Here is a 72089-nt window from a genome sequence, read left to right on the forward strand (position 1 = left end):
TGAAGGATTTCTGAACAACACAGCTTGAAGGGTAGCCTGGTCAAGCAGACTGATTGCTGCTGCGCTCATGTTTCATTTCACTTGAAAAACAATGTGAGCTATTATAAGACCAGGATGCAAGGGTACTTCAAGGGCAGCTAGGGGCCTCAATCTTAAAATACCTGGGGGCCAAGTTTCTCATGGGTGCCATTTCATGATGTGGCACCTGGGACTTGAGTTTGAGGCCCTCGTTCAAATGCTAAATCTATCATTAAAGTAAAATAAATGACATTACAATGTACAATAAATTAATGCATGAATAATTTGTGAAGTCTATCTGGCGCATTTAGCAGCGAGTGAGGGATAGTGTGGTAAACTGAATTAAAATATTCATTGGGGGTGACAGCTGCTGTGTGAAACACCAGGCTGTGCCAAGATATCAGGGGTGAATCACAGGACAGGAGGGAGGGAACACCGGGGAATGGAATGGTATCGCCAAATCAAACACATGGTTTCTTTGTATTCGATGCCATTCCATTCACTTAATTCTAGTCATTATTATGAGCCGTCCTCCCCTCATCAGCCTCCTTTGGCCAGAATACATAGCCTGGTCTGGGTACCAGTCTGTTTAGCTAACATTCCACTCCTTGTACTCTGTGTTTTGGCTACAGAATATATGAGTACGACTCTGGGATGAGCATCAACTGATTGGGAAAACATTGTGTGCAAAGAGCCTAAATAAATGCATGATTCCACAAATCAATGGTGCAAAATGCAACCCGACTGGCTCAACCTGACTTTCGACTCTTCCTGAATTTTAAAGCTATGGTAGTACCTCAGATGAAAAGCAGTCTTCTGTTTACCTCTTACATGGCACGCTTATACCCTACATAGGCTGCGTTTAGACAGGCAGCTCAACTCTGATATTTTTCCCACTATTTGGTATTTTGACCAATCAGATCAGCCCTGAAAAATATCAGATGTGAAAAGATCTGATGTCATTGGTCAAAAGACCAGTGAAAAAAACTGGCAGCCAATTCTGATATTTTTCCTCTAATTGGTGGTAATGCGGTGGTACACTTTTAAAAGATTGAATGAATGACTCATGACTGACAACTAAAGGAGTGCTTTCAATAATCTTAATGTTTTGCTCAAATAACATGGTCCATTGTTGAATTATGGCATGGGTCACTGGAAAGTCACATCTGAAACACAAAATATAATGTACAGTCGTGGCCAAAAGTTTTGAGAATGACACAAATATACATTTTCACAAAGTCTGCTGCCTCAGTTTGTATGATGGCAATTTGCATATACTCCAGAATGTTATGAAGAGTGATCAGATGAATTGCAATTAATTTCAAAGTCCCTCTTTGCCATGCAAATGAACTGAATCCCCAAAAAACATTTCCACTGCATTTCAGCCCTGCCACAAAAGGATCAGCTGACATAATGTCAGTGATTCTCTCGTTAACACAGATGTGAGTGTTGATGAGGACAAGGCTGGAGATCACTTTGTCATGCTGATTGAGTTTGAATAACAGACTGGAAGCTTCAAAAGAAGGGTGGTGCTTGGAATCATTATTCTTCCTCTATCAACCGTGGTTACCTGCAAGGAAACAAGTGCCGTCATCATTGCTTTGCACAAAAAGGGCTTCACAGGCAAGGATATTGCTGCCAGTAAGATTGCACCTAAAGCAACCATTTACCGGATCATCAAGAACTTCAAGGAGAGCGGTTCAATTGTTGTGAAGAAGGCTTCAGGGCACCCAAGAAAGTCCAGCAAGCGCCAGGACCGTCTCCTAAAGTTGATTAAGCTGCGGGATCGGGGCACCACCAGTACAGAGCTTGCTCAGGAATGACAGAATGGTACCAACACATCCTCCGAGAGCAACTTCTCCCAACCATCCAGGAACAGTTTGGTGACGAACAATGCCTTTTCCAGCATGATGGAGCACCTTGCCATAAGGCAAAAGTGATAACTAAGAGGCTCAGGAAACAAAACATCAATATTTTGGGTCCATGGCCAGGAAACTCCCCAGACCTTAAACCCATTGAGAACTTGTCGTCAATCCTCAAGAGGCGGGTGGACAAACAAAAACCCACAAATTCTGACAAACTCCAAGCATTGATTATGCAAGAATGGGCTGCAATCAGTCAGGATGTGGCCCAGAAGTTAATTGACAGCATGCCAGGGCGGATTGCAGAGGTCTTGAAAAAGAAGGGTCAACACTGCAAATATTGACTCTTTGCATCAACTTCATGTAATTGTCAATAAAAGCCTTTGACACTTATGAAATGTTTGTAATTATACTTCAGTATTCCATAGTAACATCTGACAAAAATATCTAAAGATACTGAAGCAGCAAACTTTGTGGAAATTAATATTTGTCATTCTCAAAACTTTTGGCCACGACTGTACAAATGACATCTGTGCACTTAACATCTGTATTTGAAAATTGCCTTTGAAAATCAAATTGACACTTACAATGCAGATTCCTTCACTTCCAGTGTCTATTGCAGACTAACATTGACAGTTACCCTGTAGATAATGCAGTGACTTAAAGTCAGTAAAACAATTCCACACAAGATGAAGAATAAATAAGGGGTTCATTTCATTGGGAACTTGCTAGCTAAATGACAGAAAAGACGACTTACATTGGCTGGGGTCTTTCCATAGGCAGCTGAGCTTTTCAGACCAGAAGGATCAACTGCAGGAGTGCAAAATCTGATTTTTTGTTGTTGTTACAAATAATCTAGCTAGCCAGTTCTATCAGAGATACCCAACCTTCACTAAAGCTGGCTAAGTTACCTAGCTAGCAAGCAGTATATTGCTTGGCTAGCCAATAACATTTAACAATAGATATGGAAATTACATTTGATCTAATACATACATGATATGAATTCTACTTAACTCTACTCAACAATTTCCAAAACAATTCTTACCTTGGTCAGTCACACTGCACATTGGTGGCAAGCTAAAGGAGAGTTTATCTGGCTTGCTAACACAGCTAGCTAGCAAGCTAGATAAACTCTTGCTTGCAGTTGAAGAAATGATGTTCTTCCTCTGTCACCTACAAGGTTAAAAACATATTTTAATGCAATGTGAATCGTTTATCAAATAAAATGCCATTATCCACGAGAAAGCTTTTTGGCAGTGACAGCTGCTCTTCCCCTTCTTCTGAAGGAAATGAAAAATTGCAATGGCTAAGGTACCAGAAGTCAATAGAGACTCCACATTACCATCGGGTAGAGAAGGTTGTGAGGTGTGAGTGTGTGTATTTTACACATATTTTACAAATATATTTACATATATTTTATTTAGTTATTTGATAAAAACATTTTCCCAATATATTTTAATATGTATTTTATGGAAATACACTGCTCAAAAAAATAAAGGGAACACTTAAACAACACAATGTAACTCCAAGTCAATCACACTTCTGTGAAATCAAACTGTCCACTTAGGAAGCAACACTGATTGACAATACATTTCACATGCTGTTGTGCAAATGGAATAGACAACAGGTGGAAATTATAGGCAATTAGCAAGACACCCCCAATAAAGGAGTGGTTCTGCAGGTGGTGACCACAGACCACTTCTCAGTTCCTATGCTTCCTGGCTGATGTTTTGGTCACTTTTGAATGCTGGCGGTGCTCTCACTCTAGTGGTAGCATGAGACGGAGTCTACAACCCACACAAGTTGCTCAGGTAGTGCAGCTCATCCAGGATGGCACATCAATGTGAGCTGTGGCAAGAAGGTTTGCTGTGTCTGTCAGCGTAGTGTCCAGAGCATGGAGGCGCTACCAGGAGACAGGCCAGTACATCAGGAGACGTGGAGAAGGCCGTAGGAGGGCAACAACCCAGCAGCCGGACCGCTACCTCCGCCTTTGTGCAAGGAGGAGCACTGCCAGAGCCCTGCAAAATGACCTCCAGCAGGCCACAAATGTGCATGTGTCTGCTCAAACGGTCAGAAACAGACTCCATGAGGGTGGTATGAGGGCCCAACGTCCACAGGTGGGGGTTGTGCTTACAGCCCAACACCGTGCAGGACGTTTGGCATTTGCCAGAGAACACCAAGATTGGCAAATTCGCCACTGGCGCCCTGTGCTCTTCACAGATGAAAGCAGGTTCACACTGAGCACATGAGCACGTGACAGACGTGACAGAGTCTGGAGATGCCGTGGAGAACGTTCTGCTGCCTGCAACATCCTCCAGCATGACCGGTTTGGCGGTGGGTCAGTCATGGTGTGGGGTGGCATTTCTTTGTGGGGCCGCACAGCCCTCCATGTGCTCGCCAGAGGGAGCCTGACTGCCATTAGGTACCGAGATGAGATCCTCAGACCCCTTGTGAGACCATATGCTGACACATGCACATTTGTGGCCTACTGGAGGTCATTTTGCAGGGCTCTGGCAGTGCTCCTCCTTGCACAAAGGCGGAGGTAGCGGTCCTGCTGCTGGGTTGTTGCCCTCCTACGGCCTCCTCCACGTCTCCTGATGTACTGGCCTGTCTCCTGGTAGCGCCTCCATGCTCTGGACACTACGCTGACAGACACAGCAAACCTTCTTGCCACAGCTCGCATTGATGTGCCATCCTGGATGAGCTGCACTACCTGAGCAACTTGTGTGGGTTGTAGACTCCGTCTCATGCTACCACTAGAGTGAAAGCACCGCCAGCATTCAAAAGTGACCAAAACATCAGCCAGGAAGCATAGGAACTGAGAAGTGGTCTGTGGTCACCACCTGCAGAACAACTCCTTTATTGGGGGTGTCTTGCTAATTGCCTATAATTTCCACCTTTTGTCTATTCCATTTGCACAACAGCATGTGAAATTTATTGTCAATCAGTGTTGCTTCCTAAGTGGACAGTTTGATTTCACAGAAGTGTGATTGACTTGGAGTTACATTGTGTTGTTTAAGTGTTCCCTTTATTTTTTTGAGCAGTGTATTTCCTCGTCTTAGCTTTCGGGAGACTTACGTTTGTCTCATTATCTCCGTCTCTCTCCGCCTTTCTTTTCATCCCTGTTAAATATTTTTCCATGGTGTCTCTTAAGGGTTTGTTATCTGCACTTCATATCTCCTGCTCTGTGCTGTGTGCTCTTGTTCGGTGCAAAAAAAACCCTACTCCATGCGGCAAAAAAAAGCATGTTCCCGGGGTCACACGCGCCCCCCCTGGCATCGCTCGGCGCGCCCCACTATTTGAGAAGGACTGCGCTAGCTGAACAACTTCCGGTGAAACTCTTCGGCGCGCAATTCAAATACATAATCATAAAAATTATGGATATTAAACATTTAGGTACATACAAGTGTCTTATATCGGTTGAAAGCTTAAATTCTTGTTAGTCTAACTGCACTGTCCGATTTACAGTATCCATTGCAGCGAAAGCATGCCATGCAATTGTTTGAGGAGGGCACCCCACATCAAAATATTTTTCCACTGGCACAGGTTTCATAAATTCACAAATAGCGATTAAATATTCACTTACTTTTTGAAAATCTTCCTCTGATTTGTCATCCAAAGGGTCCCAGCTATAACATGTAGTGTCGTTTTGTTAGATAAAGTCATTCTTTATATCCCCAAAAGTCTGTTTAGTTGGCGCCATCGATTTGAGTAATCCACTCGTTCAACATGCAGAGAAAGGAATCCGAAAATCTACCGCTAAACTTTGTTTCAACAAGTCAAAATACGTTTCTATATACTCCTCAGATACCCTAAAATATAATTAAACTATAATATTTATTACAAAAAGAAATATGTTCAATTGGAAACCGATTTTAGCAGGTGCGTCTTGTCTTCATCGTGCGCCCAAACACGAATTTCCAAGACTGTGTCCCTGTACTAAAACTCATATTTCTTACTCGTTTTGGAAGGCAAGCCTGAAACCTTGAACATAGACTGCTGACACCCTGTGGAAGCCATAGGAATTGCATCCTGGGAGCTAGAATTCAGTATGCCCCTATACCTTCCATTGTAAGAGCAAGGTCTTTCTCAACAAATACATTTCTGGTTGGTTTTTCTTTGGATTTTCTCCTACCATATCTATTGTGTTATATTCTCCTACATTATTTTAACATTTCTACAAACTGCAAAGTGTTTTATTTCCAATGGTACCAATTATATGCATATCCTGGCTTCAGGGCCTGAGCAACAGGCAGTTTACTTTGGGCATATGAGTCAGGCGGAAATTGAGAAAAAAGGGGCCCAACCCTAAGAAGTCACCACAGAGAGAGAAAGAGAGAGAGTGAAACCCAGACTCAGCGGTTAGCCTATGTGGTCTAAAGAGGAAAGACAATATAATTTATTTAACCTTTATTTAACCAGGCAAGTCAGTTAAGAACAAATTCTTATTTAGAATGACGGCCTATCCCGGCCAAACCCTAATGACGCTGGGCCAATTGTGCGCCGCCCTATGGGACTCCCAATCACAGCCGGTTGTGATACAGCCTGGAATCGACCCAGGGTCTGTAGTGACGTCTCTAGCACTGAGATGCAGTGCCTTAGACCGCTGTGCCACTCACGAGGATCCACTTTTATAGACAATATACAGACACACCTGTGAAGGTGGATGACTAGTATATACATCTAGCTGATCCACAACGTTTGATTTCACCAGTAATCCCAGTTTAACGGCGTTGTCTACATGTGATGCACAATTATCATGTTTTGAGACAATTTCAGACACAGTTTAAATCCTTAAACCCAGACTTCGACCACACACCCTCTCCACTGAATAGCAGGCAGGGGATGCAAAATAGTGATTGCTTTGAGATGCTTGCAGTTAGCCACTGCTTCCTTCCAAACCACTCGTTGTTGAATTTGCAATTTCCGACTTGTTGTGTAATGTTTATGTCCAATGGCCAATGAGCACCGAAACGTTCCATCTATAATTTTTCTTCATATGACAAGGATGGAAAAGGATTTGCTAGTAGTTTGTTGACTTCATGAGGATGATTGATAGCTTGCTAGCTAAGATTAGGAAAGTATGATGTTGATCAGTCCAATCAAAACTACTGTAGATATAACGTCATTTGACGTCATTTTATCTGTGGCCAATGACCTTGAGCCTTCTTGGATGGGCACTTCTAATGTAACTTTATGGCAGCACCCAAGGGGCTTGAATTTTCAACGTAGTGTCCCCATGAGTGACAGAACACTGAGCCAATCACGCTCTGTATATCTGCTGGCTGCCCCATCACCACAGAAAGCACTGATCTAGGCTGAAACACCTGGATTTTGGAGCTACCATACTCAAGAAAGCAAAAAAGAGATCATGTTTATACACAGCTTTATTAACTGAATTTGTTTTTGTTTTTTTACATTGTTTGCAATCTGATATGTGACACATATTAATGCCAAAATAACACGCAAAGCAGGCACAAAACAGGTGGGGCTCTTCCCTGAATGATGCGTTGCCACTGCAATGTAATATATATTATTTTTGTGACTTGAAAACCTGCTGTAAAATGAATAAGAGTTCTGGACAGATTAGGAGAGGATGTCGAGTCAATATTTTTCTTTGTTTTTATAGCTAAAATTCAATGGTGGTTATTGGTGAGAGTGGCTCTATCCGGGTGACTGGGAGGGCATCAGACACTTCTCTGAGGTGTGTGTGGGGCGTCCACTCATCTCACTTCAGTCTCTTAGTGGACCCACTCTCCCTAAGTAGACACCCACCAGCCACTATATTTAGATGTTATTTACAAGGTAATACAACTGACCACAATACTTAAGTAGCAGTTTTTCACCAATGTATGTACAATGACATAATCCACAGACTTTTGGCACACTAGCAGAGGAGTTGGAGCTCAAAAGCCCTAAAAAGGCATAGCGTCTCAAAGTACAAAGAATTACTTTATGATTTTTTGTGTTTGTTTTCTGTGAAACGTCTGCTCAGCCCACATGCTCACACGCTCTGTATATGTAATCTACACAAAACTATGTATTCGTACTATGACTCTCCCATTTCATGGAATGCCCACTGTCCTCATGTCAGCTAAAATGTTTTATCAGGTTCATCAATGATAGACAGAACAGACAAGGTTAACTTTGATTGTATACAAGTAAGACCAACAAAATCAAACTAATTACATGGAATGTGCACAGACTTTATGATGAAAAAATAGCATATGATTCTTGAACACTTAAAGAGATTGTCAGCAGATGTGGTTTTCCTGCAAGAGTTAAATTTCAAAAAAGGATAAATATAATATTTAAAGAGGAGCTGGGTTGGAGAGGCATATGCTGCCACCTACTGTAGTAACAGGAGAGGTGTAGGCATCCTGATATATATATATTTGATAAGATTGACAGACACAGCAAAAAAAAAAGGCAAATTCAAGGAACCTCCAAAGTGGCTGAAAAGTTACATCTCTACAAATAATTTACAGGACACTACTACTATTCCCAAATAGAAAAGACTACTCCTTTTTTTTCAAAGTAAGAAAAGCTATTCAAGAATTGACAAAAAATTTATTTCACATGAGTGAAAAAATAAAAACCATTTCAAATGTAGACAAAAAGGACTGAGAAAAGTCATCCCCCGATATAATTTGGGATGCTTTTAAGGCGTACATTAGGACAAAGATAATCTCATACTCTGAAAAAATGTAATCTGAGTTAGAATTGTAAATTAAAGACAAATAAATCACTATTTTAGTAAAAGCCCATAAAAAGGTAAATATGATTTTACTTTTGAAGAGAGCCAAAAACTACAGGTTAAACTCAAATAAAGCATACTATTCAATGGCAAATAAACCTGCTAAATATCTCACAGCACTGACAAAACAAATACACGCCAAACCAGTTATAATTTAAGATAAATATACAAATGACAACACATATGTCACTCAATTCAGTAATTCCTGGATTTAACATTCCAGACTTGGAATTGTATCAGCTCGTCACCCAGGGCGTTTACTTGCGACATATAAACTCAGCAAGAAAAGAAACGTCCTCTCACTGTCAACTGCATTTATTTTCAGCAAACTTAATATGTGTAAATATTTGTATGAACATAACAAGATTCAACAACTGAGATATAAACTGAACAAGTTCCACAGACATGTGACTAACATAAATTGAATAATGTGTCCCTGAACAAAAGGGAGGGGGGGTCAAAATCAAAAGTAACAGTCAGTATCTGTTGTGGCCACCAGCTGAATTAAGTACTGCAGTGCATCTCCTCCTCATGGACTGCACCAGATTTTCCAGTTCTTGCTGTAAGATGTTACCCCACTTTTCCACCAAGGCACCTGCAAGTTCCCGGGCATTTCTGGGGGGAATGGCCCTAGCCCTCACCCTCCGATCCAACAGGTCCCAGACGTGCTCAATGGGATTGAGATCCGGGCTCTTCGCTGGCCATGGCAGAACACTGACATTCCTGTCTTGCAGGAAATCACGAACAGAACGAGCAGTATGGCTGGTGGCATTGTCATGCTGGAGGGTCATGTCAGGATGAGCCTGCAGGAAGGGTACCACATGAGGGAGGAGGATGTCTTTCCTGTAACGCACAGCGTTGAGATTGCCTGCAATGACAACAAGCTCAGTCCGATGATGCTGTGACACACTGCCCCAGACCATGACGGACCCTCCACCTCCAAATCGATCCCGCTCCAGAGTACAGGCCTCGGTGTAACACTCATTCTTTCGACGATAAATGCAAATCCGACAATCACCCCTGGTGAGACAAAACCGTGACTCTTCAGTAAAGAGCACTTTTTGCCAGTCCTCTCTGGTCCAGCGATGGTGGGTTTGTGCCCATAGGCGACGTTGTTGCCGGTAATGTCTGGTGAGGACCTGCCTTACAACAGGCCTACAAGCCCTCAGTCCAGCCTCTCTCAGCCTATTACGGACAGTCTGAGCACTGTTGGAGGGATTGTGCGTTCCTGGTGTAACTCGGGCAGTTGTTGTTGCCATCCTGTACCTGTCCCGCAGGTGTGATGTTCGGATGTACCGATCCTGTGCAAGTGTTATTACACGTGGTCTGCCACTGCGAGGACGATCAGCTGTCCGTCCTGTCTCCCTGTAGCGCTGTCTTTGGTGTCTCACAGTACGGACATTGCAATTTATTGCCCTGGACACATCTGCAGTCCTCATGCCTCCTTGCAGCATGCCTAAGGTACGTTCACGCAGATGAGCAGGGACCCTGGGCATCTTTCTTTTGGTGTTTTTCCAGAGTCAGTAGAAAGGCCTCTGTAGTGTCCTAACTTTCATAACTGTGACCTTAATTGCCTACCATCTGTAAGCTGTTAGTGTCTTAACGACCGTTCCACAGGTGCATGTTCATTAATTGTTTATGGTTCATTGAACAAGCATGGGAAACAGTGTTTAAGTTATTTGGATTTTTACAAATTATCTTTGAAAGACAGGGTCCTGAAAAAGGGCCGTTTCTTTTTTTTGCTGAGTTTGTCATACCCTCCAACTAGGGTCCAGAGTTTTACCTGGTTAGGTTAGCCCAGTGGTTCTCAAACCTCTCCTCGGGGACACCTTAACTAATCAATGGTTAGTTGACAAGTTGAATCCGGTGTGCTAGTTCTGGAATAGATCAAATACATGTCCCCGAAGAGAGGTTTAAGAACCACTGGGTTAGCCCGGCAGTGGAGGCTGCTGAGGGGAGAAAGGCTAACAATAATGGCCGGAACGGTGCAAATGGAATGGCATCAAACACTTGGAAACCATGTGTTTGATACCATTCCACTGATTCCAGTCCAGTCATTACCACAAGCCTGTTCTCTCCAATTAAAGTGCCACCAACCTCCTGTGCTTAGCCTACCAGATCAGGAAAAACTCTGGGTCCCAGGAACCCCCCCCCCCCCCCCCCATAACACATATTGGAAGGAACTATAAAATGTAAGATGATATATCCATGACTGTTTATTGAAATCCACACCCCACATTTTTTTTATTAACGTTACTTTAAAAAAAAATACATTTTATTATGAACACAACAAATACAAAAAAACATAAACATAAACATAAACCTAACAGACAGTATTACATATCAAGATTCATTTTCAATATGTTAAATACTTTTATGGTGCGTATTGCTTTTTTGTTTTTACATTTACTGATCATTTCAAAATAATATTTAAATTCTATCTTAAATAATGTGAAGAGGGGTTTGTTCTCTGCCCACTTCATTTTATGGATAAAGAATCTTCGATGAAAGATAAACAAATTAACAATGAAAGTTAAATCAGGGTCCATATCATTTGGATCAAAATAAAACATAACATCAGAGTCTCTCAAATTAACATTAATAGTCGTTTCTTTTAAAATATAATCTTCTAACTCACTCCAAAATCTGGGTCACAACCACAAAATACACATTTGTTATCAACAGCTGTTTTAAATCTGTGTATAATAAAGGTCTTTACAGGGTAGATTCTATGAATGAGTTTGTATTATACTTCTTTCACCTTATTAGATATACAATATTTACCAGACAACAACGAAACTTTGTTCCAGTTCACTTGTCCTAGGGCTGCATTCCAGTACATTTTAGAAGAGGGAATAGTAACATATTGACATAGTTTCCTTATATACATGTTATTACATTTATAGTTTAAAATGTCAATTCCTTCTAATTGTATTGAGGCTACAAAATCCTCAATAGTTGCACTTGGAGTATTGTTATATTCTCCTAAAAGAAGAATAGCACCTTTAGGGATAGCTCTAACAACAATTTGATACTCCTCAGGAGTGAATGTAACATTGTGTGTTCTAATAAATTCTGGATAATCATATAGTTGTCCATCATTATTCAATAATTGTTTAACCCAAATAATGTTGTTGCCAAACCAGTTCTGGAAAAATAAAGACTTGTTTTTGTATTTTATGTCTTTATTATTCCAGAGTGTATACCTATGTGGGGAAAAATGGTGTTTGTACATGAGGTTCCAAGTTAGAAGTACTTGTTTATGAAAGTTTGCAAGCTTAATAGGGATTTTACTGTAACGCTCATCGTTGGAATGAGAGGAGGACCAATCTGCAGCGTGGTAAGTGTCCATATTGTTTTAATACGAAAATAATGAACACTGAACAAAAACAAGAAAACGACAAACGAACACTCCTGTACGGTGAAACAAAAACACAGAACAGAAAATAATCACCCACAAAACACAATGAAAAACAGGCTACCTAAATATGGCTCCCAATCAGAGACAACGACTGACACCTGCCTCTGATTGAGAACCATACTAGGCCAAACACATAGAAAGTTACCTACAGAACAAAACAACATAGAATGCCCACCCCAACTCACGCCCTGACCAAACTAAAATAAAGACATAACAAAGGAACTAAGGTCAGAACGTGACATTTACCCATATCAAAGTTGCATTTTAGTAAGAATTCTAGACCACCAATCTGTTGGAATATTAAATTAGGGATGATATTCCAAATGTAATCCTTATTTCTTAAATAGTTTTGTATCCATTTAATCTTAAATATTATATTAGAGGTTTTAAAATCCAGAGCATTCAACCCTCCCTCACTTTGGGTACTACATATTACCGCTTAAAAATAAAGTTTATTCCTCCATATGAAGTTAAATAATTCAGTATCAACCATTTTAGTTACTGACAGAGGAACATCCAAGGCAAGGGAGGTATAAACTAATCTGGACAGACCTTCAGATTTTGATAAAAGTACACGTCCAGATAAAGAAAGATCTCTTAATAACCAGGAGTTAAATCTCTTTCCAATTTTCTCTACAATAGGAGAGACTTAAGTTGGCCCTTTCTTTCTGATCTTTGCTAACTTTAATACCAAGATATGTGTTCACATCTTTTACAGGGATATTACATACTGAGTTTAAGTCACATCTTTTCAACGCAAATAATTCACATGTCCTAATATTCAGAGATAAACCTGATACATGTGAGAAGACATTAATACACTCAATAGCTTTCCTGACTTCATTATGATCTTTCAAAAAAATGGTGGTGTCGTCAGACAATTGTGAACACCCCACATCTTGGACCTGTTGTGCCACCTCTGAAATCACACAATCTTAAAAATTAAGAAAAATATCCTTTAAGTATGCTCTACTATCTAAAATTGTCGATTTAGTATCTCGAAATGTTTAGATAGTATGTCGACATACTATCTACGTTTACAAAAATCGTGGCGGGAATGGGCTTCCATGCAATCAGCATCGTCAGATATCCCTGCTGATTTGGTGAAGTCGTTTGCCAAGTGTGAGTGTTTTGTAAACATAGTTGAGACTTACTTGTGTGTGGTGGGAGGAGGCAGCGGTGCAGACCAGCTTCCACCCGATGGTCTTTTTTTAAACCTTCAACGCCGGGCGAGAAATACATATCTAAACATGGACCAGTATAACGAGTATTCCTAAGAAATGTGCCAGTATTAGTTATTTGTCTACCCATATCAGTAGCTAACGGTTTCACTATGCCCGATGGACAGTGTTCTTTGAAGCTTTGCAGTTCCTGATGCAGGCTTATTTTTTTCGATCTGGAAATTTCTTGACGGGAAACCAAGATTGGGCAGCTTGGCTAGCTATCCCAGTATTACCCTTTTCGCTGCATCCCCGACTCAAATGTTGCGGGTTATGTCGTTGCATTGATTTTGCATGACTATATGATCTACTTTTAGCATGTCAATTTAAGTATTTTTTTATTCAAACAGTATATTTTATGGGATTAGCGGTAAATCAGAAACAAATATGGTGAATTGGGGGCGGCTGCTGCGGGTATCGAACCGCTCCTTTTTGGCCTTAATTTTTTTCTTCTCCATGTCTACGACGTGTCTCTACTTCATATATGTTGCTCCTGGAATAGGTGAGTTCATTAGCTAGCTAAACACGACCAACTAATGTTATCTTATCGCTAACTACCCAACCTTGGCATCACCAGGGATGCTTTCCTGACAACTAGCTGGCTAACGTTACTAATTAGCTTGTTGCTAGCTAGCTAACGTTACTCAAATCAGAGTTAATTCATCGTGACTGTGTGGCCAATCGGACAAGCTAGCGATCAGTTTACAAACTATTAGGATTAGTTAGTGAACCGGTACCTTGTTGATCGAAGTTAACTAGCTAGTCATGTGGATGATTGCGTTATATGTTGCTACAATACTACCACGGATCTGTGCAAAACTGCTACAGTAGCTAGCTAATTGTATATTTTTTTAAATAAAAAAATGTATTTTTTGCTGATGTGAAACATAAGGGGCATATCAACGTATGTTTCGAAAATCGGTTTGAAAGCGAAGATTATTCACTTTTCTAAATGTCAAACAGCGTCGGGATTTTGACATGGAACCAAATATGGGCGAATGTAACTGTTGAAAATCCTAGCTACATACGGAGTAGGGTTTTTGAGAGCTATGTTGCTGCTAGCTACCTGGCCAACTACCGTTAGTTAGCTAGCAGCACAATGTAGCTAACTGGTTACTGTAGCAACATTGACTGAGAGCTATCATGCGCTCCCGATTTTGCAACTTGTCTGCTTGCTCTGCAACAAGCCGTCTAACAATGTAATAAGCTAGCTAGTTATCCTAACTAATTCATTTTATTTCAGGTATTTCATAAAGGAACATTTAACTGATGATTGACTGGGTCTGTTAGCTACCCATTGGCAACAAGCTCTTATAAACATCTGTCATGCTGTTGGGCCATGCCGTGATGGGAATATGGGGTTGTCCACATTTACAAATCATTGACAGAGCCTGCAAGTAGGTCCACATGACCAATCCTGCTAGCTAGCTGGTTTAGTAGCTAGGGTACATCTAAAATGATAGGTCTATATTTATTTCACATGAACAGAGAGTGAGCAAGGTAACCTAGAATAGGACCCATGTCTACATTTAAGTCATTTAGCAGACGCTCTTATCCAGAGCGACTTACAAATTGGAAAGTTCATACATATTCATCCTGGTCCCCCCGTGGGAATTGAACCCTGGTCCCCCCGTGGGAATTGAACCCACAACCCTGGCGTTGCAAGCGCCATGCTCTACCAACTGAGCCACACGGGGTCTATACCATCAGTCAGCCAATGCTTACTAAGATGGCAATAGACCAGCTGTTTCCAAGTAGGCTAACACTTGTCTTGAAAGTTATTTTGGAGCCGTTTGTTTCTTTGATGTCCATAGTCACACACTGTAACTAGGAATGGTACAGTGTTATGGCTACTGCTAAGCCATAAGGATGACATTATGGACATAGTGCTGATATAACTACTGTTCTGCAGCACTGTTTTGACAAGGACAACAGACAACCAGGAGACACTAACCTGGTCCCAGACTTGTCCATGCTGTTAAAGTAACTGTTCAGTTAAAATCTCACTTAAAAGTTAATATCCTGTTAACTCATACCCAAATAATGTTGTTCACTCATACTATATTCATATTTGTGGCCAAAGCATATATTGGAGGGAGAAAAAAACACTTAAAAACCCCACCTCAAACTTGTACCTCAGACTATTTAAAGAAAAAAAATAAGCTTGCTATTTCCTCAGAGAAAGTCATGATCCTGAGGAAGATGATCTGGCCATTCAGCGGTCTAGTTGCATAATATTTTTGATGACTGGTATATGTCCACATCATTCTGTTGTTGGGGTACACCCACACCAGTCCAACACAGAACATGTGCTTTTTAACATACTTAATTACCTTTTTTTGGTAGGAAAACTATTTCCCTCATATTGTAAGTCAAATAGGTCATATTTCATAGAAATCTGGAAACACTACATAAATGTTTAGCAATGACAATGACCATAGGAGTTGGCAAGACTGCACAGAGTAATGCTCTGTTTGATATCTCAGGAACTTGATGAAGGAAAAAGGAAACCGCACACTGCTCTTGATAGTATCACCGATATTTAATAAGCTTACGTATCGGCCACACGGCCTTCGTCAAAAGCTCTGACGAAGGTCGTGTGGCCGATACGTAAGCTTATTAAATATTGGTGATACTATCAAGAGCAGTATGCGGTTTCCTTTTTCCTTCATCTTGTTCAATTGTTGCCATGCACCTGCAAATAAGATTGCTCAGATGTGCGAGTGCCTTTTTGAATTTGTATATCTCAGGAACTTCCCACTGACTCTGTCCTGCCTACATTTGCCATTTGGGCAACTCTGGCTACTATAGCGTTTGTCACATTAGCTGAAACCTAACCCTTTTTCTCTTCAAAGACTCTCTCAGACAAAGCAGTTTTAAGGCCTGGCCATGCATGGATGGTTTCTACTGAGGAGCTGGTAAAGTCAGCACTTAGAGATAAAAGAATAGATGGATCAATGTGTTTAGTTTGGATGGCAAAAAAAGAGATTCACCTGACTTTGTATACCATATGTTAGGGGCCTTCTGGTTAAAATGTTTGATTTTGAAACTGCACAGAAATAGAGAGGGGACATTGTTTTTAGGCCTAAATGTCATGGGTGTGGTCCACTGACTAGTTCTGTGTGGCTGGGCTGGGGTGACCTGTCTAGGCATTGGTGGTGTTGTGCTGTTCAGTCCCTACAGGATTATGTGATCGCAAAGTGTTTAGCGAAATGAACAATTCCCTGCATATTATGAGGGCTTGCAAGTTGGACCAATCACTGCACTATTTCTGCATAGAAGAGGCAAATCATTGCAATATTATCACATAAAATGGACCCATCACCGCAGTACAAAAAGGGGGCTCGGAATGTCAACCAATCACTGCATAATATGGCTAAATCAAGCCATGTCAACAAACTTCTTGCCTCGTCAGTGCATTTTTGCAAAAAAATACATCGCATCTTGCCATGCAAAATGTCAGAATTGCTGCAGCAAAATCAGCTATTTCCCCCTTGCAAATATAACAAAAAATCCTGGAGTGACTGGCTGATGTGGTACTTGTCACCAAAGTTGTTAGCTCTCCCAGATGAGCACAGCAACACAACTGTCTGGATGGGGACAAAACCTAATTTCAAACGTACAATACCGTTCAAAAGTTTGGGGTCACATATAAATGTCCTGGTTTTTCAAAGAAAAGCAAATTTTGTCAATTTTTTAAATAACATCAAATTGATCAGAAATACAGTGTTAACGTTGTAAATGACTATTGTAGCTGGAAACGGCTGATTTTTAATGGAATATCTACATAGGCTTACAGAGGCCCATTATCAGCAACCATCACTCCTGTGTTCCAATGGCACTTTGTGTTAGCTAATCCAAGTTTATCATTTTGAAAGGCTAATTGATCATTAGAAAACACTTTTGCAATTATGTTAGCACAGCTGAAAACTGTTGTCCTGATTTAAAGAATCAATAAATCTGGCCTTTAGACTAGTTGAGTATCAGCTTTTGTGGGTTTGATTACAGGCTCAAAATTGCCAGAAACAAATCACTTTCTTCTGAAACTCGTCAGTCTATTCTTGTTATGAGAAATGAAGGCTATTCCATACGAGATTTTGCCAAGAAACTGAAGATCTCGTACAACGCTGTGTACTACTTCCTTCACAGAACAGCGCAAACTGGCCCTAACCAGAATAGATAGTGGGAGGACCTGGTGCATAACTGAGCAAGAGGACAAGTACATTGTTTCTCAAACTAGATGCCTCACAAGTTCTCAACTGGCAGCTTAATTTAATAGTACCTGCAAAACACCAGTCTCAACGTCAATAGTGAGGAGGCGACCCCAGGATGTTGGCCTCCGTTCTTTAATATTGGATGTTTCCGTTTGTTTTTCTGCCGTGTGTCTCCAATGATTGGGACAGTTTTTGATTATGTAACGGGTCTGGATTATATAGTCAATTGGTCATAGTTCGTATTCCACAGTTAGCTACGGTCAGCAGCACAAAGAGCATGTTACACACACACACCCTCATCTGTGCTTTTACATTGCTTAAAAAGTGTGATAATGCCCTAGTTGTGATGGCACATCACTGACCCTGATATGCAAATGTTTGTGGTTCAGACTCTGAGATAGGCATATCTCTATGGGTAGGTCAATGTAGTGTTCTATATCTATGGGCCAACCTGCACCATGAAATGGGTTGATGGTGTCTAATCTAATGATGGAATGATTGATGTTTTAATACACTTGTTAAACCTGAGTCAGTCTTAGACCGTCTCTAATAACAGTAACAAGGTTGATTTGCTTTATGCTGTTGGGCTATACTATAGGCTAGTCAGAGCTGCAGTCCTGTTTGAAGTCTTGTTACTTAGCCTGAAAAGGCATCTGTGAATGTATTAGTTGGCGTTTCATTGTAATGGGCTCGTAGTGTTTGACCTGTCCTCTCGCCCCCCCCCTGGTCGAAGAAAGTCTGGCTGCTTCTGATAAGACTCTGCTCAGAGGTGATAATTCTCCTTTTTACCGAAGTGGATACACTCGCGTATACACACATTAATGCTTGCACACTGTACGCATACACAGGGTACGCACGCTCACGCACACACTGCAGACCGAGAGGGAGTCATACTTCTGGAATCCATCAACAACACTGTCATTGTTTGCCGTGGCAGGCTTGCATCCTTATAAAGATGAATGAACTGAACTGCCACACAGGATCAACTTAAGGTCCTCTGTAATGGGTGATAAAGCAAGGCATGCAGAAGGTGTGCTTAAATGCAGGGCTGGGAGAGTGTGGTGTGAGTTTGTGGCGATGCAATTTGTGTGTGTAATTGATGATGTGACCGTGTTTGTAATTGATGAAATGCTTGAGTGTGTGAACTGACAAGTCGTGTGTCTTTAACCTTAGCTGATGAGGTGGGTCTGTGCACCCTGGCTGTTTTGCTGAAGTAGTGAATAGTGGTAAATGATTCAGGGCCCTGCTGTCAGTCTGTAGTCGACCGTGAGACTGAGTCCCAAATGGCACCCAATTCTCTATATATCACACTACTTTTGACTGGGGACCATAGTGTGTAGTGCACACTATATGGTGCTATTTAGGACGCACTGAGATGGGGAATTTCCTCTTATCGTGCCTCTTATCTTGCCCGTCGGTCCAGTGCGTCTCATCGCTAGCTGCTGCTGGGAATTAAACCGTGGCATTGTGCCGGTGACAGCGAAGGTTGTTCCTTTATGGCCAAGAGGCTGAGGGAGAGAAAGCTTTAACGCTGATGACGTGAGTCCGCTAATTTACTGTCACTGCACTTAGGAGTCACTAGACTGGTATGTGAGGGGGGTGTAATTGAACCACTCAAAACACTTCTGATTTCACTCTTCCTCTTTCTGTCCCTCTCTCTATTCCTCCCTGTACCTGTATTCCCCCTCCACCTCGTTGTCCTCCATCTCTCTTCCATCCTCTCTCTCTTCCTCCCTGCACCTGTATTTCACCTCGTCGTCCTCATCTCTCTCTCGCTCTGTCCCTGCACCTGTATTCCACCTGCACCTTGTCGTCCTCATCTCTCTTCCATCCTCTCTCTCTCTTCCCCCCTGCACCTGTATTTCACCTCGTCGTCCTCATCTCTCTCTCGCTCTGTCCCTGCACCTGTATTCCACCTGCACCTTGTCGTCCTCATCTCTCTTGCATCCTATCTCTCTCTTCCTCCCTGCATCTATATTCCACCTCGTCATCCTCCATCCTATCTCTCGCTCTGTCCCTGCACCTGTATTCCCCTTCTCTCCCCGTCTCCCTCTTGTTACCTCTCTGCCCCGCTCCGGCTTCTTACCTCCTACCTCCATCTCTCTCTCCACCATCTCCCCCTCTCTCCATCCCCCTCTCTCAGCCAACACCTACTTCTTCATGGTGCAGGCCCAGGGTATCATGTTGAGGGATAACGTGAGGACCATTGGCCAGATGATCAGACTCTACACCAATAAGAACAGTACCCTCAACGGCACAGGTGAGTTCGATTGGAGACCCCCGTCCCACCGACCCGTCTGGCCAACCTCCTGTATTAGGAGGGTAGTAGGCTTGACAGTGCTTTAACCAACATGGGACGGTGGGCAGCCAGAAATCCCAAGAATGGCCCTCGCTCACAATCTAAAGGGAGTGAGAATTGCTATTTTCCTTCTGTTCTTGTGATTTTTGCCTGCACTTTGTCTCATGTTGGTTGAACTGCTGTCTAACCCCCCCCTCCCCCCCACACTACCTATTAATCAGCATGATCCCTCTCTTAGCTACCAAAAAGGGGGAAGATGGGAAAAGTCCAAAGAAAAACATTTATTTACATGTCATTGTTTTGTTTCTGTAGATTACCCAGATGGCAGTAACTCCAGTGAATATATGGTTCAACCAACCACATACCTTCCTGAGAACTTCACATACGCCCAGAACCTCCCCTGCCCAGAACGCTTACCTTCTATGAGTAAGTAACCAGAACACTAACCTTCAAACATCAATTTGCCAACTAAGAGAATCTTACTGAGATCAGGTGATGATATTATGTAACAACTCTCATGAGATAAGCTACTCTTTGGTGTATCTTTGTGCCGCCTCTCTCATCTTTGTCACACTGCCTCTCCCTCTCTAGGCTGTTATCACGCTGGTTAGATCTAGATGGATGCTTTGGCAAAAGTTAAATATTTTGCATTACCCATAATCCCCTCTGTGCTGTCTGTGAAGTCAGAAGACAAATGGGAGGACTGTTCTATGGCACACATACACTTTGTGTACCAAACATTAAGAACACCTGCTCTTTCCATGACAGACTGATCAGGTGAAAGCTATGATCCCTTATTAATGTCACTTGTTAAAACCACTTCAATCAGTGTAGATGAAGGGGAGGAGACGGTTAAATAATTTTTAAGCCTTGAGACAATTGACATGGATCGTGTATGTGTGCCATTTAGAGGGTGAATGGGCAAGACAAAATATTTTAAGTGCCTTTGAACGGGGTATAGTAGTAGGTGCCAGGGGTATAGTAGTAGGTGCCAGGTGCACCGGTTTGTGTCAAGAACTGCAACACTGCTGTGTTTTTCACACTTAACAGTTTCCTGTGTGTATCGATTGTGGCTGCTTTGCCTGATGTGTTGTCTCTACCTTCTTACCCTTTGTGCTGTTGTCTGTGCTCAATAATGTTTGCCATGTTTTATGCTGCTACCATGTTGTTGTTACCATGCTGTTTTGTCATGTGTTGCTGCCTTGATATGTTGTGTTAGGTCCCTCTTTATGTAGTGTTGTCTCTCTTGTTTTGCTGTGTGTTTTGTCCTATATTTATATTGTTTTTTAATCCCAAGCCCCTGTCCCTGCATGAGGCCTTTTGGTAGGCCGCCATTGTAAATAATTTAAATAATTTTTTTCTTAACTGACTTGCCTAGTTAAATTAAAAATCAAGAATGGTCCACCACCCAAAGGACATCCAGACAAATTGACACTGTGGGAAGCATTGGAGTTAACTTGGGCCAGCATCCCTGTGAAATGCTTTTGACACCTTGTAGAGTCCATGCCCCGATGAATCGAGGCTGTTCTGAGGGCAAAAAGGGGTGCAACTCAATATCGTAATGTTTTGTACACACACCCACACACTCCCCTCTGTCAGTCTAGCTTTTTGGCCTTAAATCTTTTTTTAGTTCAATTTGACTTTAATCACATTTGGTTTGCGGTGACAGGGCTGGGTCTATTCCAGCTTTAGTCCTACCACTGTGTTCATGTCAATGCGTGATATGTGTGTCTTCTACCCACATGGTTTACAAACCTGTGTTAAGTGTTGTGCCTTTGTAGGGTGTCCTTCCCCATAGCTGTGTATAGTAGTCATGTTTATGTTTGTTAAACAGGTCTGTGTTGTGTATTCTCAGAGGGTCCTATAGATGTGAATATGACTGAGATTCCTATGGCGGAGATAGATCTGAAGTTCTCTAAGTATCTGGATGTTCAGTTTGGTGGCCACTGGAAACCCAAGGACTGCAAACCACGCTGGAAGGTAGGACTGTGGACATGTAGGACTGTGGACATGTAGGACTGTGGACATGTCAGTTATTTTACTACTTTTCTTATCTCTGTTATCGATAAAGAAATTTAACTGTAGTCATATTTCTATATACCTGTCTTTATTTTATTCTATTAGAAGCATATCTTATGCTTCTTATGAATTCAAAACACATGAGCTTATACATGCTGTGGGTATGTCTGACTGTCCCCGCTCCTTGTGTAGGTAGCCATCTTGATCCCGTTCCGTAACCGCCACGAGCACCTTCCCATCCTTTTCCAACACCTCACCCCCATACTGCAGAGACAGAGACTGCAGTTCGCATACTACGTCATCGAGCAGGTAACACCGTTTTCTGTTTGTCTGTAAACAAGATCTGTTGTTACTGCCCACATTTATTCTGTCATCCTATTTGGTCTCTTTGTTTTGTCAACTCTGCCACCCACTGGTGAGAAATATAGAATCTATGATGTAGACAGAGCCATGTTATTTAATGTGTCTTTCTCTCCCCCTCTCCTCCATCTTTCCCTCTCTCTCCTACAGTCTGGGACGCAGCCCTTCAACAGAGCCATGTTGTTTAATGTGGGTTTCCTGGAGGCCATGAAGGATCTGGACTGGGACTGTCTGGTGTTCCACGATGTTGACCACATCCCAGAGAACGACCGTAACTACTACGGCTGTGGTCAGATGCCTCGCCACTTCGCAGCCAAACTGGACAAGTACATGTACCTGTAAGTCACTGAACACGCCCAGGGCACACAGCAAGTCACAAGTCACCTTGTCATGACCTGACTAGTTATGAACTTGGCGTGTCAACAAGTCAATGCCCCAGTCACATCTTCCAAGAAACACTTAGAAAAGCACTTCATTAGACCGCCTCCTCACTCAAGGGGAAAATAGGACCTCTGATCTTGTTTAGTGACTGAAGATGAGACCTGGAGAGTTGACGCTCTCCCATAACCAGACTATAGTTTCACTTCCTGCATGGTATGGGAGACATGTACTGAAGAGTCTCTTTATGTTGATTATTTATGGTCATTATTGTTCAATATTTTACATGTACCTTTTCTTTCTTTACAGACTTTTATTTCTACAACAAAAGGAATTAATTAATGTTATCATGATTTTCTCTGAGTTTTGAGTTCAATGTGAGAATAGTTTGGGAATAAACCGCTTCATTTAAACAGACTGTAAAACACAGGCTTGAAGGCTAAATCATGTTGTCATTGGCTCTTACAAGGTCCTGAAGTAAGGCTTCATTTATGAACAGATTTTCCACTCTGGTTATGTGTGCGTCTCTTCTAAATTTGATGGCTGTATTGTACGTAGTCTGAAAACATAATTGTGTGTTGTAACACAGCCAGACTTGTTCTTTGTTGCTTGGTAAGGTTTCTCACCTTTTCCTTTGTTGTTTTGTTTACCATTCACTCTCTCCCCAGGCAGAGCCCCGTCCGTGTTGATGTGTTACAGATGTGTAACAGTGTCTGTGTGTGTTTTGCACAGACTACCCTACAGTGAGTTCTTCGGGGGCGTGAGTGGACTTACAGTGGAGCAGTTCCGCAAGATCAACGGCTTTCCCAATGCATTCTGGGGCTGGGGAGGAGAGGACGATGACCTCTGGAACAGGTCAGTGAGTTTGTCAGTTGGCTGTGTGTTTGAGAGAGACAGACATGTATAATCTAATTGGGTAACTTAGTGAAAGACTTTATCTGTCCCCCTCTCTCCCCCAGAGTGCACTATGCTGGTCTGAACGTCACGAGGCCGGAGGGAGAGATGGGTAAATACAAGTCCATCCCACACCACCACCGAGGAGAAGTGCAGTTCCTCGGCAGGTCAGTAACGCGCGCACACACACGCATTAGCAGTGCATCGCCGGTGGCGTCACCATGTCAAAGAATGTTTACCTAACATTACCTTAAACGTCAAATTAGCTTTGCTCTTTCAATACACCTTTGCTCTGGTAAAGGTTACCTGTCTCCTTATTGGGTTCATTGTTACTCGCTACTTGAATGCAGCTGTTTCCTCATCTATTACTCCCCATTGAGCAGGTTGTCCAGCGCCCTCTGCAGGCAGGGATGTCGCTGCATTTAAATCTAATTTGATTGGTGTTCCCTTTTTTAAATTGCTTCTATTCATCTTAACAATAACTTTAATGTTATTGTACTCATGGAACATTCAACTGTGCAACATATTTCAGATGTTCTGACTATCACAATTCTGTAGTCCTGCAAGCCTTGGTGTACACAGAGAGATATGATCAATAGAATAGGGGTTGCTTTCCTTCCAGGGTTTGTGTAGGTGTTTGCTCTGCCAGCTTTGAGTTATTTAACCTCCCGTTCATTGGCCTAGTTCCTTTTGCCCTGTTGAGTCATGTCTCTTTACTCAAGTAAACCAGTTCTCATCCTCATACAGCCCCCAGAGTAACTCTGTCCTAGAGTACTGATCCTCATACAGCCCCCAGAGTAACTCTGTCCTAGAGGACTGATCCTCATACAGCCCCCAGAGTAACTCTGTCCTAGAGGACTGAGGGTTATGAAGGCAACCCCTTAGCATGTAGAGGGTTCAAATACAGAGAGGGATGGAGGGAGGTACAGCGTTTTTAGTTTATTTGGATCCCCATTATCTGTTGCACATACAGAAGATACTCCCTGTTCCTGGGGTTCAGAGGAGGGGGGAGAGTTTCTCTTTTGGGGTTAGTGTTTTCCTCCAGCAACTATAGCACAAGCTGCTCCAGATAGCTTTAATGCTAATGAATCAGCTTACACTAAGAATCCTCCTGGTGTCGTTATGCTTGTGTGTACAGTGCATTCAAATTATTCAGACCCCTTGACTTTTTCCATATTTTGTTATGTTTCAGCCTTATTCTAAAATTGATTAAATGTATCACATTTATATAAGTATTCAGACCTTTTACTCAGTACTTTGTTAAAGCACCTTTGGCAGCGATCACAACCTCAAGTCTTCTTGGTTATGACACTTAAAGCTTGGCACACCTGTATTTGGGGAGTTTCTACCATTTTGTTCTCTGAAGTTCCTCTCATGCACTGTCAGGTTGGATGGGGAGTGTCACTGTACAGCTATTTTCAGGTCTCTCCAGAGATGTTTGATTGGGATCAAGTCTGGACTCTGGCTGAGTAACTCAAGAACATTCAGAGACTTGTCCCGAAGCCACTCGTGCGTTGTCTTGGCTGTGTGCTTAGGGTCATTGTCCTGTTGAAGGTGAACCTTCGCACCAGTCAGGTCCTGAGCGCTCTGGAGCAGGTTTTCATCAAGGATCTCTGTACTTTGCTCCGTTCATCTTTCCCTCGATCCTGACTTGTCTCCACTACCATGTTTCACCGTAGGGATGGTGGCAGGTTTTTTTCAAGATGTTACACTTAGCATTCAGGCCAAAGAGTTCAATCTTGGTTTCATCAGACCAGAGAATCTCGTTTCTCATGGTTTGAGTGTCCTTTATGTGCCTTTTTGGCAAACTCCAAGCGGGCTGTCATGTGCCTTTTACTGAGGAGTGGCTTCCGTCTGGTCGCTCTACCGTAAAGGCCTGATTGGTGGAGTGCTACGTAGATGGTTGTTCTTTTGGAAGGTTATCCCATCTCTACAGAGGAGCTCTGTCAGTGACTATTGGGTTCTTGATCACCTCCCTGACCAAGAGGGTTGCTCAGTTTCCAAATCATGTCCAATCAATTGAATTTACCACAGGTGGACTCCAATCAAGTTTTAGAAATATCTCAAGGATGATTAATGGAAACCAGATGCACGTGAGCTAAATTTCGAGTCTCATAGCAAAGGGTCTGAATTAGAGGTTGACCGATTATGATTTTTCAACGCCGATGCCGATTTATTGGAGTACCAAAAAAAGCTGATACCGATTAATCGGACGCTTTTTAAAATGTTGTATTTATTTTTAATAAGGACAATTACAACAATACTGAATGAACACTTATTTTAACTTAATATAATAATAATACATCAATAAAAATCTATTTAGCCTCAAATAAATAATGAAACATGTTCAATTTGGTTTAAATAATGCAAAAACAAAGTGTTGGAGAAGAAAGTAAAAGTGCAATATGTGCCATGTAAGAAAGCGAACGTTTAAGTTCCTTGCTCAGAACATGAGAACATATGAAAACTGGTGGTTCCTTTTTAACATGAGACGTCAATATTCCAAGGTAAGAGGTTTTAAGTTGTAGTTAATGTACAGTGGGGCAAAAAAGTATTGTCAGCCACCAATTGTGCAAGTTCTCCCACTTAAAAAGATGAGAGAGGCCTGTAATTTTCATCATAGGTACACTTCAACTATGACAGACAAAATGAGGGAAAAAAATCCAGAAAATCACATTGTAGGATTTTTAATGAATTTATTTGCAAATTATGGTGGAAAATAAGTATTTGGTCAATAACAAAAGTTTATCTCAATACTTTGTTATATACCCTTTGTTGGCAATGACAGAGGTCAAACGTTTTCTGTAAGTCGTCACAAGGTTTTCACACACTTGCTGGTATTTTGGCCCATTCCTCCATGCAGATCTCCTCTAGAGCAGTGATGTTTTGGGGCTGTTGCTGGGCAACACGGACAACAATCATAATCACTAGTTAACTACACATGGTTGATGATATTACTAGTTTATCTAGCGTGTCCTGCGTTGCATATAATCGATGCAACGCAGGGGGATGATTTAACAAAAGCGCATTTGCGGAAAAAAACAATCGTTGCACGACTGTACCTAACCATAAACACCCATGCCTTTCTTAAATAAGGTATTTCTGTTTTTATTTTTAATACATTTCTAAAAACCTGTTTTCGCTTTGTCATTATCGGGTATTGTGTGTAGATTGATGAGAGAAATGTTTTTAATCCATTTAAAAATAAGTCTTGTGTTACAATGTGGAAAAAGTCAAGGGGTCTGAATACTTTCCGAATCCACTGTATGTGTAACTGATAGATGCGCACACACTACATGTTAATGTTTTTAAATGTATATAAAGTATTTTGTCTGTCTTTTTTTGTTACTTGTCGTACCACACTAAGATTAGCTGTCGCCATTGGCGTCGGCTAATGGGGATCCTAATAAGTCAAATCAAATGCTAAGATAACTAAGGTTCCGCCTAATTTCATTAGCATTAATGATAACTAAGGATTCCCCTGGTGTCATTATGCTAATGCTAGCTAAGAATCCCCCTGGTGTCTTTATGCTAGCTAAGGATCCCCCTGGTGTCATTATGCTAGCTAAGGATCCCTGTGGTGTGTAATTGATTTGGTGTCAATACTAAGTGCTAATGCTAATTTGTGGAAATTATTCAACAATGTTGAATATAATAATATACTACATTCATCAATCTGACTCCAATATTATGTGAATAAATGCAACTGGCTGTGTGTCTCTGAAGGAATCTAGTCAAGGTAGCGAGCCTTACATCACCTCTCAGTATAACTATAATGAACATGTTTAACTTGCCCGTTATACAATTATTACGAGACTAGATACAAATAGCTAATCCTGGCGACCAATGTTCTAGCATTAATTTGAGGCAAGCAGATCAGAGACGTCAAGGTGGTATCCAAGCATGTATAGTGTAAATCAGTGGTTCCCAACCAGGGGTACTAGGACTCCTGGGGGTACTTGTCCTATTCATGCGGGGTACTTGAGAAGACTCATGAGACCATAGGCCTACTGGTAAAATGCACATGAGGGGGAACTTCGGGATACTCCGAGCAGAGCAAAATTCAGTTGGTGGTACAGTAAATGAAAAAGGTTGGGAACCACTGGTGTAGATAACTACCAATAGACCTACTACATTTATAAGCGTATAGTCAATCAAATAATTACTCCATAACCAAGGAATGCATTTACTCAATTCAACTAATAGAATGTATTAGTCATAATTAACACTCAAACAATTAGTGTACATGAAATACATGATACATTAGACTACTCAGAGTAAATTACCATCACCAATAGGCTAAGACTTAGTGCCCTCAAAGTATTCAAACCCCTTGACTTTTTACGCATTTTGTTACAGCCTGAATTTAAAATTGATTAAATTGAGATTTTTTTTCTCACTGGCCTACACACAATTCCCCTATGTCAAAGTGGAATTATGTTTTTAGATATTTTTACACATAAATTAAAATCTGAAATGTTTTGTTATGGCAAGCTGAAATAACTTCAGGAGTAAAAATGTGCTTAACAAGTTGGATGGACTCTGTGTACAATAATAATGTTTAAGATGAATTTTGAATGACCATCTTATCTCTGTACCCCACACATACAATTATATGTAAGGTCCCTCAGTCTAGCAGTGAATTTCAAACACAGAGACCAGAGAGTTTTTCCAAAGGGCTCCTTTTGGTAGATGGTTAAAAATGAAAAAGCCTAACTCTGTTGCCAGAGAGGAAGGAAACCGCTAAGGGATTTCACCATGAGGCCAGTGGTGACTTTAAAACAGAGAATTGAATGGCTGTGATGGGAGAACTGAGGATGGATCAACAACATTGTAGTTACTCCACAATACTAACCTGATTTGACAGTGTAAAGAAAGAAACTTGTACAGAACAAAAATATTCCAAGCATGCATCCTGTTTTCAACAAGGCTCTAAAGTGATATATTGTCTCAACCTTCTTGCCCTTTGTGTTTGTACCCTGTTTTGTGCTGCTAACATGTTGTATTGCTACCATGCTGTGTTGCTGCCGTGCTATGTTGTTGTCTTAGGTCTCTCTTTATGTAGTGTTGTCTCTCTTGTCGTGATGTGTCTTGTCCTATATATTTTTTTTATCCCAGCTCCCAACCCCGCAGGAGACCTTTTGGTAGGCTGTCATTGTAAATAAGAATTTGTTCTTAACTGACTTGCCTAATTAAATAAAAAGTAATACTGCAAAAAATGTAGCAAAGCAATTCCCTTTTTGTCCGGAATACAAAGTTGTATGTTTGGGGCAAATCCAATATAACATATTACTGAGTATCACTCACCATTATTTTCAAACCTAGCGGTCGCTGCATCATGTTATGTGTATGCCTGTTTTTTCAGTATAAAAAAGAAACGGAATGTAGCTAAGCACAGGCAAAATCCTAGAGGAAAACCTGGTTCAGTCTGCTTTCCAACAGACACTGGAAGATGACTTCACATTTCAGCAGGATAATAACCTAAAAACAAGGCCAAATCTACACTGGAATTGCTTACCAAGAAGACAGTGAATGTTCCTGAGTGGCCAAGTTACAGTTTTGACTTAAAACTGCTTGAAAATCTATGGCAAGACCTGTCTAGCAATTATTAACAACCAATTTGGCAGACCTTGAAGAATTTTGAAAATAATAATGGGCAGATGTTGTACAATACAGGTGTGGAAAGCTCTTAGAGACTTACCCAGAAACTCACAGCTGTAATCGCTGCCAAAGGTGCTTCTACTAAGTATTGACTAGGGTATGAATACTTATGTGATTTAGATTTGTGTTTCATTTTCAATCAATTTGCAAATATGTCTGAAAACAGGTTTTCACTTTGTCATTATGGGGTGATGGGTGAGGATGAAACAACATATATTTAATCCATTTTGAATTCAGGCTGTAACACAATGTGGAATATGTCGGGTTATGAATACTTTCTGAAGGCACTGTAACGTGGTTACCCATGTTTTCAGTTCAGAATAATCTCTAAGAGTAAACTGTGTGTAATACACACAGGAGCTTGCTAGCAACTTCTCAAAGTATGAAAAATGTACTGTCCTTTTAAACCAAATTCAAGCAGAAACTTGAATTAACATTTTTTAAAACAAAAGACAGGAAAACACACCCAGATTCTAATCAACTCAATTGAAATGATAGGAGCGCACCCCTGTGTTGCTCCCTCTTTGAACTGTACGCTGTCCGAAGAAAAAAAAAAACTATACCACTTACAGTACAATAAAACGTATCAAAATTCGTAGCTCTTTAATTAAACAGTCCAAACATTTACAATTTAATTCACACTAACATTAATTTCCTCAAGTTTTCATCAGTCTTCACACCAATGTGTCCGTGCTCCCAGGGATCTGTGAGAACATCTCTTCTCCATGAATACCACAGATAAGGTGTGTTTGACCCCTGTGACAGCCCAGAAATGGTCAGCCATCCAAACACAATGTCATAAATCGTGATGGAGTCATCACGCTGGACCTCAGGGCCTGCAAATCACCAGTCACAAGTATATTACCTTCTCTCATTTTGCCACTACACGAACTAGGCCAATCCTCTCCTTTGACTCCAGGTATAAATCATACTGTAACGGCTAGCTTCACCTCCTCTCCTCTCTTTCCCTGTCTGCACCTGAAATGGATCCCTATTCCTGACGTAGTGAACTACTTTTGTTCAGGGCCCCTAGGGAATGTGTATTTATATCTAGGGAATATGTATTTATATGTAGGGAATATGTATTTATATGTAGGGAATATGTATTTATATCTAGGTAATATGTATTTATATCTAGGGAATAGGGTGCCATTTTGTGACTGTCAGTATGGATGTTAACTGCTAGCTAATCCTCCCCCTCCCGGTCCTCTCTCTCCAGGTACAAGTTACTGAGGTATTCCAAAGAGAGGCAGCACCTGGATGGACTGAACAACCTCAACTACACCCCTGAGATCTCCCTGAGCTCCCTGTACAAGAACATCACCGTGGACCTCCACCCTGACCTGGCCCCCATTACAGACTACTGAACTCTGACCCCCACTGTCCCTGACCTCGTCACACCCCCTCACACTCCAACTGGGACCCCAAAGCAGGGCAGAGGGGGGCTGGGGGTGTGGTGGGAGGCACACCGGGTAACGCTGCCAAGAAACCTTACTCTGAAGAAAATGTCCGGAAGGGACATAGGGTCTGTTTAATCGAACAATTGTGTGTGTGTTCTGTGAGGATTGTGGATGTTGAGATGGGGTGTGTGTGTGTGTGTGTGTGTGTGTGTGTGTGTGTGTGTGTGTCTCTGTCTCTGTCTCTGCATGTCAATGTGTCCATGCTGGCTTTAGCTATTAAGCTACTTAACATCAACATGTCATGATTCAGTATGAGGAGGGAGAGGCAGTGTTGTTTTCACATCAGATGTTTACTGCAAAGCCTTAACGTGTCAGGCTCAGCCTCAGAACCATGGCTCTCTGGTTGCCTCCCAAACCACACCCTATTCCCTATATATTGTCCAGGGTCCTTAGTGCTCTGGTCAAAAGTAGTGCACTATATAGGGAAAAAGGTGCCATTTGGGACTTTGCCTTTATCTCACAGCTCAGCACAGTTTTCACTTTTAACGTCTCAGTACCATCACCTTACAAGCCAACAGACATTTTGTGTCTTCACTTTATATCATTTTTACACCGTTCGTTTAAAAAAAACAAAAAAAAACATATTCCATAAAGAGGACAGGCGCTAAGTGAAGGTGACTTTTTTGTGATGTACATTTTCTAATATGGTCAAATGTTTTTTTCCTTCATTTTTTCCTCTTTTTTTTACGGACGTTTTAAAGCACTATCCTGTTTCTCTGTCACATGAGTGTTTTACTGTTCCTTTGCTGCACTGCTGACACGCATGATGCACAGAGCACGTATGTAAATACTTGACTCTTAAAGCTCGAGCATAGAACACGTATGTAAATATTCAGCCTTTTAAACGCTCAGAGCCTGTTAGTTATTATTCCAGTGGATTTGAATTTTGTTTTGGCAGCTACCTTCCTGAGGACTTACCTGGTTCTTCCATTTAAATGGGAAGATGTTCTAACAATAGATGGCTTAAAAAAGAAAAAATATATCAATCTCTTAGGCTGACATTCTTTTGCATGCCTTAATTTATTTTATTACAAGATGTTTTTTTCCTTTAATTGTAATTTATATCATTTTGAGATGTTTATATTTTGTTCCAGTTTAGCCTTTTGTGTCTTTTTATTCCCTCAGTGCACTGCGTGAAAAGACTAACTGACATTATGGAGTGTGCTCCTGTACAGAAAGACGGGTCAGAGGACTATAGTAGCTCTGGTCCAAGGTGTTATGTCAGGCTTGCTGAGTCTTCAACAGCAAGCTACCCGCAACAACCTGGAGCAGAGCTTAAGACTTAAGATTCTAAAGCTGGATGTCATTTTTCCTCTGGTATTTGTAGTCTGTTATTATGGAGGAGTTTATACAGTGCGGACAGTGTGTTTGGTACAGGATTATGTTTCAAACGTGCGTGTGTGTGTGTGGCTCATGTATTAGGTAACTGGACCATGTGTTTGAGCATATGTTAGGTGTCTTTTAATGAATGTGAGCTTGCAGATTGGGCAGTGTGTGTGTGTGTGTCTGAACCAATTATTTATATATATACACTAGATGACAGGCGCTGTTTTGAAGCCACCACCCCTCCATCTTGGCACTTCCCCTACATCGCAAAACTTATTTTTTTAAGCTGTAGAAAGGCATTTATGTTTAGCTCACAATTTAAAAGTATGCATTAAGTGTGTAATAGAGTAAACATACAAATAATTTGTTTTCCTTAAAGTATACTTTATTGAAAGTTCTAATGCTACTGTCCCCATTACAACAAAAAATACTTGTAATTTTGTCCTTGAACCATTTTAATTGAAATATTGTAGAATTTCATTCATTCCTATGGAGGACTGCTTCTTCTGTGGAGTGCCAATATTGCTGACCGGTGGCTTCAAAGCCTCTTACTGGCCAATAGCATTAGCAATCCAGGGTTTGTATACATTATTGGTCTGAACTGTGGTGTGTTCCTAATAAGCTTGCAAGGCATTGAGAGGGGCCAGAATGAGAGAACAGCAGCTAATGCTAACAGCTAGCCCTGTTCTTGAATGGCACAGACTGCAACTTGGGCCATAAAGACTTGAAATCCTTACATTTTTAGCACTACTAAGATTAGCAAGGAAAAATGTAGGAGGTATTTTATTTTTTACCTGTTAGCGTTTTTTTCTTGTACATAGTTGTTTCTCATACACTTCATATTTATGCATAGATTTACTTTTAGCTGTGTTTTTCTAGTGATTTGTTCATTTGTCAAATGTACTTCTCAAGTAGAACTGCTCTATCCAAACAACCCAGGTTTTCTCCATCACAGTACTGCAAGAATGCAGGAGAACGAGAGTGTGAATCAAACTGGGATACTCCTGTCCTGCTCCAAACATGGGGTTTGTTGGAAATGGCACCCTGTGTCCTATAGTGCACTACTTTTGACTGGACTCCTATGCGTCCTGGTAAAAAGAAGTAAACTATACAGGGAGTAGGGTGTCATTTGGGACTCTGTCCTGTCACTCTTGTAGTGCTGGGGAGGAACAGTCATTTTTGCTCATAAGCTAAAGTGGTTAACAAAGCACCAGGCTAAAGTCTGTGTTTGGTTTGGCTCCGACGTGGCTACAACGGTCACATAAGACCTCAATGGTGTATTTCTGATCAATCAGATGAGGCGAGACAGAATATAAAAAGACATGGTAGTAATGACATTCTTTTGGAGGTGGTCAACTGTGCCAAAGTTCCACTTCTGATACCCATCGTCATCATTCTACCTACCTCTCTTCTGCACTTATCTCTACTCGTCTTTCCTTCCTTTTCATTCTACTCCCATGAGATCCTCTATGGTGTCTCAGTAACTCGTCAGTGTTGAGAGAAACCTGACAGACTAGTGTTGATCATAGGGATCAGGGTTGAGGTATTAAGAGCCATATATCTAGGAAATACTGTATACAACGTATATCTCTGTATATGGCTCTGGGTATTCGGGGTATAGGTCAGTGTTGGGGGCTTCTCTTGTGCTATGCCTTATGCTCCGTAACAGATTTTTGCATAGGTGGATAAATGCTCTCGTTGTTTTTATACGTTGCAGAAGATGTGAGCAGCCTAGCTGTCGTCCCTCTTGAGGGCATTATGAGTTACTGTAGCAGAGACACTGAGTCAGTGGCTTCTTTCTCTGGATCCCGTCATCTTACTTGCTACAAAGGATCCGCTTCTTTTTATCTAATCCTGTTATATTGTGTCTCTCACTCTGTTCAGGGAACAGTTTGAAGAGATTAATTATGGAAAGCATCCATCACTGGAGCTGGTCTAGGATCAGTATTCTGGCTGTGTACACCCTCTGTTGTACATATTTATTGTTATTGCCTCTGAGGGGAGTGGGGGGAGGGAAGGGTAGGTTAGGGAGCTGCCGAGCAGTGTGCTGGCTACACCCGGTCACAAGTGGTTTGGTTTACACCCCCAGCCTACCTGTGAGGAGGGCAAGGACCCCCCCTCACCCTTCCTACTTCCTCTGTATTTTTTTTTTTTTTTTTTTTCAAATGACTATATTCACCACTACACAATTAGTAATGTGGACAATTACATTTTTGCAGTATTCATATTTGTGCCTTTTCTTTTTTTTCTCGGTTTTCACTTTGCATTCTTGCTTGAAAGATACAGTAAAAGTTTGGATTGTTTTTGAACTGAAGTTAGAGTGCACTTTTTTATTTTTTATTCAGTCTGGAGCTCTGATTAAGACGCACAATACATTTCCATGACAATGGGCTGAGTAGGTGTGTATCAATGATTGTCTGTAATCAATTTTTCTGCTGTTCAGAGGTCTGGCTGCTTAGACCATGTACAATCCTCAGCTCTCCAGTCTCCTCAATATGCTCTGTTCTGTTTGAACAAAGAGTCATAACTGGAGCCAGAGGGCAGACTCTCGCGTTACTACCGTCCGCCAGGAAGTGCAGGATGACGCAGAGGAAGTAGTGACTTTTTTAAATTGCAGTCTGTCGGATTCGTGTCATCTGGTCTACAAATCATAAATTCTCATTTGAGGTCAGGCATATTCATTTCGACTTTGTGGGTTTGTAATTTTTAGATTGTTCGGAGGATACATTTGTGAAAATATAAATAAAGACCTTAATTCGTTGTAGCGCCTACTCATGCGCCACACACCTTCTCGCAGTTCTGTCTTGTTCTGCAATTTCTTTGCCTCTAGTCATGTGCTATAATTCCCCCCAGACATCAGACAACTTTTTACATGGTGAAGCCGACCGGTTAGCCATCTTGTCAATCTTCCACAATCTTTGGTATAACAGCCAGTAAAAGAGTACTAGAGTTGAACTGTTAGACTTTGTAAAGTTGTTTTTCTTTTTGTCAACAAAAGATGAATAAACAACTTAATTGACAGGTTCTGGGAAACACCTCTGAAGTCTTACAGATTTTTTGGAATGTGTTCTTTTTCTGCATCTTCGACCGCTGGTTCTTATGCTGTGTTTAAAACCAAGTGGGAATGTGGTAATTACCAGTTGGATGCATTCGTGTGTTTTGAACTCGTTGAGAAACGCTGAATGGCCAACAAGCTGCGTAATCCATTAACTAAAAGTATGACGATCATACTTTAAACAAATTAGTGTTTAAAAAGCCATGTTAATAGAAAGCTTTCTATAAATGTTTTGTTGCGTTTAACTGCACTTCCTTAGTAGGTGATGTCAAGGTCAGCATGTGGGAGAAGTCGGAGCTCAGATGATAGACGAGTTTCCCAGTAGTAATTACCAGTTGGAGGGGGTGATATAAAATAAAGGATTTTATATTTTTATCCAGTTTGTATGTACTAAATACCATCTTCTCACTTGGTTATGAACTCAGCATTATCATTAGGTTGTCAAAAGGCCAAAACAGAAAGAGATGTCATACATAGAGAAATAACTGTGTGTAAGACAATACATACAGTTGAAGACAGAAGTTTAGCCAAATACATTTAAACTCAGTTTTTCACAATTCCTGACATTTAATCCTAGTAAAAAATTCCCTGTTTTAGGTCAGTTAGGATCACCACTTTATTTTAAGAGTGTGAAATGTCAGAATAATAGTAGAGAGAATTATTTATTTCAGGTTTTATTTCTTTCATCACATTCCCAGTGGGTCAGAAGTTTACATACACTCAATTAGTATTTGGTAGCATTGCCTTTAAATTGTTTAACGGGTCAAATGTTTCGGTTAGCCTTCCACAAGCTTCCCACAATAAGTTGGGTGAATTTTTTGCCCATTCCTCCTGACAGAGCTGGTGTAACTGAGTCAGGTTTGTAGGCCTCCTTGCTCGCACACGCTTTTTCAGTTCTGCCCACAAATGTTCTATGGGATTGAGGTCAGGGCTTTGTGATGGCCACTCCAATACCTTGACTTTGTTGTCCTTAAGCCATTTTGCCACAACTTTGTAAGTATGCTGGGGTCATTGTCCATTTGGAAGACCCATTTGCAACCAAGCTTTAACTTCCTGACTGATGTCTTGAGCTGCTGCTTCAGTATATCCATATAATTTTCCTCCCTCATGATGCCATCTATTTTGTGAAGTACACCAGTCCCTCCTGCAGCAAAGCACCCCCACAACATGATGCTGCCACCCCTGTGCTTCACGTTTGGGATGGTGTTCTTCAGCTTGCAAGGCTCCCCCTTTTTCCTCCAAACATAACAATGGTCATTATGGCCAAACAGTTCTATTTTTGTTTCATCAGACCAGAGGACATTTCTCCAAAAAATGTACAATCTTTGTCCTCATGTGCAGTTGCAAACCGTAGTCTGGCATTTTTATGGCGGTTTTGGAGCAGTGGCTTCTTCCTTGCTGAGCGGCCTTTCAGGTTATATCGATATAGGACTTGTTTTACTGTGGATATAAATACTTTTGTATCTGTTTCCTCCAGCATCTTCACAAGGTCCTTTGCTGTTGTTCTGGGATTGATTTGAACTTTTCGAAACCAAAGTATGTTCATCTCTAGGAGACAGAACGTGTCTCCTTCCTGAGTGGTATGACGGCTGCGTGGTCCCATGGTGTTTATACTTGCGTACTATTGTTTGTACAGATGAACGTGGTACCTTCAGGCGTTTGGAAATTGCTCCCAAGGATGAACCAGACTTGTGGAGGTCTACAATTTTTTTTCCTCAGGTCTTGGCTGATTTCTTTTGATTTTCCCATGATGTCAAGCAAAGAGGCACTGAGTTTGAAGGTAGGCCTTGAAATACATCCACAGGTACACCTCCAATTGACTCAAATGATGTCAATTAGCCTATCAGAAGCTTCTAAAGCCATGACATAATTTTCTGGAATTTTCCACGCTGTTAAAAGGCACAGTCAACTTAGTGTATGTAAACTTCTGACCCACTGGAATTGTGATACAGTGAAATAATCTGTCTGTAAGCAATTGTTGGAAAAATGACTTGTGTCATGTATTAAGTACATGTCCTAACCGACTTGCCAAAACTATAGTTTGTTTAACAAGAAATTTGTGGAGTCGTTGAAAAATTAGTTTTAATGACTCCAACCTAAGTGTATGTAAACTTCCAACTTCAACTGTACTTAACAAGTTGCATTATACAGTAGCTGTAGCCTTTAGGTATGCGCTACCCATTGATTAACCTTCACCACTATTCATTACCTTAGTTTACTTACACAGTAGCGGCTGGTACTCATACGAGACCCTCGTCCTTCAGCATATCAGTGCAGACAGTTGTCACGCTATGTGTAGTTAGACAACGATGAATGTCTGGAATATGAGTATGTTGGTGAATGTGTGTGGCATTGTATGTTAAACAAAGGAAGGCTCAGTCAGTCGTTTACCTGCACTTTATTTGTTAAGCTTAGTCAGGTGTGTATTTTGTGTTGTGTGTTTGTCACTCGTGTGCTTTCATCACGACAGCCGTGGTAGTGTAGGAGAAGGGACTCAGCAACAGGGCCAGAGTGTAGTGACGATGTCCCTCCGCGTGGGCCTCGAACACCACCTGTACACACGGCACATCAGTTTGTACTGCTGTTTTACTTCTATGAATTCTCTCCCACAGACTGACATCCAGGAAGACCGATTTACTTTTGTCCAACTAGGTCTATGAACTCTTTCCATTGAGGACAAACAACATTGTAGAGTAGCAAACAAAAAGCTATTGATACAGGTCAAAGCCAGTGTGCTGTCACAAGCAATTTAATCACATCATGGCGTTTCATATAATTCATAATGGAAGGGGGGATATTGTCACATTCTGTTATTTTCTTTTCCCTTTAACCATTTTATTATTTTGTCTCAGATTTTTAGGTCCAAATGTTTATGGTTTGTCTACTTTCCATGGTGAGTAATATTTTATCTATGGGGTAAAACTGGTGTAGTTCTAGATGTAATCTGGTCTTTAGGCACATTACTGAGTTACAAATGTCCACTGTCTGGCCTACTACACATTCAGGTTGTACACAAGATTCTACATGGAACCAAAAAGCGTTTTCCTTTGGAGACAGCCGTGGAACCTTTTTGGAACCTTTTTTTCTAAGAGTGTACTGTAGTACATCATGCTACACAACCTTAGTTTGTACTAGGTCTCTGAGAGCAGTGAGAGGGTTAAAGGTTGGTGATTGTACTCACTTCAGCAGTCTCGTGGAAAGGCGTGGTTCCCTGAGACTTCCAGTAGGCCTTAGTGTCAAACTCAACTCGGTACACCCCCGACTGGAAGTCCTGATCTGAGATCAGATTATGGACCTCCCCTGTCAAGTCTGTCACTCTAAGAGAGAGAGGGTGTCACAGGTTAAACTTTTTTATAACTTAGAAGCATAACATTTCATTATGAAATTGGTTAACAAATCTTTCTGAATGCATATTATATTAGTTTAAATAAGTCAGTTAACAACATTGCCCAAACAGTGGTGCATCCTCATACGTACCCACTAGCAACCTGTGCCCAGGTCACTCCATTGACTCGTCGGGAGACACTCAGTGCCACGGCGCCCGCTGGTACACCCTTCACCGCATCCAAAATCTTAACCATTAACGGGCAGTGAGTGTCTGACTCACCGTGCCTGTCCTGGACCACAAACCACAACCATGGTTATAACTAATACAATCCATGAACTGGCTGGACCACAAACCAACCGTCACACAATGCACACAGTATCACAGTCATTCAAGACTTACCACAACACAATCATAACTAACAATACACATAACACAGGACCTAGTTTACAAAGACAAACACTATAAACAACATCCTGGGCATTGGGAAGACTGACCACACAAATATAAACACCCATGGCTGGCCAGACACAGTTAAAAGTTCAGTGTTACTTTTTGGCTATCAGTTGGTGCCCAGCATTAGCATACCCATGTGCCTACGCCAGCCAGACACAACACCCCTTACAAAAAAGAAATGCTGTTTTGAAAGTGCACTAACTGCAGTTGACTGTGGTATTTTGGATGCAATAATTGCAGAATAACTTCAGTTTACTGGGCAGCAGGTAGCCTAGTGGTTAGAGCGTTGGGTCAGTAACCAAAAGGTTGCTAGATCGAATTCCTGAGCTGACAAGGTAAAAATGTGTAATTCTGTCCCTGAACAAGGCAGTTAACCCACTGTTCCTAGGCCGTCATTGTAAATAAGAATTTGTTCTTAACTGACTTGCCTCGTTAAATAAATAAAATAAAAACTGCAGTCGCACTGCAAAATTACTGCAGTAATATTGTATTTGCAGCATACTTCATTTATACTGCAATCTTACGAAATAAGGGACAACTCTGCCAACAGGGTCAGAAATACATAGTAGACAGACAGTAACCTACAGTAATGCATTCTGTCATCACTATTGGTCAGACAAGGCTGGTAGAGTTCAAATAATAGCTATAGAAATGGTTAGAAACATTTAACCAGTTGTAATCATGACACTCGGCCTTAATATTGTTTATTTGGTTCTATCACGAGATAAAACCAGTCATGAAACAGAAGGCTTGGAATATGGGCTTGACTTTCTAATTATGAAAGTATCTGACGAAGTTAGACATTACAAAACTGCCATTATGTAATGTCTGAGCTTTGGATTTTGAGGATAGAAAATGGTAGGTACGCCTAGGAACTTTGTCCAGTGCTCCCATGTAAAATGGGGGAGGAAAGAATGAGGACTACTTTTTCCAGCTAATTTTAGTCATTTCCAGTGTAGTTGGAGGACAAGAAGGTCAAAGTGCGGATGTGGACCAGAGAGAACAAGTGGTGATGTGAGGTCATTGACCTTGTTGCATTCCATCCCACACTGATGGTAAACACTACTGCCTGTAATGCACGCACGCACACACACTCCAAGATGCTGATAGCATCTGACAGTGTTGGAAGCTACTTTGAAAATATAGTTTACCAAGCTACCAATTACTTCACACTGAAGGAAGTTAAGCTACCCTTAAGAAAAATATACTTAACTAAAGTTACTGTGAAAAAGTAGTTCACATCATCTAAACTATTTTGTGGTAAATTATATCTAAATTTGAAATATCATACACTACAAATTGCAAGAACAGATCACTCTGGACTCAGATGTTAACAGAACGTGTAATTTGGCTGATTTAAAACACAAACTGTGTTTTAAGTGACAGTTATGCAGGTCTGATGGCGAAAAATAGAGAAATTGTCTACTTCACCTTTATTTTATTTTTGCCCAAAAAAGTTGTGTGTAGTTCCAGTAGTTGGCTACACCTCTACATGGCAAGAAAGTAAAATGTTTTTTTTTGCTACTGCAAAATGTAGTTAAACTAGTAATTTAACTATATGTATTTCAGTATTCCCCAACACTGGCATCTAATATCTCAACTTCAAACACGAACAACTGCGCAAATGTTTCATATTCTAGGTATGACTTTTTATGATCTAATATTGTACGTTTACACAGCTAACGAACCTTATCAGTTATTGTTTATCAGTTATATGCCCTGACAACATTCTGACAACATGCCCTGACAAGCCCACACTGAATGGTGCAGTGACCCCTGACAAAGACAGACAGATGCCCAAACATACTCACCACTGGGGCGGCGCTACAGAGTAGGACAGCAGTGGCTAGCAGCACACAGAGCAGTGAACTGTCCATTTGGAGCGAAAACTGGTTGGTGGCTCTAACACAGGCAAACCTATAGACTTAGACTGACTGACTGACTGACTGACTGACTGGCATAGAATTGGGCAACACACCCCTATCTGGTACCTTTATACACTGAACCCCCCTCCCCCCCACCCGGTGCCTGACGAGAGGCCGGTGCCTGTATCTATTGACTAAGTCAATAATGAGGGAATCAGTAACTCTCACACACAAATCATGCTTTGTGGCCATCTTATAAACATGTGATTGGTAAGAGGATAATGTAGGTGCCAGTCTTCTGAGATTACAGATTAGTCTAACCTGGAACAACAATGGATGGGTCCAATCCAGCAGCGGATATAAATGTCACCTTAATTAACCTGGAGAAAGAATTACAAACCACGTTCTCTCAATGCCCAGACCCAGATTTACCTGTCATTAGGTGAAATTACATTACATTGCAAAATGTTATCAAAAGTATCTGCTGTTTATCACTAAACACATCGCTGCCAAACAGAGATTCATAGTACTTCATACCAATCTCAAATACGACACAAACCTACATCCTGGTTCTGGAGGATACTCTAGCATACACAGTAGAAGTACAAGTTCAGCTCTTGAAGTAAAAAATGCTTTCCTGAAGACAACAGATTGACTCCTCAAGAATGAATAAGAAAACAAGGCCCTAGATAAATCCTGACTTTTCAAAGTTATTTTATAACATGTTCCTGTTCCAATACTTCCTCTCCTCTCTTGGCTATTGATAGAGGCTTAGTGCAATGTGTCAAACTACTGTCATACGGTACAGTATATTCTTACATTTTGCCTGCAGATGGAGCCAAGGCATTTATAGCTCATGTTGGTTAGTGATAAACCACCGGTGGAGGCCTATATTCAGTAGGTTGCAATGTTCAGAGGCCGACACACCGATTTAAAAAAAGTTTAGTATATAGGTGTTAAACTCTTCTGTATACTTTTGACCTTTTTATCAGAGTATTCCCATATAAAACAGGACAGTCTGTGGTAACAGGTGCGTGTGCTGTTGAGAAGTGTATCTGTTGGCCCCCGTGGTTGGAGAGTTTTGTGGTGTGTGAAGACGCCCTGCAGGTCTCTTCATGTTTGTTTTACTGCTTCTCTTCTCACTGCCCTGAGGGGAATCAAAATATTAATGATCTATTATGACACCTATGAGAACCACAGACCACAGGTAGTTTGTCTCAAACGGCACCCTATATAGTGAACTACTTTTCAAAAGTAGTGCACTACAAATGGAATAGGGTGCCATTTGGGACATATACACACTCAGCAGTTTATTGAGCTAGAACTGACAACCGAGAGAAACCACTGGCTGTAAAGAGATTAATACGCACTAATAATTCTTTTTTTTTCCACCAAAACATTTATTTAATAAGCATGTTCAGACAATTTATTTCATTTATTATATTTGTTAAAAAAAGGAAACAAAACATTGAACGTCAGAAGTTTCAAACATTAAACCATCGTTGGCATTCCATCATTGTTAACAAAAACAATGGTGTTGGTATCTGTGTAGTGATTCCCAGTGCTATAGTATATGATAATGCAGGATAAATTGTACATTACAAGTATTATTTTTCACATTTATTTTCCCCCATACAAGACTGCGCTTGTATCTAAACATACTCCACTCTGTCTTGTGATTTACAATAACAATGTTTAAGTAGTTTCTGTTTGAAAAAAGCTGACACCCATTGACTTTGTAGTAAAGGCTGAAATAAGACCACATACCACAAAAACCGAAAGACCAAACATACTGCATTTCCCTATGGGACTCCCAATCACAGCCGGATGTGATAAAGCCTGGATTCGAACCAGGGACTGTAGTGAAGCCTCTTGCACTGAGATGCAGTGCCTTAGACCACTGCGCCACAGTGCACTACTTTTGACCAGAACCACAAAAGCTGAAAGACCCAACATACTGCTTTACATAAAAGATCTATGATTGATAAACCAATGACTGACAAACATAAACCTGTGACGCAAAACCAATGAACAAAAACCTATAAACAAAGTCAGATATATACAAAAATGTCCTCTCCACATTATGGCTGTGAGTGCAAAGAGCTCTCACTGTTGTTTGCACTTTGCTGTGGGACTCTTGGGAGTAGATTCTTTCTTGGAGCCCATCCTGAATTTGTTACGGAAAGATGAAGCCAATGGCTTTGGGGCCTGATCTGACCCACCAGCCGCCCCTGCGGCCTCATCTGATGTCTCACCCGCAGCCTCCACTACTGTATCATCCACTGCTGCACCTGCCACTGCATTTATAGCCTCACCTGTAGCCTCTGGTGTTGAGGAGGTCACCTCTAGCTCCTCGGCCAATTCTTCGCTAGGGGACTCAACCTCTTCTGTAGCTACTGTGGACTCTGTCTGTTGGTCAGCACTAGCCTCTACTTCCTCAACTGTCTCAACAGCAGACTCCATCTCCTCTCCTACTACATTCTCACTATCGTCTACTTCTACTCTTAGTGTTTTGACTTCAGCGATTTGGCGAGAGGTGACCAGACTCTCTCCCACCTCGTCATCCTCTTCTTCAGATTCCTCTAAATCACCTGTAGCCTTTAGGGCTGAACAAACTGCTTCTTCTGTCATTAGTTCAACAGACTCCACCTCACCCTCCACAGTCACTAAGTCTGCGCCTCCAGATAAATCTTGATCAACAGAAACTTGGCTCTCCCTAACAACAGTGCCCTTTTCTATCATTCCATCACCTGATGTTGGCATCAGGCCTGTAGTAAACTGGCTTGGTATGTCCTCTATGTTCTCTGAGTCTAGTGTTCCAGTCTCTTCTGATGTCTCTATGTCCTGATCTACCTCTGTGTACTCCTGTTCTGGTGCTGACTCATCAAATGCTTCACTCTGTACCACAGAGGTATCCTCTGTCGCCTGGGAAGACTCCACCTCTCCCTCCACCTCTCCCTCCACCTCTCCCTCCACCTCTCCCTCCACCTCTCCCTCCACCTCTCCCTCCACCTCTCCCTCCACCTCTCCCTCCACCTCTCCCTCTACCTCTCCCTCTACCTCTCCCTCTACCTCTCCCTCTACCTCTCCCTCTACCTCTCCCTCTACCTCTCCCTCTACCTCTCCCTCTACCTCTCCCTCCATCTCTTCCTCCATCTCTTCCTCCACCTCCTCCTCTGTTGCCTGGGAAGACTCCACCTCTCCCTCCACCTCCTCCTCTATCGCCTGGGAAGACTCCACCTCTCCCTCCACCTCCTCCTCTGTCGCCTGGGAAGACTCCACCTCTCCCTCCACCTCCTCCTCCGTCGCCTGGGAAGACTCCACCTCCTCCTCTGTCGCCTGGGAAGACTCCACCTCTCCCTCCATCTCCACCTTTTCCTCCACCTCTCCTATCTGAGCACTCAGCGCTGCCTCATCTCCCTGACTTCCCTCCTCCTGGACATCAGTGTCGCTATGTGATATTGGCTGATTCTGCCGCAACTCTGACACCAATTCCTCCTCAGGACTACCCTCTTCTTCTTGGCTATCAAGTGCACTGTAAGCTGCTATGAGCAATTCTGATTTTAAGAAAACTTCTTCAGGTGCCTTCCCCTCCTCATCCTGGTTATCTGTTAGGCTATCTACTGTGAGCTCATCTAACTGAAGCTGTGACATAATTTCCTCCTCAGCTGTACCCTCCTCTTGGCTATCAGTGATGTCATCAACTGTGACCTGATCTTGCTGTGCTTCTGATACCATCATCTCTTCTGTCTCAGTAATACCCTTCTGTAGTTGACCGTTAGTGACTGGATCCACCGTTAGCTCAACTTCCTGTGATTCTGAAACCACTTCTTCCTCCAGAGTCAGTTCTGCTGATTCTTCCTCGGTTCCCTGATCTGTACCAACTAGATCTATAATGTCTTCTTCCTCTGCTGGCTGATCTGTACCAACTAGATCTATAATGTCTTCTTCCTTGGCTGGCTGATCTGTACTAACTAGATCTATAATGTCTTCTTCCTCGGCTGACTGATCTGTACCAACTAGATCTATAAAGTCTTCATCCTCGGTTGGCTGATCTGTACCAACTAAATCTATAATGTCTGATTCGGACATGGATGCTTCTTCTGAGGAGGCCTCGACTACCATGGACACATCCTCATCAGACAGCTGGTCCTCAGAGTCAACTAGGCCTTCTTCATCGAGAGCTCCAGAGACTTCATTTAATTGAGTTGATGCATCTTCCTCTGTTGGATGGCTTGACTCAATGGATTGGTATGTTAGTTTGTGTTCCAGTGACTCAGATGGCTCAACCTGTTCTGTTGATGGCTCTGAGGCCAAAGCTAAAGTTACGGGTTCTTCCTCAGTCACAGCTGTTTCTTTTGTCTGTTCTAAAGGCTCCTCTTCCTCCTCCTCGTTCTCTTCCTCCTGCTGTTCCTCTTCTTCCTCCTCCTCTCCTTCCTCTTCCTCCTCTTCCTCCTCCTCTATTTGCTCACCTGGTTCACTATGGCCCTCAAACACCAGTTTCCTCTCAATCTCTGCCACTGACTCAAATGACTCTGGAATTTCAACAGTAACCGGAGTTGGTTGAGATTCACCTGTTGGCGCTGCCCCCTCCATCTGTCCACGGCGACCCCCTGGGGGGCTCTGTGGCACCCACATTGGGAGTCCCTGCGATCCTATAAATATCTGCCCTACCCTCCCTGGCCCCATTCCAGCTGGCCCAACCCCAATAGGCCCACCCCCAACCTGCCTCACCCTTGTAAAGTTGTGTCCTGGCATAACGCCATACACACCTCCACCACCCCCACCCACACCCTGGGCTGCCAGGCCTAAAACCCCCTGAGGGGGAGCAGCCTCGTTCACCAGGAACGCACCCCTGGGCAAACTGCCCTGAGAAGGTACACCTGGGACCCCAGACCCCACCTGTGGCTCTCCACTTACATTAACCTGCCTTTCCATGTAAACATAGTTACCATCAGGGCTGTGCCCCACTACAGACAGACCACCCAGGCCACCTCTGGGTAGGGAGCCTTGGATCCACCCAGGGCTTCTGGGACTACCCAGCCCCAGCATGGTGGGGCTTCCTGGGCTACTGGGGCTAGTGGAGGTCTCTGATATGACCCTGTTGCCTTGGATGACAAGGCCTCCCAGACTTCCCATGCTTCCCATGCTTCCAGACACAGGGGGCCCGTTGAGCACTACCATACGCTTTAGGTTGGTGGTAGAGCCGCCATCAGCCAGTACATACTGTATGGGTTGCATCAGGGGCTGCACCACGGGCTGCATGGTGGTGTAGTACATAGGCTGTTGCTGCAGCAGAATCGTCTGGGTAGGGGGCGGTGGGAAAGTGGCGGACTGACTGTTAGAGAAGTTACTAACTCCAGTGGCAGGGGGACTGGTGGGAGGTGTTTGGGAGATATTGACTCTGCTGGTGCTGGTGGACGATGGGTTGATATTGACATTTCTAATGGAAGATTTGGTGATGTTGACATTGCTGGCGGTGACGATGCTCTCTCTTTTGATTTCAGGGTGTTTTGGCTCGAAGATGCGCTCCACCATTCTGGGTTTGGGTTGAGGTTTGGGTTGAGGTTTTGGAGAGCAGATGTCAGCCAGGGTCTTGAACTTTGGCCCCATGTCATTGAGGAACTGGAGGTCGTTGTCAGATTCCAGGAGGCTGCAGCATCCCACCGAGCCCACAGGAGAGCCCTGGCCCTCGTAGTCATACACCAACATACTGTCCTTCTGTGGAGGGTTCTGAGATGCACATGCCACTTTCTGCATGAGGGGATAAGATAGACTCATTTGACATACCGTGTGCCTTTTTTTGTGATCAGAACTTAGATTGTACATGCTTGAGACCTAATTGTTGTATATGTTGTATTTTAGTGCGTATATGTGGTCCCCAACATATACATGTTGTATATGTTGGGGACCTAAATCAAATGTGGACATAAGACATTTTCAACAGTTTCTGCATTATTGAAATACAGTATTTTCCCTCATAACAAAGATGTTCAACCATTTACCTGTGAGTAGTAGCCATCCAGGAAAGCACATGGGAGTGCCATGTCCTCATAGATGTCTTGTTTGACATGTGAGGTGTGTGTGGCGTATCTGGAATGCATGGTGCTGCTTCCCAGCCCCATACTAGCCTCAAAGCCTCCACCATTCTGGAGTCCATAGGTGTAGTCTATCTCCATACCCATGGGCCTGTGGCTCTGCTCCCGACGCAGTGTATGCATGTCCTCACTGGAGACCCCACTGCTCTGACGTATATTGTTTGTAGTATCACGTGAGGATTTTGTGGCAATGTTTGCTGGCTGAATTGATCCTGTTCCTAGTGCAGCCCTTCCATCAGTTACAGTTGTAGGAATACTGAGTAGGGGAACCTCCTACAAAACAAAACAAAAACAAATAGACAATCAAACCGACATGTTAATACATCTCAAATAACCATAGGAATGCAACACAATCTTAAAATAACCTATTTTACGTACAATAAAAGTTTGTGGACATTCCTTCAAATTACTGGATTTGGCTATTTCAGCCACACCCGTTGCTGACAGGTGTATAAAATCAAGCACACAGCCATGCAATCTCCATTGACAAGAATTGGCAGTAGAAAAGCCTGTACTGAAGAGCTCAGCGTAGGATGCCACCTCAGTTCATCATATTTCTGCCCTGCTAGAGTTGTAAAGGATGTTATTGTGAAGTGGAAACGTCTAGGAACAACAGTGGCTCAACCGCGAAGTGGTAGACCACACAAGCTCACAGAACAGGACCGCTGAGTGTTGAAGTGCATAGCGTGTAAAAACATTTTTGACACTCATTAACGAGTTCCAAACTGCCTCTGGAAGCAACGTCAGCACAAGAACTGTTTGTTGGGAGCTTAAAATCACCATGCGCAATGCCAAGTGTCGGCTGGAGTGGTGTAAAGTTTGCCGCCATTGGACTCTGGAGCAGTGGAAACGTGTTCTCTGGAGTGATGAATCACACTTCACCATCTGGCAGACCGACGGATGAATCTGGGTTTGGTGGATGTCAGGAGAACGTGCCAACTGTAAAGTTTGGTGGAGGAGGGCTATAATTTGGGGCTGTTTTCATGGTTCGGGCTTGGCCCCTTAGTTCCAGTGAAGGGAAATCTTAGCGCTACAGCATACAATTACTGTACATTCTAGACAATTCCTTCCAACTTTGTGGCAACAGTTTGGGGAAGGCCCTTTCCTGTTCAGCATGACAATGCCCCTGTGCACAAAGCGAGGTCCATACAGAAATGGTTTGTCAAGATCGGTGTGGAAGAACTTGACTTGCCTGGACCTAAACTCCATCGAACACCTTTGGGATGAATTAGAACGCTGACTGCAAGCCAGGTCTAATCACCCAACATCAGTGCCCAACCTCACTAATGCTTGTGGCTGAATGGGAGCAAGTCCCCTCAGCAATGTTCCAACATCTAGTGGAAAGCCTTCCCAGAAGAGTGGAGGCTGTTATAGCAGCAAAGGGGGGGACCAACTCCATATTAATGCACATGATTTTGGAATGAGATGTTCGACGAGCAGTGTATATAGTGGCCATATAGTGTATTAACGTAAAAGCATTGAATATGTATGTCACATACAGTATGTTGATGTTTGTAATTGTGAATATTTTACATATAATAGCTAAACATCTCATAACTGACATATAAACTGACAAAATAGTTACAATGTCAATATGGGAACTTGAAGGCATCACCTTATCCTCTCCCTTTCCCTCAGTGTGGTAGGATATGAGGTATTCCTTGGCATCGAACGGCAGGTCAGTGAACTGGTCAGCGAAGGCTCCTCTACACTGACAGAACAGCAGCAGCAGAGGTACCACTGCAAACACAGAGACAAGGAGACACACTTCATTGTGAGTATGAATGTGTGTGTGCGCACGTGTTTTGTCTGTGAACTGACGTGTATTCCTAATAAACTTGTGAGGCATGACTGTGTGTGTGTGTGTGTGTGTGTGAAATATGAGTGTCTTTTGCATAGCCCAACTCACGTAGCAGAACACAGCTGGCTAAGATGAGCAGTCCGATGGCAGGGGTACCAATTTTGGCGTCGGTGGTCTTTTGGCGTAAACTGATAGTCCTGGAGTCACAGTCTTCCCCCTCCAAACAGGTACATACCTCCACCTTGAACACCTGTGGTGCTGGGCAGGACAGGCCCTGCTCGTCTGCTACCGCCACCCTCACCTCATACTCACCCGGCCACAACGCCTCAGTAGATCGCAGGACAGCAGTCGTGCCTAGGATATGTAGGGAGAGGGAGAGAAACAGAGAGGGATACTATGAATCTCCATGAATATGGATGAAATGTTTGACTGCATCATTACAGTGCATATTAACTTCATTTATGTTGGTAAGCTCTTACTTTTATGTAATTTGTTTTAATATAATTTTTGGGTTGAGGGGTTTGAGTGCTAGTGCAAGCAGTTAAGGGGGCAGAAACATCATTGTCTAGTTCCTCTTCCTAGTGAGAAACAGTTAGACAATGGACAGTGTATACAGTGCCTTCAGAAAGTATTCATACCCTTGACTTATTCCACATCTTGTTGTTACAGCCTGAATTCAAAATGGATTAAATAATTTTTTCACACCAATCTACACACAATACCCTACATCGACATAGTGAAAACATGTTTTTAAAATGGATTTAAATGAAATACAGATCTCAATTACATAAGTATTCACACCCCTGAGTCAATACATGTTAGAATCAACTTTGGCAGCGATTACCACTGAGGCTTTCTGGGTAAGTCTCTTAGAGCTTTGTACACCTGGATTGCACAATATTTGCCCATTTTGTTATTTTCAAAGTTCTTCAAGCTCTGTCAAATTGGTTGTTGATAGTGGTGGAAAAAGTACTCTATTGTCATACTTGAGTAAAAGTAAAGATACCTTAATTGAAAATGACTCAAGTAATAGTGAAAGTCACCAGGTAAAATACTACTTGAGTAAAAGTCTAAGTATTTGGTTTGAAATATACTTAAGTATCAAAAGTAAATGTAATTGCTAAAATATACTTATTCCTTATTTTAAGCCAACCAGATGGCACAATTTTATTTATTTATTTATAAATAGCCATAGATTTTCAAGCAGATTGAAGTCAAAACTGTAACTCGGCCACTCAGGAACATTCACTGTCTTCTTGGTATGCAACTTTAATGTAGATTTGGCCTTGTGTTTTAGGTTATTGTCCTGCTGAAAGGTGAGTTCATCTCCCAGTGTATGGAAAGTAAAAAGCCGACTGAACCCGATTTTCCTCTAGTATTTTGCCTGTGCTTAGCTCTATTCCGTTTATTTTTTATCCTGAAAAACTCAAGTCCCAAACGATTACAAGAATACCCATAACATGATGCAGCCAACACTATGCTTGAAAATATGGAGAGTGGTACTCAGTAATATGTTGTATTGGACGTGCCAAACAACTTTGTTTTCAGGACAAAGATTGAATTGCTTTACCACATTTTTTGCAGTATTACTTTATTGCCTTATTGCAAACAGGATGCATGTTTTGGAATATTTGTCTGTATTCTGTATTTTTATTATTTTCACTCTGAAAATTAGGTTAGTATTGTGGAGCAACTATAATGTTGTTGATCCATCCTCAGTTTTTTTTCTATCAGAGCCATTAAACTCTGTAAATGTTTCAAAGTCACTATTGGCCTCATGGTGAAATCCCTGAGCGGTTTCCTTCCTCTCTGTAAGGAAGGACGCCTGTATCTTTATAGTGACTGGGTGTATTGATTCACTATCCAAAGTGTAATTAATCACTTCACCATGCTCAAAGGCTTATTCAATGTCTGCTTCTTTTTTTTACCCATCTACCAATAGGTGCCCTTCTTTGCGAGGCATTGGAAAACCTCCCTGGTCTTTGTGGTTGAATCTGTGTTTGAAATTCACTGCTTGACTGAGGGACCTTACAGTTAATTGTATATGTGTGGTGCAGAGATAGTTGTTCAGAAATAATGTTAAACAATATTATTGCACATGGAGTGAGTCCATGCAATTTATTATGTCACTTATTAAACACATTTTTACCCCTGAATTTATTTAGGCTTGCCATAACAAATTGGTTGAGTATTTATTGACTCAATACATTTCAGCTTTAAATGTTTAATTCATTTGTACAAATTTAGAAAAACATAATTCCACTTTGACATTATGGGATACTGTATTGTGTGCAGGCCAGTGACAAAAAAAAAAGGCAATTTAATCCATTTTAAATTTAGGCAGTAACACCCAAAAATGTGGAAAAGTCCATGGGTGTGAATACGTTCTGAAAGCACAGTAAATGTTCCTGTACTGTTCTTACCATTGATGTGTTCTATTTCCCATTTGCCACGTGTCCCCTCAGCCACCACGGTGAAGGTGAACGGAGCTCCATTGGGCGAGACATCCTCGTCGAACGCGGTGGCGTTGACCGTATGTTTGCCCGAGCACACGCTCTCATAGGTAGTAGTAAGCATGGGGCAGTGATCGTTGTAGTCTTGGACCTGGATAGCTATGGTGCCCGTGGCTGTCTTAGAGGGCATATCTGTAAACAATAGATGTTTTCATAGTCAAACTCATATAGACCACAGTTTCAGGCATACTAATGACAAGTCTTATAATGCATTGTAACTGGATCATATTGCATTATACTGTACCTTTCAGCATTGAGTGAAGTGTTACCGCAGGGACAGTACTTTGGCTTGATACACTCTTAAAAATAATGGTTCCAAAAGGGTTCTTTGGCTGTCCCTATAGGAGAGCCCTTTTTGGTTCCAAGAACAATGCTTTTGGGTTCCATGTTAAACCCTCTGTGGAAAGGATTCTGCATGGTTCTAGATATCAACTTTTGTGTAGCTCTGGGACCTTCATTTTAGTTTACAGTGCCTTCAGAAAGTATTCACATCCCTTTACTTTTTCCACATTTTCTGTTACAAAGTGGGATTAAAATGGATTTAATTGTCATGTTTTGTCGACAATCTACATAAAATACTCTAATGTCAGTAGAAAAATTCGAACATTTGTAAAAGATAAATGAAAAATAAAACACTATACTGTATCTTGATTATATAAATATTGAACCCCCTGAGTCAATACATGCAGAAATGTTTTGGTTCCCTTCCCCTTGTGCCTTGACACAGTCCTGTCTCGGAGCTCTACGGACAATTCCTTTGACCTCATGGCTTGGTTTATGCTCTGGCATGCACTGTCTACTGTTGAAACTTATATAGACAGGTGTGTGCCTTTCCAAATCATGTCCAATCAATTGACTATACCACAGGTGGACTCCAATTAAATTGTAGAAACATCTCAAGGATGATCAATGGCAACAAGATGCACCTGAGCTCAATTTCGAGTCTCATAGAAAAGGGTCTATTTACTTATGTAAATAGGGTATTTCTGTTTATTTTATTTTAATAAATTTGAAAACAAATCTAAACCTGTTTGCTTTGTCATTATCGGGTATTGTGAGTAGATTGCTGAGGATTTTTAAAATTTTATCGAATCCATTTTAGAATAAGGCTGAAACGTAACAAAATGTGGAAAAAGTCAAGGGGTCTGACTACTTTATGAAGGCATTGTATCTATCCATTTTTATTTTCTGGATAAACTCTGATTAGTTTTCAGTTCTGATGGATAGACGTGTTGCTTCATGCTGTTGTTTTTGACAGGCATCTCTCCATCGTCATCACATTTGATTCCCTTAGTTGAGCAATGAGCCTACACCCTGAATAGTTAAGCTGTTTAAAAGGACCTGTCTCTGCTGTGCTTTTTCCAAGATTAATTATCTCCGGCAAATATTTCCACCCGCTCTCATAAACATTGAACTTGTTAAGGGAAGATGAGAGTTGAGCAACACACCCAGATGTATTAGATTAGAAACTCAATGGCAAGGCCCGGGGCCAACAGCACAAGAAGATAATTTTTAATTATGAGAAGTATTTATGACAGTTACTGTTGAGGCTAATTTCTAACAGGCTAACTTTCATATTAATGTAGAAGAATGAAGAAGAATGAAGATGATAGTCAATTTCTGTATTAAGCCCTAGCTAGACGCTAAAGTATCTTACAGTACCTTGGGTAATGACGAGTATCTTGGCAAAGTATGTCCCATTCACCAAGAACTTAGACTCTCGATCTGGCGTCTTGATAAGTCTTATCTCAGCTGTCTTGTCATCGATGGTCACCCAGTTGTCTGGGTCATAGGCTTTGGCATACCTGGAAAATGCAGTAAGGAATATGGATTAATTTTAAGAAGACAACTTACAGATGCATTAAGAGTCTGAATATGTCACTAACTCGATTCCTCATGAAACAAGAACAGAAATTACCATTATTTTGGCTTTTCACCACTAAATTATTTTAGGCTAACGGTCCTTTGGAGAAAGGATTGTAGACAGATATTTGACATTTGTATCTTAAAGTGTAAATAATTAATTGAAGTTGGAATATTTGTAAAAAGACACTAATGTTTAATCTGTACATGTTACTGTACAAAGCAAAAGTTGGTGTCATATGAAACTTTACCGCTTGCTCTGTAATTGTGTAGTAGTAATTTGATTTCCAAATTACTACTACAGGTAGCCTGTAGTGCTTAGAACGTTGGGCCAGTAACCGGAAGGTTGCTGGATCGAAGGCCACTGGGCAGGTAGCCTAGTGGTTAGAGCGAACCGGAAGGTTGCTGGATCAAATCCTCGAGCTGACAAGGTAAAAATCTGTCATTGTGCCCCTGAACAAGGCAGTTAACCCACTGTTCCCTGGTAGGCCGTCATTGTAAATAAGAATTTGTTCTTAACTGACTTGCCTAGTTAAATAAAGGTTAAATTAAAAAATATACACATTTAAAAACAATTCCTACACACATTTATGAATATTGACAAATATTAACATGAATATTGAAAATATACCATTTTTGATTTTGCAAATGTGTCAATATATTGTTGAACATAATATAATCTACAGGCATATCAAAGTGGGATCTCTGCTATTTTTAGTGTTATGACCTAATTTGTAAGCATTTCTAACAGAGTGAACGTGAAAAGGGTTACAAATGGTCGCCCTTTGCTAGTTATTTGCAGGATGTGCAATGATACAAGTAAAAGGGGGGATGTGATTGGGTACACTGCCAACTATGCCTACTTTTCCAATATCTCTGTATAAAATGGGCCATAACGTTAAAACTAACAGTGATCCCACTCTGGAACTTTGATATGCCCATAGAGTATTATGTTAAACAATGTATAGAAACATTTGCCAAATCAAAATGTTATATTTTCAATATTATAAATGTATGTAAGAAATATGTAATTGAAATCAAAATACTACACCAACTTTAGCTTTGTAACACCTACAACATGGAGTCTCAAAGAGGCCTGGGTAAGGCCGAAATGTCACAAAATGTCATATTTAAATGAATTATTTCTCAGTTATGCTTTAAGATGCAAATGTCAAATATATGTCAACAATCTTTCCTCCAAAGGACCCGTCTATGGATTACATTTAGTGAAAATCCTCAAAAACATGGTATTTTTTTGTTTTACTTTTGTGAGGAATCACCCTCTTATGTTTTTGGCATCTTAGCTATTATATTACTGTTGATCACCAGACTGATAATTTTACCCGTTTATGGTCGTTTCCTTGGTCAGCCCACTAACCTGACGTCCTCAGCAGGCTCCCCTGTATCTCCGTCCACAGCAGGGTACGAGGCGATCACTCCATCCTTCGGCATTTTGTTGGGATCCTCAGAGACAGGCACAAGCTTGGTGCTGGGCTTAAATGCTGGACCTTCCGGCATGTTGTTAACTGCGATCGAAATCGGGTAATTCTTCCCCCCTTTAGGCTTTGGCTTTGGTTTTGGCTTCCCATTGGGATCAGGCTTAACCCCAGGCCCAACTCCTGGTTTAACCCCAGCCCCAACACCTACCCCGGGCCCAGCTCCAGCATCTACATTCACATCCACCCCTGCATTCACCCCCACATCTCCCCCAACATCCACTCCTACATCAACACCAACTCCAGCCCCTGCTCCAGCACCTACCCCTGCCCCAGCTCCAGCTCCAGCCCCATCTCCAGTTCCAGCTCCCGGCCCTCCCCCCTCCCCAGCATAAACATCCACATCCATCGCTACAGCACTCCCTACAACAAGAGGAGCTACGTTCTCAATGACTATTCCAAGTTCTAATTTCTGGACTTCCTCGAAATCTACTGCCTGTGTGGGTTTGAGATGAGGAAAAAATAGAGTAAACTCTTAGACATACTGCATCAATAGGCATCTACAGAACTGAGTTTGACAACTCAAACCATATGTGCAAATACAGTCAGATAACATAAGCTCAAAATGTCCAAACAACATTGAGTGAGGTCTCAGAGTCCAGTCATACCTTGATCAGCTTCAGAATGCCTTCGTTGGTGTCTTGGTCCGTCTCGATGGAGAAGAGTCCGTCCTCGTTGCCTTGGGCGATGTGAAAGACGGCCCGCCAGTTATCTGTGTGTTCTAGATCTCTGTCCACTGTTTTGATCCTCATCACAATGACATCAGCAATGTTCTCGTCAACTTTCCCTGCATACTGACAGAACAATGGCAGGGATCAGTCTCAACAAATATACACTATGTTATACAGTATGTTTCTGCCATAGGTAACAGGCTGAGGTCCCTTTATTGTTTAATCCCCCACGTTACAATGGTACAGTACAAATATAAATGACAAGCTATAGTTTGACATCTGATTGTGCTAGCTGAATGGCGGCCAGATACAGTCCTATAGAAAGTCTAGACCCCGTTGACCTTTTTTCACATTTTGTTGCGTTACAAAGTGGGATTGAAATATATTTAATTGTAATTTGTCATTGATCTAAACAAAATACTCATGTCAAACTGAAAATAAAATTCTACAAATGTAATAACTAAAATATAGTCGGTGCATAAGTATTCACCCCCTTTGTTTAGGCAAGCCTAAATTAGTTCAGAAGTAAAATTTGTAGAAATTCTTGAAAGTACTACTTAAGTAGTTTTTTGGGGGTATCTGTACTTTACTTTACTATTTATATTTTTTACAACTTTTACTTCACTACATTCCTAATGAAAATATTGTACTTTATACATTTTCCCTGACAACCCAGAGTACTGACAACCCAGAGTACTTACATTTTGAATGCTTACCAGGACAGGAAAATTGTCAAATTCACACGTTTATCAAGAGAACACGTGATCATCCCTACTGCCTCTGGGCAGGTGGATTCACTAAACACAAATGCATCTTTTGTAAATAATATCAGAGTGTTGTAGTGTGCCCCTGGCTGTCTGTAAATAATATCAGAGTGTTGTAGTGTGCCCCTGGCTGTCTGTAAATAATATCAGAGTGTTGTAGTGTGCCCCTGGCTGTCTGTAAATAATATCAGAGTGTTGTAGTGTGCCCCTGGCTGTCTGTAAATAATATCAGAGTGTTGTAGTGTGCCCCTGGCTGTCTGTAAATAATATCAGAGTGTTGTAGTGTGCCCCTGGCTGTCTGTAAATAATATCAGAGTGTTGTAGTGTGCCCCTGGCTGTCTGTAAATAATATCAGAGTGTTGTAGTGTGCCCCTGGCTGTCTGTAAATAATATCAGAGTGTTGTAGTGTGCCCCTGGCTGTCTGTAAATAATATCAGAGTGTTGTAGTGTGCCCCTGGCTGTCCGTCAATTTTTAAAACAAGAAAATGGTGCCATCTGCTTTGGTTAATATAAGGAATTTTTAATTATTTATACTTTTACTTTTGATCCTTAAATATATTTTAGCAATTCCATTTACTTTTGATACTTAAGTATATTTAAAACCAAATACTTTTAGACTTTTACTCAAGTAGTATTTTATTGGCTGACTCACTTTTACTTGAGTAACTTTCTAGAAACGTATCTATACTTTTACTCAAGTATGATAATTGGGTACTTTTTCCACCACTGAAAAATTTGGCTTAACAAATCACATAACTTACATGGACGCACTCTGTGTGAAATAATAGGAGTTGACATGATTTTTGAATGACTACCCCTTCCTCTCTCCCCCATATATACAACATCTGTAAGGTCCCTCAGTCAAGTATTGAATTTCAAGCACAGATTCAACTACGAAGACCAGGGAGATTTCCGAAAGCCTCATAAAGAAGGGCAGTGATTGATAGATGGGTAACAATAACAAATCAGACATTGAATATATGTTTAAGCATGGTCAAGTTAATAATGATACTGTGTATAATCTATTAAACCACCCAGACACACCAAAGATGCAGTCATCCCTCTAAACTGAGCTGCAAGACAGGAAGGAAACTGCTTAGGGATGTCAGGCCATTGGTGATTTTAAAACAGCTACAGAGTTCAATGGCTGAGATGGGAGAAAACTGATGGATGGATCAACAACATTGTAGTGACCACAATAATGACCTAAATGACAGAGTGAAGAAGAATACAAAATACAAATATTCCAAAACATGCATCTGTATGCAACAAGGCACTAAAGTAATAATACAAAAAAAATAAAAAATGCAAAGCCTTATGTTTGATGCAAATCCAACACAACACATCACTGAGTAACTGCCTCCTTATTTTCAAGCATGGTGGTGGCTGCATCATGGTATGGGTATGCTTGACATCTGGAGAGTTTTTCAGGATGAAATGGAATGGAGCTAAGCACAGGTAAAATCCTAGAGGAAAGCCTACTTTAGTCTGCTTTACACCAGACACTGGGAGAGGAATTCACCTTTCAGCAGAACAATAACCTAGCCAAATCTACACGGGAATTGCTTACCAAGAAGACAGAAAGTTCCTTAGTGGCCAAGTTACATTTTTGACTTATCTGCTTGAAAATCTATGGCAAGACATGAAAATGTACCATATTGCACAATACAGGTTGCAACACTCTTATAAGACTTACCCAAGAACACGCACAGCTGTAATCGCTGCCAATGGTGTTTCTATCATGTATTGACTCATTGTGGTGAATACTTAGGTAATCAAAATATATTAGTTTTATTTTCCATTAATCTAAAAAAAAAATAGTTTTCTTCCACTATTGACATGTATTTTGTGTAGATTGTAGACAAAAAAAATACAAATAAATCAATTTTAATCCCACTTTGTAACGCAACAAAATATTTTTAGAAGTTCAAGGGGGTGTAGACTTTCTATAGGCACTGTATGTATTTGAAGGATAACCTCAGTAAAATGAGAAAATGTATTATAAACATGTATTATTCATCATTAATATCATTCCCAGATTGTGACCCACTGGCATGGAAAACACAGCGTGTAAAAAAATCTCAGGAAAGGTTGAAACCTAGGCTGTATCTTTTACCTGCCCCTTCTCCAGTGTGGGGATGTTGTCATTGATGTCCAGGACCTTTATTTCCACAGTTCCTGTTCCCGTGTTGCCTCCAGCTGCCCCGCCCATATCTGCCCCTTGGACGATTATAGTGTACGAATCGTGAGTCTAGAAAAGATAGAGCAAAGAGACTTTTATATACTGGTATTTCACATCAGACCTTGGTTCACTTCGTATTTTAGCTGCTTTTGATTGAGCTTGCCTGGTATACACTTGACTCTTCTGGCTACCAAATAGTCTGAAAATACCATACAGACCACAGGAGGTTTATGGCACCTTAATTAGGGAGAACGAGCTCGTGGTAATGACTGGAGTGTCATCAGTGGAATGGTATCAAATACATCAAACACATGGTTTCCAGATGCCATTCCATTTGCTCCGTTCCGGCCATTATTATGAGCCGTTCTCCCCTCAGCAGCCTCCACTGATACAGACAGTTTGTAGGGCTGTCAAGGCCTCATCAAGTGTACCTCTCTGTCCATTGTGGCATCCTTGACGAAGAGTTTCCCTGTATTCTCATCGATGGTGAACATGGCTCCGGACCCTGCTGGTTTCTGGCTGAGGATCTTGTAATGGATCTTAGAGTTGATGCTCCCCTCCTGATCGTCATCTTTCCCAATGATCTGCATGATTTCTGTGCCTGATGTTTCACAGGGCAGGGGGCAATGGGAGAGGACATTGTGAGACATGTTATTCCAAAGGCAAGAGGCAGCCTCTATGTGTTTCTGGATTTGTTAAACAGTGTGTGGTACATCGGATGATGTCCAATCTGATTGTGCAGCACCAATGAGAAGAGGGTATCTGTCTTATGAGGGCATTTGGCGGCACGTAGTCTAGCAGTTTGAGTGTTGGGCTAGTAACTGAAAGGTTGCTGGTTCAAATACCCGAGCCGACAAGGTGTAAAATGTCAATGTGCTCTTGAGCAAGGCACTTAACTATAATCTTCTCCAGGGGTGCTGTACTACTATGGCTGACCCTGTAAAACAACACATTTCACTGCACTTATCAGGTGTATGTGACAATTAAAAAAATGTCATGTACCTGCTTTGCTGGACTCTGCGATGGACCCAGAGTGCAGCTCAAAGTAAGGTGAGTTATCGTTCAGATCAACGACATGAATCTGCAGAGGAATATTTGCTTCCGCCAAGGTCCCGTTTCTGTACCTGGCCACTCCAGTCAACTGGGACGGGGAAAAAAAATACAAAATATATATATGGGTTATATTGTTTCAGTTACATATTAACAAACACCTTATAAGCTGCAGTCATAACTGTCATCTAATTCTTATAGATGACAACTTCATAACGTCAAGGAGACTCACGTTGTACATGGGGCATTTCTCCCGGTCCAGGATGCCAGTGATGCGTACAAAGCCATTCTCGGGGTTGACAATAAAGAGGTTAAAGGGGGGTTTGTCAGCCCCCTTCCCTGCCAGGTAATACTCCACCTTCGCCTCTTTGTCCTTATCAGAGCGGATCTGAACAAACAAATTACATTCAAACATAGGGAAACAGAGACAAAGGGATAATCATACCTGAATATAACTTGTGGAGTTCCTCAATGATCCATACATTTAAAAATGTACATTAATGATGTTCTGTTTCTATTATGGCCTGACGTCTTAAAAACATGTTTGTTACATGCCTAAATTAATTATTTCTAATGACATGTATTTCATCTAATTATATGTATCTATGTTGTCAGTATAGTTGTTTATCATGGGTTAAAATTACATAGGACTCAAACCACTTCTGCCAGGTTGGAGTGACTCACGATTTAAGGATTATGCCCAACTGCTTATTTGCATCCAAATAAGCATCACAACAATCAACTTCTATGTCTCTCTAGATGAAACAGGCTGGTAACCTGAATCTCTGCCTCCTTTTCTCACATGAACCAAGTGAACACAATGCCAAGACTTCTGCTCATCAGCCTTGCCTACCAATGCCATTCTGGCAACCATGTGTTAGAACCCTGATCCTGGTTTCATTCCGCCAAGCGTTTAGTTTCTCATGCCATCCACAGAACAGACCTGAGTTTTAAATAGTGCTTGTATTCTTTCAAATATTTTATTGAGCCTGTCTGGGGTGCCAGACGGGTGGGGTTAGTTTGCACTTTTGGGACTATTAAATTGATTCCATTGTGCCAGCCAGGCAAGCTCAATCAAGTACAGCTAAAAAAAAAAATGTGCTGGGGCGAACAGTGGTGCAGTTTCACTTTATGCGGATTTCAGCTTATTTCAGTAGTCATTATGATTAGTCAGGTTTTGCTTGGTGTCTTAGTTTAGCAGACCTTGGCAATGTACTCTCTTTGTGTGTAGTCGGTATTCTCGTAGATTTTGGCAGGAGGCAGGATCCATTCTCTCTTCTGTCTCCTGAGATTCTTTCTTCGCATCTCTGCTTCTGCATCAGCACTGATAACCTGGAATATCAAAAGAGCACATTCAGAGTTACAGGTAATCTTATCCAGTTAACGTCTGTGTACACTATAAAAAAAAAAAAGAAGAGTTGATTCAACATACAATTGTAAGGCAACCAGCTGCAATAGAATTGTGAGTTTGCTGAACATTTTGGACTATATAGCTGAACCAACATATATTCTCAAGTTTAATTGTATGTTCACTCAACTTTTGAATTTTAGATAGAGTGAACATACAAGTCAACTTTAGAATTTATTCTACCTTATTTGCGTATTTCACAGTGTAATATCAAACTCTATATGACAATACATTACATATATCATGTGACCTTTCTTTGAGGGCCTAGTTTTACACTCTGCGCAGTGGTCTGTTTACAGGCTGCATTAAGCCTGCAGGTAGTGATGTTATGTTTGATACCGGAGTTCTGAGGCATGTGTTGCAAAATGTGAGATCTCACTGATTTCGCAGTGGTTCCGGTGCTTTCATCAATTCCAAACTGCTTTCAAACACCGACCTCTACTGGACACAGTACTTACAAATACACTATATACAAAAGTATGTGGACACCCCTTCAAATTAGTGGATAAGGTTATTCAGCCACACTCGTTGCTGACAAGTGTATAAAATAGAGCACAGTGCCATGCAATCTTCATAGACAAACATTGGCAGTAGAATGGCCTTACTAAAGATCTCAGTGACTTTTAATGTAGCACCGTCATAGGATGCTACCTTTCCAACAAGTCAGTTTGTCAAATGTCTGCCCTGCTAGAGCTGCCCCGGTCAACTGTAAGTGCTGTTATTGTGAAGTAGAAACGTCTAGGAGCAAAACATTTTTTTTGTTCTCGGTTGCAACACTCACTATCGAGTTCCAAACTACCTCTGGATGCAACGTTAGCACAATAACTGTTCGTCAGGAGCTTCATGAAATTGGTTTCCATGGCCAATCAGCTGCACACAGGCCTAAGATCACCATGTGCAATTCCAAGCATCGGCTGGTGTGGTGTAAAGTTTGCTGCCATTGGTCTCTGGAGCAGTGGAAACATGTTCTCTAGAGTGATGAATCACTCTTCACCATCTGGCAGTCCGGCGGACAAATCTGGATTTTGCGGATGCCAGGAGAACACTACCTGCCCCAATGCATAATGCCAACAGTAAAGCTTTGTGGAGGAGGAATAATGGTCTGGGCTGTATTTCATGGTTTGGACTAGGCCCTTTAGTTCCAGTGAAGGGAAATCTTAACTCTACAGCATACAATGACATTCTAGATGATTCGTGCTGCCAACTTTGTGGTAAAATTTTTGGGAAGGCCCTTTTCTGTTTGTTTCAGCATGACAATGACCCCATTCAGAAAGCGAGATCCATACAGAAATGGTTTGTCGACATCGCTATGGAAGAACTTGACTGGCCTGAAAAGAGCCCTGACATGAACCCCTTCAAACACCTTCAGGATTAATTGGAACACTGACTATGAGCCAGGCCTAATCGTCCAACATCAGTGCCCGACCTAACTAATGCTTTTGTTGCTAAATGAAAGCAAGTTCCAACATCTAGTGGAAAGCCTTCCCAGAAGACTGGAGGCTGTTATAGCAGCAAAGGGGGGACCAACTCCATGTTAATGACCATGATTTTGGAATGAGATGTTCGACGAGCAGGTGTTCACATATTTTTGGTTGTGTAGTTAGGATGTTGGACATGTAGTTTCACCTGACTGATAGCTTAGCAGGTAAAGTATGGAACTATGGAACATTCAGGGTATGAGGTTTGAATCCTGTGAAAGTTACAATATTTAGATTTTTTTTTATGTTGTTCAAATAATGAACTGTAGTGAATGGGCGGAGAAGCATAGGGCAAAGTTCTATTAACCAATTAAATTAAATCCCCCTAAATGATAGGCTATTATAGACTGGAAATAAATATTGTTTCATGCATTTGCCTATTTTCATATATAATAAGAGTTCTGATATTCTCCATATAGGCCTCCCAGAGTCCCTTATATTTCAAAAGGTCTCAAGCTAGGCTATATGATAACACGGGTAATAGGTCGGTTGTTGTAGCCTATTAATTGCGAGACACATCAGAGCATAAATCATAATAATATAACTAGTTTTTTTGTTTCACTGGACTGATGGTCATGTCTCAGCTGAATGATGGAGATCGTGCGAGTAGAAGTTGAGAAGCGTGTTTCATGATTTCTAAAAGTGTTGAATAAAAACGCTGTTGTAGTGCTGATCATTGTCTTTAAGGCCCTCAATTAGATCAATGCAGTGATTGATATTGTAATGAAACAGCAGGGAGCAGGTCTCGAACACTCGACCTTCTAGCTCGAGGTCTGGCGCGCTATCGACTGTTCCGCAAAAGCATGCTCGTGCGGCAGTCTATTTCCGCGCTTATCAACCCAGGGTCGTTACACTATAAAGGGGGACTGAAGGCCCTTCATGGCAAAATCACTGATGTCAAATAACAAATGCTCCAACACCCTCTTATATACTCGATCTCTTGAAAAAATTGAACAGTGAGCTTTGTTCGGCCATTTTACTTGTTTTTTGCTAACCAAGTTGGCTAGTGAGTCTTAGTTCGCTAGCTAACGGTGAGAAGCCTACACAGTGTGCGATAGCTACTGTTTACTGCACATGGTATCAGTGCGAAGTGACACATGCCAGAACGCGACCATTATTTTGAAAGTGATAATCTCCTTGTTTTTTTTGTTTTGTTTTTTTACATATTCCTTTTATAGTCCCCCCCGGTAAATAATCAATCATAATTCAAATTCATTACATAGGCTTACATTAAATAAAATCTAGTGCTGTACATAAACTATATGTAAGATGTCCTTGAGTGTCCTGAAAGGCATCTGCCAAATAAAATGTATTATTATAATGGTCAATACTGTATATATCCCTTTCGTTTCCCACCCCCTCCCTACTGCTTGCTATGAATTCCATCTGATGGTGTATGCATGTGTAGGCTTGGACTGAAATACAGTAGGTGCCGATACTCATTTTGGGTAGCATATTTAGGTGCAGGAACTCTGTTATTTTGAGCTAATACTCTATTCATAGGTTGCACCTCCGTCACTCGGTCGCATCATGCCATTGTTATGAACGTTCTCAAGCTCTCTATCGGCGGCACCATAGTGGTGCCCTAAAGTGGTGATAAACCCAGTCATTCTGGACAGAGGCTAACTACTGTTTTGTCTAAATTAAACTATAGTGCCTGGAAATACGTTGACGTTGCTAAAGTAGTCAAATATTTAGTAGGAAACAACTTTGCCAGCATTATCATGTCGTCAAATGTACTTTAGACAGATGGCAATGTTATTAGCCAGCAAAGTTCGTCAGAAATAGCTAGCAATGCTAATGTTAGCTAGCTAAACATCTGGTGGCCTCCCCTCAATTTTAGCTAGATAGCTAACGTTATACTGCATCTAAAGTCATTCTGGTGACAACAACATTTTTTGCTTTTTTTTTTTTGTTGCCTCATTGTATTTCCAAGCCACAGTAATGCAGTTTTGATTAAATCTTTATCAGCGCTCATTGACGATGCATTGAGTAGAATGCTCAGTCGGCCATCAGTCCAAAACGCACGTTCAAAACAATATTGTGACTAAACATGCAACCCATGAATAGGAGGTGCAGGAACTAAAGCAGAAGAACATACATTTGTAAGTTTACTCAACAAGCTTGATCAAAAAAGCTACATTTCTTGTACTTCCGAAGTCCACCCAACTCGCTGATTTAAGAAATTGGTTAAGTAGGCTTTTTTATAGTGTAGCCTCACATTATGTAATTTTATGTGTTTACTTCAGTGGTCCTCAACGTGCAAAAGAGCATCTCATTTCAAATTGTTATGCAATTATGTTTTCTTATAAACTAGAACTTCAACCATACACCCTATACAATTTAGTGCAGAAGAACTCCAATGAAGGCATCCTGCCCTGAATAGTGCATAATATCATGCCACACTGAGTGTACAAAACATTAGGAACACCTGCTCTTTCTTTGATATAGACTGACCAGGAGAAAGCTAGGATCCCTTATTGATGTCCTACTGGCTATGTCACCCATATGTAATGCGCTATATTTCATATACTGTAGAACACCTGCAGAGAGTCCTGAATTATGGGATATCTATGGTGTCACCACTGGAGAGTTATGGAGACAGACACTGGTTAAATAAAATAAAAAGGTTAAATAAAATAAAAAACCTACTGCAAAGGCCAATTGTTCAACAGAGTGAGCAGCTGTTTCTTTGGCAACCACCATCCACTTACTTGTACATTATGTACTCAGACTGTACACTGAACCCCTCAGGCCATGTTGTTATACAACAGGTTATCTGACTAGTTTCCCACAAGGAATAGAAAATAGAGCACCATAACATACTTCTCTGCAACATAGGAATGATCTTGACGACAACATTCTTCAAGGAAAATGTTCGCCCATTGTTGTCTTTGTCGATTTCATTTGATTATAGGGCTTCCTCAGGCAGTTTTACTAAGCCTTTGATAACACTTTATTTTACGGTACTGTTTCCACTGATATTTAAGTCGCAGGAAAGTGTGTGGTGTCAATAAGTACTTCCTTAAACATACAATCATTCAACTCAATTGGTTATCACCTACACTTTAATACCAAACACTGCATAGTGAGGATTTTTTTATGAATCCCAAAGAATCGAACAAGTGAGCCATATGTTATTGTTGTATGATTAGTACTGATGTGATGTCCACGTAAACATCTGGAATGTTTTGTTCTGAAAATGAAAGTGCAACTTTGTCATCCTCTAACAATGACAATCATCATTGAGATGCCTAACCAGACAAGAAACATTTAGAGAGAGAGCAAGAGCCAGGGAGAGAAAAAGAGAAAGAGAGAGAGAGGGAAATATGGAGGGAGGGAGAGAGAACAAGAGAGAGAGAGATGGAAATAGAGAGGGAGGGAGGGAGAACGAGAGAGGGCGACAGAGAGGGAAATATGGAGGGAGAGAGGGAGGGAGGGAGAGAGAACGAGAGAGATGGAGAGAGAACAAAAGAGAGAGATGGAGAGAGAACAAAAGAGAGAGATGGAGAGAGAGTGAGAACGAGAGAGAGGGGGAGAGAGAGAGAACAAGAAAGAGAGGGTAATAAAGAGGGAGGGAGAGAACAAGAGAGGGGGGAAATAGAGAGAGAGAGGGAGAGAAAAAGACGAAGAGAACGTGAGAGAGAGAGCCCAGCTAGCAAAGTGGATCTGGGCCAATTCCGGCTGAGAGTTGGGGCACTCAGCTGAGAGTCAGACTCTGCCAACGTCATGTGGCCCCAGTCTAGGCCGCTGTCATGTGGCCCGAGTCTAGGCCGTCTTCGGCAGTATTACTTATGGCTTGGATTTGGGGATTGAGCTCGGGCCGATTCCGGTGTGAGTTATCTGGCCCAAATGTATTACTTGTGGCTCGGGCCGATTGGGGCTACTCTCTGGCAGATGATTGCACAGATTGCAATTGCGCTGCTTTATATAATTAACATTTCATTATTTATTTTTCCATATTTTCTCATTGTTTCTGTGATCAAAAAATACAATTAACATTTAAATTAAATTCTTTAAGAGTCCTGTTTTAAGTAGTATTTTATTATTTCGATACTTTGTGCAAGGCAACTGATAGACATTAAAAACTTTGTGGCTGGAGCCTCCCAAGTGGCGCAGCGGCCTAAGACACTGCATCGCAGTGCGAGCTGCGCTACTACAGATGCTAGTTCGAGACCTGTGCTGGCTGTGACCGAGAGACCCATGAGGCAACGCACAATTGGCCCAGCGTCGCCCGATTTAGGGGAGGGTTTGGCCGGCCGCAATGTCCTTGTCCCATGTTTTTTGTGGATGGATATAATTTGTATGTATAAAATGTATAATAGTAATATTTAAAACGACTAAATCGGGTAATTTTGTAATCATTAATTTAAATTTGCATCGGGGCCCTTCTGGGGGATTCTGGTAAGATGCCGGCAAAGTCGGTTGAGTTCCGGTAGACGGAAACGGACCGATGTACTTGGGCCGATTCTGGGCAGTCATTCATTTTGATTTCGTGCCTAGTCCGAAACCCGATTCCGGGCCAATTCAATCAGTTCCGGCCCCCCGGAAGAGGGCTGCTTCTGAGCAAATTCCTCATTGCTAGCTGGGAGAGGTTTGAGAGAAAGAGAGAGAGAGAAAGATAACATGAGAAAGAGACAGTGAGACGGAAATTGAGAGAGAGAGACTGTTGGCACAGAAATAAGGCGGACTATGGCTACAGACGGGTTGCGTCTGTTTTCTGTCTGATCAGATAAAGATATACTCTCATCCATCACACCATATACAAAAGATGTGATAGGTCTGCACTCAAACATATATTGCATAAAGCTTACTTTCTTTTAAAATTTAGTTTTCACTGCATCAGGGATAGTGTAACTTACACAGACATTTCAGTTTTGCAGCCTTCTTCAGTGTGTAGGTACAACACCTTGTATATAGATAGACCAGAGAAGCCACATCCCTGATTGTCAGATGAGTGGCAACCCCAATTAGAAGTACCTGCTGCTCATCGGTTGATCACCTGTGTTCCCTACAAATGCTGCTTTGAATTAAAAAGATTTGTACCTGCACGCTGAAAAGTCTGCAATGCCTAAACATCTGTGTATGCTATCCCTGATGTAGTGAAACAAATATTAAGTAAGCTTTATGTTACATCTTTTTGAGTGTGGACCGATTAGACATTTTGTTTGTCTAAATTTGTGAGTTTTACGCACCAGCCAAGCTTCTGGGAGAGCGCAAAGGTCCCCTTTTGATTGTATGGCAGGGTTCCTCAACTGGCGTCAAGCGGGCTGAAATTGCCCCTTGGGTGATTTTATTTACCCCCCCAAGTTTTCTTAGCAAATTGTTTTAATATTTTTAATGTTGGACTGTAAAAACACCAGATTTTTTCAAATGTATTTTGGAAATCTGTATCAAAGTATTCCCACGCATAATAGAGAGATATATGTTATCGTATACAAATGTAAGCAAGGTTTGAAATTAAGTCAATTTGCAGACCTTCCGCTCAATAAAAAAATCTGCCAGCGGCTGAATCTAGTTGATGATTCCTGGTGTATGGTATGTATTCTATAGCCTATATGCTGTGTTTGAACATGTACATAATGCATGTCCTGGATTGTGGCCTGTCTCCCTTTCTAGAGAGGAACATGTTGTCCCCTATAGCGTCCACACCTCTCTGTTAGCTGGGGAGAAAGTTAGAGCGTCGATCACGGGTTTATTGCTTGAGGGAAATAGATCTGTCTTTTCCTGCCTTTACATTTTTATTTTGTACAAAGCAAATGACAATCATACTGTATGTTTTCAACCTGAGGCACATGAGACTACATGAACAGTACATGGTGTTGCAATGAGGCGGTATTGGGCCAGTAACTTGAAGGACGCTAGTTTGAATCCCTGACCCAGTAAATTGGAAAAATCTAAAGTTCTGCCCTTGAGCAAGGCATTTAACTTTCAACAACTGCTCCCCAGGAGCCAATGGTGTTGATTAAGGAGGCAACCCGCACCTCTCTGATTCAGAGGGGTTGGGTTAAATGTGGAAGACGCATTTTGTTTGAATGCATTCAGTTGTGCAACTGACTAGGTATCCCCTTTCCCAACAAGTGTGTGTATGTTCTGTTGATTTTTAGTGACCTATATTATTTGCATTGCATGTCAAACAAAAGTATCTCTGTTGGAAGTACTTTACAGGTATGTGAATGAGCAGTTGCATTTTTCAGCTTCTCCCTCTCTCTCTGTTTTGGATTGTGCTGTTCCTGGAATGGGTTAAGGTCGGTTGAGAGGCACCTGGAACAAGTTATGATTTTAATTGTGCCCATGGGGCTTTTCTTGCTTTTTTTTCATGTTTACCTGTATACAATGAGTGTACAAAACATTAGGACCACCTGCTCTTTCCATGGCATAGACTGGCCAGGTGAATCCAGATGAGAGCTATGATCCCTTACTGATGTCCCACTGGCTATGTCAGCCATATGTAAATGCACTATATTTCATATAGAACACCTGCAGAGAGTCCTGAATTATGGGATCTGGGTTATGGGTTCCATACCTTCCCGGGGTGTTATGGAGACAGACACTGTGTACCTACTGCAAAGGCTGATATTTCAACAGAGTGAGCTGCTGTTTCTTTGCAACTACCATCCACTTACTTGTACTTTATGTACTCAGACTATACACTGAACCCCTCAGGCCATGTTGTTATACAACAGGTTATCTGACAAGGTCACCTGTTAAATCCACTTCAATCAGTGTAGATGAAGGGGAGGAGACAAATTTAGGAAGGATGTTTAAGCCTAGAGACAATTGAGATATGGAAGGGCGCACCGGTTTGAGTGTGTCAAGAACTGCAACGCTTCTGGGTTTTTATCCCTCAACAGTTTCCTGTGTGTATCAAGAATGGTCGACCACCCAAAGGACATACAGCCAACTTCACACAATTGTGGGAAGCATTGGAGTCAACATGGGCCAGCATCCCTGTGGAACGCTTTCGAAACATTGTAGAGTCCATGCCCAGACGAATTGAGGCTGTTCTGAGGGCAAAGCTCAATATTAGGAAGGTGTTCCTAATGTTTTGTACACTCAGTGTAAACAGCACTTATAAGATTACAATGGTTAATGGGTTAAGGCAATAATAAAGACCAAGATGCAACAAAGACCAAAGTAAAATACAACTTAGCCTCTTTATGACTCACAACACACAGCACTGACTAGAAGAATGAAACCACACTGAAGAATCATGCATAGTATATTTTTTCATTGCATAAATCACTCATAATGATGGTCATTGTGCTTGTCTGCATGGAATGAATGGGCTTCTGCAATAACTTGTTGTCAACATAATTGCACAAGTAACTTTGGAATTAGAAAAAGAGAATGTTCTCTGACACTAATTTCTTACAGCTATAGAGCAGGGATCATCAACTACATTCAGCCGCGGGACAATTTTTTCCTGAGCGGATGGTCGGGAGGGCCGGAACATAATTATACATTATTTCTAATCTGCAAATTGACTGCAAGAAGCCCAAACAGATATAATGTTTGACTAAAAATCACTTCAAACCTTGCTTACATTTGTTTACAATCACGTGTCTCTCTATTATGTGTGAGAATACTTGGGAACAGATTTCTTTAATTAAAATCACTTGGAGCTGATTTCCGTGATGTTTTCAGTCTTTTGTGTCACAAAAAAATTGTTTCCTTTAGTATTTTTTATTTTTTTTTAAGATTGGGGGGCCAAATAAAACCACCCACGGGCCGCCAGTTGGGGAACCCTGCTAAAGAGGCATCAACAGTGTTTAAGGTTGTGCTTCCAGCTTTGCGGCACAAGAGCAAATAGGTGTTTTTATAAAGCACATTTAATAAGGCACATGCCTAATTAAGACTAATACAAGATAGCAGATTGCAATCAAATGACCTAACCTGAAGCATAAAATATCTACTTGCAACAACAGGCTCTCCTTCAACATTTTATATTGACATTTCAATATAAATTATAATATTTCAATAAAGCGACAGGGGTACTCACCAGTGCCACGATCAGCAGAAGCAGCAGGCAGACTCCTGCATGCCTGACCCTAGCCCTAGCCATGACAGTGTTATAGAGTCTGCACCATACAGACAGTTAATGTACAGTACAGTCCCCCTCTCTCTTTAGTCTTACTCTCTCCCTCAGAATGTAGAATTTAGGCTTGAGAATTCATGAGGGGGGTGTTAAATATGAGGGGAGGGAGGTGTCTTATGTACTTTCTCCTCAGGGACACTGGACACCTACAGCATGTCCTATGTCAACAACCATTACCCCCCCACCACGCCTCCCCCCATCCCGACCACACCCCTCTGCCACACCCTCCCATATCCACTCTCACACTCTTTTATTTCTCTCTTCCATTCTCCCTCCCTCTCTCTCTATAAGCTGACTCCCCTTACCCCTTCTCCCCCTCTCTTCCTCTGGGTGAATATTTTTGAAAGGTGTGTTCCTGTGTGGTGCTGACACAGGGAGCTGGCAGGCTGGTATACTTTATAGTACCTTCCAGCCAGGGTGGTCGCAGTAACATTGTTAAAACTGGCTCTGCCTGTCTTAGGTTGTGACCCAGATGGCACCTTATTCCCTATATAGTGCATTACTTTTGATCTGAGCCGTATGGGCCCTGGTCATAAGTAGTGCACTACATAGGAAGAAAGGTGCACTTTGTGACACAGACTCACTCTCAGTTGATAAAACATGAACAAAGGAAAACAGAGTCATCAACGTCAGCTTGTCTGATAAGCCAGCTCTGAATTACAGCTTGGCTCAGTCCCAAACTGTACCCTATTCCCTATAAAGTGCTCTACTTTTGATGGACCCTGGTAAAATGTAGTACACTATATAGGGAATAGTTTGCCATTTAGGACACATACCTGTCTTGGGTCTGATGGGGTTGTTGTATAAAAACCAGTGAGAATTAGTAGAGCGTTATTTGCAGCATGTGTGGAATTATTCAAACCCTAGTACCATATGAAAAAAAAGTTGATTACTGGGGGAAGTATGGTTGCTAAGCACGTATGACTGCTTATAATGTTAAGAGGGAAAGTTATTTTGGGGGTAAATATTTTGAAATAGGTGTAGAAATACAATGACCATACCTGTGAAATGTTTTTATTTTGTTTAACAAGTCACATAATAAGTTGCATGGACTCACTCTGTGTGTTTAACATAATTTTTTTAAGACTACCCCATCCCTGTACCTCACACATACATTTATCTGTAAGGTCCCGCAGTTGAACAGTGCATTTCAAACAAAGATTCAACCAGAAAGACCAGGGATGATTCCAAATACCTCACAAAGATGGGCACCTATTAGTAGATGGGTAAATATATAAAAAACAGACATTGAATATCCCTTTGAGCATGGTGAAGTTATTAATTACACTTTGGATGGTGTATCATCAATACGTCCGTGGGGCGACGCACAATTGGCATAGCGTCGTCCGGTTTGGCCGGTAGGGATATCCTTGTCTCAGTATGTAAATGTAATAAAATGTATGCACTCTACTGTAAGTCACTCTGGATAAGAGCGTCTGCTAAATGACTAAAATGTAAATGTAAATGTAATACACCCAGTCACTACAAAGACACAGGTGTCCTTCCCTAACTCAGTTGCCGGAAAGGAAGGAAACCGCTCAGTGATTTCACCATGAGGCCAATGGTGACTTTAAAACAGTTATAGAGTTTAATGGCTGTGATAGAAAAAAAACTGAGGATGGAGCAACAACATTGGAGTTACTCCACAATACTAACCTAAATGACATAGTGAAAAGATGGAAGCCTGTACAGAATAAAAATATTCCAAAACATGCATCCTGTTTGCAATAAGGCACTAAAGTAAAACAGCAAAAATTGTTGCAAAAAAATGAACTTTATGTCTTGAATACAAAAGGGTTATGTTTGGGGGCAAATCCAACACAACACATCCCTGAGTACCACTCTTCATATTTTCAAGCATGGTGGTGGCTGCATCATGTTATGGATATGCTTGTCATCGGCAAGGACTAGGGAGTTTATTTAGGGGAATAAAAATAAACAGAATAGAGCTAAGCACAAGCAAAACCCTAAAGGAAAAGTCTGCTTTCCAACAGACACTGGGAGACAAATTCACCTTTCAGCAGGACAATTAGCTAAATCTATTGCAAGACTTGAAAATGGCTGTCTCACAATAATC

The 72089-nt window shown here is 41.5% G+C and overlaps 2 protein-coding genes across 3 annotated transcripts; one reads left to right on the forward strand and one right to left on the reverse strand.

Annotated features, from left to right (window-relative positions):
• The first annotated feature begins 13213 nt into the window (after window positions 1-13213).
• On the forward strand, window positions 13214-34913 carry LOC120055009 (beta-1,4-galactosyltransferase 6-like). Of its 2 annotated transcripts, none has more exons than XM_039002838.1 (9): window positions 13214-13780; window positions 19636-19752; window positions 20104-20217; window positions 21647-21771; window positions 22003-22119; window positions 22321-22508; window positions 23281-23403; window positions 23508-23609; window positions 30323-34913. In XM_039002838.1, the coding sequence occupies exons 1-9, from the start codon at window positions 13666-13668 to the stop codon at window positions 30468-30470; spliced, it is 1149 nt and encodes a 382-aa protein (XP_038858766.1). In that variant the 5' UTR covers window positions 13214-13665; the 3' UTR covers window positions 30471-34913. The 2 variants fall into 2 exon arrangements, with proteins under 2 accessions (XP_038858766.1, XP_038858767.1); XM_039002839.1 differs by having other exon boundaries at window positions 13668-13780; window positions 19662-19752.
• A 2413-nt stretch (window positions 34914-37326) lies between these two features.
• On the reverse strand, window positions 37327-40705 carry ttr (transthyretin (prealbumin, amyloidosis type I)). Its single transcript, XM_039002841.1, has 4 exons — window positions 40537-40705; window positions 38422-38561; window positions 38126-38261; window positions 37327-37496 (listed from the first exon to the last, which is right to left on the reverse strand). The coding sequence occupies exons 1-4, from the start codon at window positions 40600-40602 to the stop codon at window positions 37389-37391; spliced, it is 450 nt and encodes a 149-aa protein (XP_038858769.1). The 5' UTR covers window positions 40603-40705; the 3' UTR covers window positions 37327-37388.
• Window positions 40706-72089: the final 31384 nt, after the last annotated feature.

The sequence above is a fragment of the Salvelinus namaycush genome, chromosome 10, assembly GCF_016432855.1.
Source record: "Salvelinus namaycush isolate Seneca chromosome 10, SaNama_1.0, whole genome shotgun sequence".
NCBI lineage: Eukaryota > Metazoa > Chordata > Actinopteri > Salmoniformes > Salmonidae > Salvelinus > Salvelinus namaycush.

What these genes read in the sequence shown, in the direction of transcription:
- LOC120055009 (XM_039002838.1), top strand. Translation starts at nt 13,666, where the DNA reads ATGGTGAATTGGGGGCGGCTGCTGCGGGTATCGAACCGCTCCTTTTTG. An exon ending in AGAACGCTTACCTTCTATGA is followed by an intron (nt 20,218 to 21,646) that starts GTAAGTAACCAG and finishes GTGTATTCTCAG; the next exon opens with AGGGTCCTATAGATGTGAAT. An exon ending in CTGGACAAGTACATGTACCT is followed by an intron (nt 22,509 to 23,280) that starts GTAAGTCACTGA and finishes TGTTTTGCACAG; the next exon opens with ACTACCCTACAGTGAGTTCT.
- ttr (XM_039002841.1), bottom strand. Translation starts at nt 40,602, where the DNA reads ATGGACAGTTCACTGCTCTGTGTGCTGCTAGCCACTGCTGTCCTACTC. An exon ending in TCTGTAGCGCCGCCCCAGTG is followed by an intron (nt 38,562 to 40,536) that starts GTGAGTATGTTT and finishes TTTGTGGTCCAG; the next exon opens with GACAGGCACGGTGAGTCAGA. An exon ending in CTTTCCACGAGACTGCTGAA is followed by an intron (nt 37,497 to 38,125) that starts GTGAGTACAATC and finishes CCGTGTGTACAG; the next exon opens with GTGGTGTTCGAGGCCCACGC.